This window comes from Condylura cristata, unplaced genomic scaffold (genome assembly GCF_000260355.1).
Source record: "Condylura cristata isolate star-nosed mole 26May11 unplaced genomic scaffold, ConCri1.0 scaffold00005, whole genome shotgun sequence".
NCBI classification, from domain to species: Eukaryota; Metazoa; Chordata; class Mammalia; order Eulipotyphla; family Talpidae; genus Condylura; species Condylura cristata.
In genome coordinates, this window is record NW_004567106.1 from 43,165,956 (window position 1) to 43,238,044 (window position 72,089).

Below are 72,089 nucleotides of genomic sequence, written 5' to 3' on the forward strand. Positions count from 1 at the left end.
CCACATTGCGTGGCTGGGCTCTCCTGACTCGCCCACTGCTCCCCTCAGCAATGTATTTCAGTCAATATTCCTCTCTGCTTCCCACTCTATCTCTGGTGAATCTTCTCACTCCCTTCACCTCTGGCCTGTACCCCAGTTTTGTATGTATTAATAAATAAACCTTTAAAAAAAAAGAATCTACCTCCAGGTTCAAGGTGGGTGCCTCAGGAGACAGGCATGGAGCCAAGTCTTAACCAAATTCATGAACAAAGTAATTCTTGCTTTTAGGCCATTAAAATAGGGAGGTTTATTACCCTATAACTGGAATATACTGTTTCCATGTGACTTTTGATTCATATTTCTAAGTCAACATCTATTTCACAGTCCTCCTCCTTCTGTATTTCACTTCAATTTTTTCTGTACCTCACCTCACTAGTGTTTTCATTCTTCCTCCCATTTTACTATGATAAGCAGTGTAAATAGGCAGTTAAAAAGAGAAATATCAAGTAGACAATGTAAAAGAGAAATATCAAAAAATGCCATTTAATGTTATGTCTTTCAGATATTACTTTTCATTACATGAATGTCATTTCACATTTCAACGACTTGAAAATAAGTGATGTTCAAAAAAAAACCGTCACTGGAAAACTTGAGTTTCTTATCAATTGTATTTCAAAGGCTGCTATGATTGCCATTAACCTTGCCAGTTCTTTCTCAATATAAAATGATTATACTTTTTCTTTAAATTCAAGAAAATAGTTTACTACCAATAAGGATACCAAAACTTTCACATAAGAGACTAACTCTGAATGTTGCTAAGTGGTGAATTCTACTTCTTCACAATTGCCCCCAATTTCTATGTAAACATGTTCCTTTTACAATAAAAAGGTTCTTTAATAATCTGTTATGGCAACACAAAAAAATGCTTTCAAGAATTTTTTTCTTGGGAAAGGGGGAAGGAGAAGGGGAATTTCCAATTCTCTACCTCTTGTTTCTTTTATTATAAAAGAAATTCAGGTAACAAATCCATGTTGCAGGGAACTATGCACAGGGAACTCTTCAAAGTTCAATTTTATTCTACCTATGCTGGGGAGTTTTGTCATCACCCTCCTAGTCTAATAATTTAAGCAAATTTCTTTTTTAATGGTATATATTTTATTTTCCCATATCACTTACAATATAAACAATTAATTCAATCTACTTAATTTCTCTATAGGTCATTTCAACTTCAGTATTATAATTTTATATTCAAGGGCATTTGTCTCAGCCGCCTGTTTTATCCCTTCTCAAACCATGTGGCTCTTTCTCATGTCTTTCCACCCTCTTGATGACTAGGACTTCACTTAGTCAACATGTTAATTTAAAAAGATTAATGTAGGAAATAGTCATGGTTTCGAGCTCAGTATCTTTTCACATGGCTGTTTATGGGGCTAGTCCAGCTCAATTTCTTTGAGGTTCGGTTCCAGCTAGATGAGTCCTGTGAATTAGGACAGCTAAATGTCTCTGCCCAAAAGAAGTGAGCCTAAAGAGGGTTCAGAAATTCCAGGACACACCTCAGCTGAGGAATGCCTCTAGTGTTATGAAAGTAAGCCCAAAGTGCTGAAACTATGTGCTTAGATCCAACATTCTCCACAAAATTAAGACTATGTGCATTTTGGTTTTCTGAGACCAGCCATTGATTAGGACCTATAGCTCATGTGTCCTCCTGCTGTTTCAAATACCAAAGGGGAAGGCATTTATATGAACAGTGAATAATTGTTATTTGAAATAGTAAAATATCTTGCAGTTCTGTGCAGAATTGAAAAGTAGTTATGACTAACTTCTATATACATTCTTTAATGGAGTCTCCCTGACCATTTCAAAGATACTACTCAAAGGCATGAGATCTCTAACTCACTAAAAGCAGCTACGTCTATTCTGATGACTCCAGCACTTCTACTTGCAGTAACCGATATCCAAACTAGATCCAACTGTTTTACATTTCCACTTGGATTTCTCACAAGCATCTCAAAGGCAACATGTCTAAAACTGAACTCATGATCTTCCTTACCCCACAGACCTATGGCTTCCTCCAAAATTCCTATCTCCAGGAATGGCTCTACCAATGTCATTCTAAACCAAAAGTCCATTTCCTTTGTCCACTGCAATGCCTGGCACATAGTTGGTTGCATTTGTTGAATGAATACTGTTATTTTTTTTTAACGGAAACTGCTATTAAGACTCTCAATTCTTTCAAACACCATGGACATTGATTATGGTTTCTCCAGAACCCAAGCAAATCTTTACTGCTTCTAAAATGCAGGCTCTTTCCATCATGCCAAAGCTATCACTATTTACTCAAACAGTTGAATGCTTTCTAAAATTCCCATCATTACTGTGCATCAACATGCAGTTAAATGAATGAATTGATTATAATTTTCTCTGCTCTACCAAATTTCTATTTCTCATACTGTGCTTCATGAATGTGTTACTGCCGGAAAATGAACACTAACTGTGTATTCAGGGCATTTAACGACAAATTTGAGTGTAATGTTGATATCTTGATAGGAAAGATTTCTTTGGGCTCTACTAAGCATTTCTGAAAGCAAATTTTGTGAGCAGACTGAAATTACATGCAAAATTATCTAAACTATTCATATATGATAGGCAGTCACATATTTTAGCAGATGAAGCTTTCAAAGTGTGCAGATGAAGCTGAATAATATCAATCTCTGGTCTAATTACCTCCAATCCAAGTTCCTGCTCATGGCTAAAGGTATCAAATACAAACAAGTGAGTATGGTACACAATAGTGTGAAACTTCAGGTATTGATGGAGGACACTATTACAGTCCTGCTTACACAGGGCAGTTGCTGTGTTTAGTCTATTTTATAGGCTCACTGAGTAGTTAATAGGATAGGGATACATTCCAGACTTGTTCCATTACTTTATCTTTTCTTTTTGTTTAGTATGAGCAGAATGGTAGACTTTGGAGGAACTAAGCAGATTTTCCTTCTTGCTATCTGAGTTTTCACGCTCCAGATCACCTTAATTATATTAGGCAGTTGCTGGTTAACTACATTTGGTTGAGATAATACCATTAAATTGTTCAGCCAACAAACCTTGAGAGTAAACAATTCCTCAGTCATTTGTTCTTTGATCTGATCATTCTCAGTTCAAACTTTTGATTCTTCAACAAGATCCTGATAAATAAGTAATGAAACCTACATGTGGATTAAAACCTAGTAGATAATAAAAATCCAAGGTATTACTTAAATTTATTTGAATAATTCCAGAATTTTAAATAAAAATTATGCCCTAGGTATGGTTAGGTTAAAGTACCTCTTATCAATAAGAATGTTGCTCACTTACTGCCTTTGTAGATCACAAACATTTGATGCTAATAAAAACAGCCAGCATTTATTGAGCACATTATGTGCTAAGGAGACCATACTTAAATCAGGGGTTCTTAACCTTGGCACTACTGACATGTTCAACCTGATTAATTGTTGTGGGACATTCATTTAAAATGTTTACTGCCATCCCAGGCTTCTACCTTCCCCACCCAATACCTAACTGTGATAAGCAAAGTATCGTTAGAAACTGGTAAATGTTCCCTAGAGAGCAAAACTGCTCTTAGTTGAAAACTACTGCCTTAAAGATACCTAAGTTATTTTATTCTGTAAACAATTTTGTGAAGTTAGTTCTACTCTCCACTATGCAGGCAAGAAAAAAGTCAGTAAGATGCCTAAAGTCACCCGGCTTATAAAGGTACAGTTGATATTTGACCCAAGTCAGTCTAACTCTAAACCCCCCAACTCTTTAATTAATGCACCAGACTTCACCACATTAGGGCTTGATGAAAGAGGCTTGTTGGATCAGAATCCCTTCCAGAGTTTTAGAAAAGGAATAGTTTTCAGCAATGAAGACTAATTCAGGAATGGAGAAACTGACTTGAAAGTAACAGAGGAGGAGGATCTCCAGGAGTACACCGGGAGCATGGCAATTTAAAGGCCTTGTTTAAATGGAGGAAGATGTATGTATGACAAATCTTAAGAGCTTGGTAGCTTTCTTCTTCTACCACCACAGTCATTTTTACTTCTAAGTAGACCAGAAGCCAGTGTAATTCTCATCATTAGATTCCCACCTGTCATTGGAGATTTATCTCTTCCAGTTAGAGAATTCATTCACAGATGAACTTTGTTAAAATGCTAATATCTATAACTAAGCTGTTATTTACTATACTAAATAAATTAACCAAATTAGTAAGTCATTTAGCAAGTCATTAAAAAGTAAATCGCAAAACAGGAAAGTTCTAATGCCCTGTATGGGCGGAGAAAGGTCCAGTTATAAGTCATTTGCAGAAAGCTTTTGGGTGTTGTGGACTATTCAGGATAGGCAATGTGCTGGGCAGGGGACAAGTGGCCAGTGGTGCCAAGGCATGGAAAGTTACTTACAGGAAACTGCCCTTTTCTGTCCTTCTCTCCAGTTCCCCACTTCACCGTTTCTTTCCTCTCTGGTCCTACAATACAGAATGCAGATTGGTCCTAACCTATCCAAGAAGGCTGCAAAATTCTGCCACTTCATAGCAAATTCTAAGGGCTGAATACTTCCCCCAAGTGGCACTGTTTCTCCCTAAATCAGATACCCAAATTGCTTTCTATTTTAATGATAAATGGGTTTTATGTGTAGGATATCAAAATCTGAATTCACAATGCACATGGCTTTTCCCTGGGCCTGGTTTCACCAAATACCTTGTGGAGTACAAAATTTCATTGTCTTCTGTGTAATAAAAGACACAGGGTTCAGAAGTTTTATTGCTTATTGTAGATATCACCCTTTGGGCAAGAGTGTCTTCCCATGCTGTCTTATGTAGGGAGACAGAGAGAAGAGAAATCCATTCTATCTCCCCCTATTTGTTATCTAAATAAATATAAGTTGATAACTACTGTTCTCTTTGAACCAGTGATTGTGAATGACAATGTAAAAAGACTTCCTATCTAAGACTGCCAATTGCTGCAATTTTTCTTCTAAAAAGAACTGAAGCAATAAAATGCTACTGAAATTTAAACTAGGTTGTGTAATTAAGCAATTAAAATCTACTCAGAACAATTTTCAACCATTCAAAGGTTAATGGAAAGTTTCTTTCTTCAAAAATATGAACAGTCAAGAAAATCAGACTTAACGCTCATAATTGACATAACATGAAAAAAATTTTATTGTAGCGCTCTTAAGGGTCAATTATTTTAAAGAAGAAAACCATCAGAAATTAAAATCTACACTGGATGGTTAATTTCAAGACTGACCAGATAAACCTTACACAAGCACACTATAGTCAGCAAGGTTTAGAGATAGAAGATTGGCCTATATATCTGATCAAGCTACCTTGTCGTTGAGAAAATTATGGTTAAAAGATAAGCATATACAAGCTTGGATTAAAAAAAAAAATCTATATTATTTTACAACTATCATCTTTAAAACTGTGGCCTTAGGAAAATCTGACTTGGCAAACAACTGTAATGGTTCCTGTGGAGAGGAAGTGAAAAGACTGGGCTTATATACAAGGGCTGCTGGCATGTTCAAAGCGCAGGGGATAGTTCACAGAGCAAAATGTAGTCCTAAGTAAATGGGTTTCAGGCAATTTCAGTGTTAAGATAACATCATTAAGAGTAGAACAGATTGTGCTCAAACCCTGCTGTTTATAATTAACACGTTGCTTCCAAATACTCCAGGGTCCCTGGTAAATAGTCTTCTGCTCACATCCACCCAGACCAATCAGAGTATTTTCATCAGGTTCCATGCTGGGCCAGCACCTGTCTGGACAAATCCAATAGAGCCAAAGAACTCCTCTCCCTGGCCAGCTAAGTAGTTGGATGAACACAGCTTGGCTTAGTCATTGTCACAGTCTCCATATGGCTTTGAAGCTTGTTTTCACAAGAAATCATACAAGTATTTTATTATGTCAAAGTTCACTGTCCTATAAACAAAAACAGATAATAATATGTTAGCATCCTCACCCCCTAGACTGCTCAGTTTTGTATGTATGATTCTGGAAAGCACAAGCAAAATGCACAACTAATGCCAACCAATGCTATAATGCTATCAAAAGCACCACCACAGGACTGATAACTAGGAACAGTTCTTTTAAAAGTTTCTTCCCCCCACCAACACATGAAGTTTGTTTTTTAAAAAGAAAGAAACAAAATTAGAATTATTTAACATTTTATATATCAATTATACTACAGAAATGTTGGATTTCATCTGAAAGCTATTTTTTTTTTTTTGTCTAATAACCAGAATAAAGTAATTAGAGATGGAAAACTATTTAAATCTTCTCTGCTTCTGAACATTGTTTATCTTTCAAAACACCTGTTTTATCATGACATAATGCATAGCTCATCTGTCCTCATCTGTAGTTTTCATTCTTTTCAGTTTTTAATACTGGTTGGCCTGTGTGTGTATTGTAACTAAATTTGTATGATCCAAGAATAAGATGCAAGAGGCTATATGAATGTATATTTTTGTACTCTGATAGCAGGCAGAATAAAATAGCAGTGAGAGAGACATATAATTATTTCCCTTTCTTCAAACTCATTCTTCACTATAAATATTCAGTCTTGGAGGTTTATTATTTGAATAAATGGTCAAAATAATTAGATATAATGATCCAGCAATAAGTATAAAATTAAAGCCTTAAGTATTCAATTCTGCATAAATAATCATCCATGAGAGAACAGTCTTTTAAAGATTCACTAATTGCATGCTCTTATTTATTAAACCATCATCAATTAATGTTTTTGTCTATCAGTCTATATACTTTCTAAAAAAGTTTCTAAGGAAGTGACTGACATACCAATTTTTTTTTAATTTGGAATAGGGAATTATAGATAATGCTGATGAAAACATATTTAAAAATAGTTCAAATAAGATTCTATAGTTATTATGGTACCTAGTATTGGACTGAAGAATACGTTTTTTATTATAATAGTTCCTCTCTGAAAAAAGTTCCTCTTTCCAAATGGTATAGAAATGCTACCAAAATCACTCCCATTATATTAAGTTATAAAACAACAAAAAATTTAATAAATTAAAAAAAATATTATTGTAGACCTAAACACATGAAAAGCCTAAACACACATAAACCTATTTAACTTTTTTATTTCTTTCAACTCCAAAACCCCCAATAGAGTTAAAAGCATTAGGATACTACTAAGAAATATGTAAACACTATATTGGCTGAAAAGACATATTTGGAGTACCTTTTTAAACACAGGCAAAAAGGGAAGTAGAATTTGTACATCACTCCAGGCTCAGTTTCCTACAATGACTTTGGATTTTAAATGTATGGTCAAGTGCACTTAATATTAAGTTTTAATTTTTTTACATTTATATCATTATGGGATTTGAAGATAATCACCAGGTAAACTATATTCATACAAAGTAATCCATATTAATGTATAAGTACAATATGAAGAAGGGGAAGGAGAATAGAGAATTACAATTATGCTGTGACAGCTAAGGAGACATGTTCTATAATAGGTGAGTACTAGAAGAGAATATAAACAAATGAAAATACTGTGATTGTTTAATGGTAGAATCCCCTTTTTTTTTAGTTATCCATTTGTATAAGCATAGTTTGTGCAATAAATTTATCTTTAATATAAAGAATAAATAGGCTTAAAAATACAAAGCAATTTAAATATATTCATTGACAAAGTTTCATTACATTTCATTTTTCTGCTTTGTCACTAAGAAGTACTCATGTCAGTTGAGTAATACAATTAAGATTGTATTTTAAAGATGCACTTTAGATTAATATAAATATAATTTCAGGACTTGGGGTAGCTTTTACTTACTATAGGAAATTTCTCATAGAATCTAAAGGAATTATTTTCTAATTAAGCATCTAGAAATAGAACATAAATAACATAGTGGCAATCTGCCTAGGAATATTCTTAAATCATAATTTAAAATGCTTTAATACAAGTTAATAAAATGCATACATCTAATGATTTGATTTTTGCTGTTATCCTTTCATTTTACTTTGTTGATTCTTTTACTACACTAAAATATTTTTTTCTTATGTAATACTAATTTACTTCCTTTTACTTCAGTGTTAAGTTTGAGTTCTTCTTAAGTCAACCTACAGTGTCTTCCCTGAGAAGGAAAAGCAATAGGCAACTACCATTCACATAAGGAGTGGCGCAAGGACAATACTGAATAAACTACTCAGTCATCTGTTTTCTGTCTTCTCCCATACTTTTATCTTCATATTCTGTGCTCCCCTTTTTGGTATCAGTTTCCTACTGTTTCTCTGGTCAAACTTTTCAGCTAGTCCTGGAGCGATAAAGTTCTCTATCTCCTCAATAGGGTTTCTTCTTTTCTGGACTTAACTGAAACTTGGCTGTGACCTATCCCCCACTTCAACTCTTTCCAAAGTTTCAACTCTTTGCTGTACCCTAGGCAATATGATGAGGTAAGGGTGATGTGCAAAATGCTCAGCTCCTCTAAGACGTCAATCACCCTATTTTCCTCCTTGTCACCATCGCTTAGTCACGGAATAATGTTAACACCCAGCTTAGTCTTCCCTTCCATCTAAGACCTTTACCAACTTTAGTGACTTTGCACACCTGTCTTTCTCCTTCCAATGACTGTTTCTTACTCTAACGATCACACTCAGAATGTCTACCTCTAAATATATCAATGCAGACAATTTTAACTTTAAACTCTCTATACACTGAGGGAACCAATACACAAACCCCGTTACTTTCTACTGATCTACAAATATTTCCAGAATATACATATGCTAGATACTGGCTTTACTTCCTTCCATCTCTTCCTAGTTGAAAACCTCACTTGCTAGCATCCACTGAACTCACTTGGCAAAACCCCAATCCTATGTGATTTCAATTATATCCCTTTGCTGTCCCAGTACCTAGCATATGGAATGTTGCTGGAGAAGATCACAAGTTTCACAAATTGGTGTCACTCTAAATTCAAGGTCAGGAACCTCAACTGAGTCCTCAGCACTCCCAGCAAATTCTTTTCCTTGTCAGCACCCTCTTCCATTCCCCATGGTAGCTTTCAAATATCCATATTGCTCTCAAATGACCCTCCCAATTTTAGTCTCAATTTTTGTCTCCTTATCCATAGTCAAATAGAAGTGACATAAATACTTCAACTTCCTGTCATCAATCCTCCAAACTCAGCCCCACATACATCCATTTTCTTTTTAAAACACAAAAGGCTTCCACTTTGTCATTCAGAGGTATTTCTTTCAATTCAGGTTTCTATTTTTTTTTTCTTCTGTGTAGAAAGTATTGTTTCTAAATTTACTTATTGTTATTTAAGCACCTCTGTTTTACATTCATGCTTGTGTTTTGATTGCATAGGATTTCCCTCCTTGGGTATCAACCTATGCTTCTGTCATGCACTTACCATTTTAATGGATTTTATGCTTTAAATTACTCTTTCATATCATTTTTTTCTTTCAGTTCTAACAGCATTTAAATGTGCTCACATCTTTTAAAAATCAATAATCCTCAATGCCCTTAAGTATTACAGTCCTCTCTCTTCCTTTTTACACCAAAGAATCCTAATATATAGGCTTACAGGATATAACATAGATCCATTATACTTGTCACTGTACTCCCTCACCCCCAGTGTCTAACACAGTAATTATAATGGGCAATATAATAAATGTCAAATGCATGAAAACATTCTATTTGGTACATTAATTTCTGTATAAGTACTATTAGCATGCCCTGCATATAATCTGACTGGATACCCCTCTGTATCACCCAACGTGCTCCTAACAATAGTTAACCAATGACTGCTTAGTCATTAAAATAGATGCTTACAGCCCTCTCTGGTGGCACATCGGGTTGAAGCAGAGCACTAAGAAGCTAAAGCCACTTCAGCATCAGTTCGATCCCCGCCCCGGAAGTGACCCACATGGCATGGCAGACCTCTTCTCACCTGCCCACTGTTCCCTTTGTTATAGGACAGCAAATCTGTTAGAGGACAGGGGGAGAGGGACACCCCTGAAGCCCCAAAACCTGCCTGCTCTAAGTGGGTTCTGCCATCCGCCGCAACAAGACAAAACATATAAAACGTTAATGAAAAGGGAATTTAATACAGTGAATATACAATACGGAACACAAAGAATATAACTTCTAAATCAAACACCTGAAGTTACCCATCCCCTCGTGGGCAAAAGTCAACCCAAAAGGGATTGGCCCAAAGCAAGGCATGAATGCCTGCCACAAGACTAACGCACCTTCTGGCCGGGACCCATGGAAAAGGGTCAGAAATGGACAGACAAATCTGGGAGGAAAAGAGCAAAATCAAAATCAATATAAACACTACCATAGTCACCTCCCTACAGGTATCTCACCCACATCTGCCTTAACCAGTCCAAAGTCAGGAAACAAGCATGGCTTATTCCTCACAGGCTTACTGCTCCATGTGACTTCCTCAGGTCTCCTCCTTGTTCTCCATCCAGCTTCATTTCCTTCTCTTCTCTCCTTTTTCTCTGCTCAGCTCCACCCTCCTTCTGGGTGGGGCAGGGAACCTGGAACTTCCCTTTTTCCTAGGGACCACCCTGTTACACCCTCAGCAGTGTACTTCATTGCTCTGCCTGTTCTGCTCCCCACTTTGTCTCTGGTGAATCCTCTCACCGCATCTGCACCTCTGGCCTGTACCCCAGTTCTGTATGCATAAATAAATAAATTTAAATAAAAAATAAGATGCTTATCAGCATTTGACAATTTTAACCATTACTTCTTCCCTTCCCTTAGTTACTCCTAGTTTGCTTACATATGCAAGTTTATTGAACTGCTGTAGCCATTTAAGCTCACTAATATTTTAAGTAACTACATAGTGTTTTTTTAAATAAGAATCTATACTATTTTACTGATTGATTTCCTTATTTTGAACATCTAGATCATGTCCTATTATCTAATCATTCACTCTCTGCCAAAGTGTCTGGAACTAGGACTATTTATTCTTTCGTAACCAGCCTTGGATAACTTTCCTTCACCAGAATGTGCATTGGAAAGAGTCTACCTCTTTAGCTCCCTTCACTTTGCTGCCCCAAAAGGCAAGTTCAAAATGATTTTTACCTTAAGTGTTACTACTAGTCATTATAGGAAAATGTGCAATATTTATTTATTTAGCATATCCTAAATATAAGGCATTGTTTTAAGTTTGAGTTTTGAGGAAATAATAAATATAGACTTTTAAGTTTAATGGACTTAACACTGTAGCAAGAAACACCATCTTCAATTATTGGATTAATTGAAACTATGTTAGTTATCAGAACAAAATAGGACCTATATTACAATGTGTGTGTGTGAGAGAGAGAAAGAGAGAGAGAAACAGACAGATGAGAGAGAGAGAGAAACAGACAGATGGGGGTAGTAGTGTAAGAGGTCAGAAGTCAAAGTAAGCGGTTCTTTTTTGGGAACTGCCCCTGGAAAGCAGTGAAATGGAAATAAGAGACAACAAAATGACAAAGCAAGTTAGAGAGTTCCCAAGTTCTATGGAAAATTCCAGGTCTACATCTCCTGTTCCTGAGGTGGTAAATAAGTACATTATTTCTCTGAGTGTATTTAATATCACTGATGCTGGAGATTAAGTAACCAAATTCAGTTTGGTTTACAGTATATTCACTGTATTATGCACTCACAAATCTCCATCTCGTGCATGATTATGTTGGTGAATAATCCAACACATACAAAGTAATGACAAAATTGCTGAAATAAGTAAGCTTCATTCAAAAAATTTACCTTTGACAATCTTAGATGTTTAAAAAAGTTATTATCTTGTAGACTACATTACAAAAATTATTTCTGCAATTTCTTCTGTGTAAAAGTTTACCCAGTTTTAGAATGGCAATTTCAAAATCCTCCTTTCCTATCTTAAGAATCTGTATGTCACCATAATGTCTCATATATCTACATCATAATATCACAGAACTTTTAATTCAGAAGAGACATTAGGGTGGTGGCTGCTAAACCTGTAGATTTTGGGACCTCAAGAAGCTGTAAAATTCATTAGAGGAGATCGATACCCATGTCAAACAGTTTTAAAACTCAATGATGTTCCATGCCTAAAATCATGAATTTTTAAATATATGTAAATACCTTTGTATTTAATTTTGTATTTAATTTAATGGTTAGGAAAGTATTGTTTTATTCAACCTACAAGTCTACACACACACTAGCTATTCTAGTACAGATCTGACAGATCATTATCTAGTTGCAATCATGAAATTAGGTCATTTATTCATTAATATAAATGTTCTAACATTTGCCACAACAATAACTACACCTCTTTGAAAAAAACTCGTTATATTTTTAGAAAACTCTTATTTTGATAGAGATATTTTCTTTCCTAAAACTTTTAATGCTCTAGAATTATTTAGAATTAGTTACAACCGTTTTGCACAAGACAGTTGCTGAATACTTGAGACATTACCACATCCTTCCTAAGGTTTTTCTTTCACATCCTATTCCTTAGTCAGGGATGTGACATCCTACCACTCTTCTGCTCCCTCTTCAATACCCCTTTTAAAATTCCAAACACTGGCAAAATACACCAGATCTCCTGTCAACGGCAATAACACAGTATTCTTGATGCTACATAAACCAGGATTTTTTAAAAGTTTGTAGTCAGCTAAAATACTTAGAACATAAGCCAGATCTCTCTTATCTTACTTCAGTACAGATGAGATTTCTGCATTGTACTGTCCATTTAGTCCCACTTAAATACTATGAGACTATTATTCCATATGTTAACAGCTTTCAGAATCTTCATTTTTTTGCCATCTGACATATTAGTTAATTCTCCCAATTTTATGCCATTTGTAAATTTGATAAAAGGGTTCACTCTACAGTGAAATTTATTTTTGGCACATAACTGATTTTTTCTCACTTAAATACTAATGACATTACATTAGGAAGAACATTAATTTTTATATTTAGTATATAATTTACATAATTCCAGACATTCTACGTTAACAATTATTCTATGCTTACCTAGCAATAGCTCTGATGAAGTCTAGAGATACTGTGCATTTGTATTTTGGTACATCAAGCTGATCGTCATGGCCAGCCAGGGTCAATAGCTGAAGGGTCACTAGAGAGGTAATCTAAAAATAAAAAAGCATTTGTATGAGAAAATGTTTTAATGAAATTACAGGATGTTGTTTCTGAAACATTTTATAATTCCTTTGATAAAGATATGAAACTAAACCTACAAGAATATCTGCAAAGAATACAGCTTCTTTGATATTTGAACATAAATTTGTACATATGTTTAAAATCCTAGTTCATCTTAAAGACTAGCAGTCTTTTCGGACTTAAGAAGACAGCTTTATAGTTTCATTAATGACATGACTGCTATCCTTTAAAGGCTACAAATAAAGCACATTTCTTCTGAGAAATTTATGAAATTTCTATTTAAATACTCAAATTATCAAATCTATATGCATTCCATTAAGAAGTAATAGAAGCCTTTTTCAAAGCTGGATATCTGGGTAGATGAGAGGTAGGAGAAATACAATCCTCAGAATGCTTCCTAAACACATTTTATGAGGTCAATATTACCTTGATACCAAAATCACACAAAGACACCACACACACACAAAAAATATAGCCCAGTGCCCCTGATGAACACAGAAGAATAATACTCAACAAATTCTTAGCAAACCAAACTCAACAAACATCAGAAGAAACATACACATCATCAAAACTTATATGGTCTTATCAATATGATTTATCTTATCCTATTAATGTATAGCAACAGCATTTGACAAGATCCAACATCCATTTACAACAAAAAAAATGCAATAAAATGGGGATAGAAGGGACACTTCAACACTACTTTGAAGAAAAAAAAATTCCATTTACAATCAAATAAATTAAGTTCCTAATGATAAATAGTATACGAGACTTAGACAATGAAAACTAAATGCATGTTTAGAAAAAGATACAAAGAAATGGAAAGATTCGATATACAATGTACAATATACAGATTCAATAAACCCCTATCACAGTTTGAATGGCATCCTTTAAGGAAACAGAGTAAAAATACCTAAATTTGCCTGGAATCACAAAAAACCCTGAACAGCCAAAGCATTTCTAACAAAAAAGAATGGAGGTATTACACTCTGAGGCATCAAACAATACTATAAAGCTACAGTAATCAAAACAGGATGGTGCTGGAATAAAAGCAGGCTCACAGATCAAGGCAATAGAGAAGCCCAGATACAAATCAACATTTATAGTGGCAGTTGATCTATGACAAAGTAGTCAAGAGTGTACAATGAAGATAGGAAAGTTTCTTCTTCAGCAAATGATGGTGACAAAACTGGACAGCCACATGCAAAAGAATGAAGCTAGATTACTATCTCACACCATATACAAAGATTAATTCAAAACGGGTTAAAGACCTGGATGTAAATAGTAAAATAAAAAATATTCTGCAACACTGGCTTCAGAAATGTCTTTGGGGACTCAACCACAATAGCAAGAGAAATGAAAGCAACAATTATACTTAATTAATAACTTCTATACAGCAAAAGAACTATCATTGGAACAAAAAGATGCATTACAATTTCACTACAAGAAAACAAATAATCAAAAAATTGCAGAATCATGACCAGATCATCCTATAGCAAAATATATTAACTTCTATTTTTCTATAAGGGATTCACTTGCTTAAAACAGTTATAGTCATTTGAAACTCACACATTCTATCTCCCTTTATTATTAAAGACTGGTTCCTAAGTAGTTTGTTTTATTTTTTTCTTTTCATATAGACAAAGACATTAATTAGCTTTTCCTCTGCCACGGGCATTTTCTTATATTATTTCTTATAACTTCTAAAAGACTCAAATACTCTCACATATTTAATTCAACTCTTTAATTCAAGTTGTAACTTACACTTTCTTCCACATTTTTTCATAGAGAAACAAATTTGTGTTAATCTAGTTAAATATGATTTTCATGACTATTTTAAAATATTTTATAGTTTACTTACATCCTTCACATTAAAGCAAAATTCTAAAAGCAAAAAGTATGAGCAGATAATCTGTTAAAATCATTTTCAGTTCTACCAAAATTCCACATATAATCGCATAAACAGTACAAAGGACATGTATCATTTCAAGATATAGAAGTTAACTGACATTTCAAAAAGAATGACTGTTGATTTGGGGGGTAGGGGAAAACATGGGGTTGGGGTCTGATTTAGAAAAAGCACATAAATAAAAATGAAGAAAAAATCAGACTGTAGTTTCCCAAATTAAAAACTATTAATTTCAGATATCTTTTATTCCATGACCTTACTATATGAATAAAATAGTAATTCAGGAGAACATCACAATAAGCAGTGTACAACTGCATACCCATGAAACACTAAAGAACTAACTCTAAGTACTGCACATTCAAAGATGAATGGAATCTTAGAAAATACTTATTTCCTTATCTGATTTAAAATGTTCCTGACAATATGTTAAAGTCTTATTTCCAGGCTAGCAGTAATGCCTAAATAATTTGGTATGTTCAGTGGGATTATGGCAGAAGTAAAGGTCCACAGGACCAGATTAATAGTGATGTCAGTTTTGTACATATATTTGTCCATGCATTATGATAGAGGTGGAAACAGTAATTTTTCATCCACTGCAGCAGCTGCAGATCCAAAGATAAATTGACCACTTGAAGAAAAAAAGAGTCATTCTTACGAAAGTCCCAAATGCAAAAGTGTTAGATTCTAGTTCCACCAAAAACTAAAATGTAGTATTTTGCAGTCAACAAACATAACATTTTGGAAAGATTTAATCTTTTGTAGGCAAAGGCTCTCTAAATAATAGCGGTAAATATGCTTGCATATTTTGAAAAATTTTAACACTACCTAACTTACAGAAGACCTCTATGCAACTGAGCTTTGAATTACCCTGGAACATACTTCATAAACAAAAACTGACAAAGAATTTACACAGAAAAATTAAAAAAAAAAAAAGAACATTAAGGGGGAAAAATACTAGAGGATTTCTGGTCCAGATAAGATGACAGGGATTCATAACTACTGTCCTTCCCTACTGAATACAACTGTAAATCCTGGAAATAACATAAGAGGCAACCAAAAGAGGGCTCTGAAGGTAGACTGCTTAGGAACTCAGGGCTGGAAGAATATAGAAGCAGTGAGTTTTATGACTCATCCCCTTCCCTCCCCACCCAAGAACACAAGGAGACACACCTAGCATCCCACAATTTCCAATCCAGAAAGCTCTCTTAGTAAGCTTATTCCTTCCTTCAGAGTAAATACAAATCCTGCCCAAAAGAACTAGTGACTGTGAATACTGTATATGGCAAAACTATGCTTCATGAATAAAGTGGGCAAAAAAAATTCTCAAGTATGAAAAACCTAAACAATTTGTCACTAGTGGACCTAATATTAAAGTATGGCTAAAGGAAGATTTTCAAACAGAGGAAATGATAAAAGCATCACTAAGAAAGAACAATGGGAAGAGCAGAAATATGCATAAATTATATAGAGTATCTTCTCATGTTTTCACAAACATATTGATTAAAAATTGTAGCCCATCTGAAACTAAAGGCAATATTTAAAGTTGTAAATAAAGGAACCTAAGTATGGTCACCACACTTCTTTGAAAGTGATCAAACATTGATACTACTTACAAATCTAAACACGCAATTGTCATTTAACTTAGCAATTGCACTCTTGGTAATTTATGCAGAGAAATGCATGTTCACCTAACAACTGTATATGAAAGTTCATAATAGCTTTATTCATAACTGCAAAAACCACTGGAAAGAATTCAGATGTCCTTCAATAGATGAATGGTTAAATATATTGTTGTTGTATATCCATATCATAAAATGCTATAGGAAAATTAAAAAATAATATATTATTGATACATGCAAGTATTTAGATGAATTTCAGATAAAGTTATGTCTTTTTTTTTTAAAGATTTATTTATTTATGCATACAGAGCTGGGGTACAGGCCAGAGGTGCAGGGACGGTGAGAGGACTCACCAGAAACAGAGTGGGAAGCAGGACAGGCAGATCAACCAAGTACACTGCTGAGGGAAGCAGTGGGCAGGTCAGGAGAGGTCTGCCACCATGTGGATCACGTCCCAGGCGTGGAATGAACTCATGCTGAAGTGGCTGTAACTTCTCAGTGCTGTGCTTTAACCCGCTGCACCACCAGGGAGGGCCAAAATTATGCTATTTTTAAAAAGTCTACCTCAAAAGGCACAGACCGTATGGTTTCTATTTATACAAATTCTTGAAATGACAAAATTTTGCAAGTGGAGATTAGTGGTAGGTAGGGATTGGGGAGTAGGCAGAAAGGAGTTGAGTGTGGTTATAAAAGAGGAACTTGTGATGATGGAACTGGTTTGTTTCTTAACTGTGGTGGTGAAGAGAGAATAAAATTTTATATAAACATATTTTACATGATACATGTAAAGTAGGACATTTGAATATGATCAGTGGATTGCATCAACGTCAATTTGCTGGTTGTGACAGTTTATTGCAGTCTCACAAAATATTACCACTGGGTGAAGAGCATACAGGAGAATAAGCATTATTTCTTACAATTACTTGTGTATCTATAATTATCTCAAAAAAAGTTGCTAAAAAGTAAGTATAACAACAAAATATGCAAAAATTAAGTGCTTTAAGGAAAACCTTCTAAACTGATAAAATAAATTTTATCTCAAAATGAAGTCACAAAAATAATCACAGAAACAAAGCCATCTGACCCTATTTACAGGAATTTTAAAGAAACTACTAAATATAAAACTACTAAATGCTTAAAGTGGGCATATTCAAGAATGTTAATTATTTCAATATTGTTATGCCACAAAGATGAGGTCTTAGAAGCTTTTGAAAGTTGACAAGTTTATAAATTTCCCCATTGAAAAGCACATGACTATAAATCCTGGTGGTTCAGCCACATGATTTTTCAGTTACTGGTTTCATTCTCTGAGTCCACAAAGGTCATACAAAGTTGCTATACAACTTATTACCACTTTTGGACTACAGGAAGATTACAGCAAAATTTATAAATCCCTGAGTATTTTACATATTACCAAATTCCACTTTTTATTTCTATTATTTTTTAAGACAAAAGTTTGTATTCACTTGTTTGAGGGCTATAAAAACCAAATACACTTCAAACTTACTAAATGCAAAAGTGCTCCAAGCAAAAAGTAATTACAAAATAAAAATTCTGAGATAGCTCATCAGGACTGGAAGCCAGAGAAATCAATGCCTCATTTTATGGATGAGAAAATTTCCCCATTGAAAAGCACATGACTATAAATATTATCAGTCTCTAGTCAGTTACACCAAACACAATATGTTGAAGTACTTAAGGAGAGGCTGTATTAAATCCAAAAATTCCAATGAAAAAGAATATGCCATAATAAAGATTTATGAGAAAACATTTTAAAGTGAACAACAAATTTTAAATTAAGCACTTAAGAATACTTAACATATTTAAATTTTAGGCAAGATAATACCTCACATGGGGTGCTGCTGTATTAGTAGACCAAGACTAATAATTACACTTAATATAAACCAGCATTCACCCAGAATTTAGCAAAGGATCTGGGCAAAATTTGTGGAGAGGGGCAGTTTACAGGATCTAGTTAATACTTGTGGGGAGGAAGCTATAAGATCTAGTTAATACTGGTGACTATGGATAATTAGTGGCATAAAGACAGACTGTAATATAATATTAAGTCCAGGCTCTCTAGATTAGATATGTCATTGATATATATCTAGAGATTGTAGAAAAGACATTGTGCTAGTAGGCACTTTAATTTCTTCAGCATCTCCATGATAAGTTAAAGATTATGTAAGCCTCTTTTTCCAGATGAGGAAAACAACATCAGAGAGGTTAGGAAATGTTCAAAGTCAGTGAGCTATAAACAGCACTGAATTTGCATAGAAATCTGAATCCAAACACATATTCCTTAGACTAACCAAAATAGAGAGCTGCAGGTGCATACAAGGAACAGATCTTTTTTTTGGGCCTAAGGAAAATTTTATGAAGATAAGAACAAGGAAATAAATAATATGCTAACTATCGACATATTCTACATTGAAAGGAGTTACTATGAATATGATGGAGGTTAGAAACCCAGTAGACAAAGTACTGCATATAAAACAGGAAAAGAGCCCCCCCCCCCCCCCCCCGTGGGTTAAAGCACAGCACTAAGAAGCTAAAGCCACTTTCACATGAGTTAGATTCCCGCCTGCCCCGGAGGTGACCACATGGTGAGGCAGACCTCCCCTGACCCGCCCGCTGCTCCCCTCAGCAGTGTACTTCATCGATCTGCCTGTTCTGCTCCCCACTGTGTCTCTGGTGAAGCCTCTCACCGCCCCTGCATCTCTGGCCTGTACCCCAGTTCTGTATGCACAAATAAATAAATCTTTAAAAAAAAAAAAAAACAGAAAAAAAATGTAAATGCAAAAGAATAAAGAAGTATCTCAATATAGGTCAATGCCCTACCTCAATGACATAAATGGCTTTAGTAATTAAAAATCAACAATTCTATGAACAAATTTACCAGATGTAAGGAGTCGGATGTTCCCAAAATACTAATATATAATTTATTAATGTCATGCTAACTTTTCATAAATCAGGTTACATATATTAAACATAAAATCATTGTTTTTAAGATTTAATCTTTAAAAGACAATTTAGTTGGGAAAAACACGATTTTTTTTTTGAAAAACACAATTTTTAAGAAGCATCTGAAAATTTTAAGAAATACAGTTTTAAGAAAGCTGAAATTAGGCAATAAAAATTGTATTCCAAAGCTATACATAACTATATATATATTTAAAATATTACAGAAGCTTCAGACATTATTTCATTAAAAATCAACATGTACATACTACCTTACATTCACCAATGAAAGTACAATTCTGTCTTTTACTATACAACTGACTCCTTTTACCCAATCTAATAAAACTACCTCTTCCTCCCTCCCTTCTGGTAACCTGTCTCACAATCTGAAAGTTTATTCTTGTTTTATTTTATTCATCTGTTTTTTCTGTACACCACATATGAATAAAGTCACACAGTGTTTGTCTTTTTCTGTCTGACTTATTTCTGTAAGCGCACACTCTCTGGGTTCATTCATGTTGCAAATGGCAAGATTTCATCTTTTCTTATAGCTAAGACGATTTTACATTTGACAAAAAATTTACAAAAAAATTCATGACTATAAATCATATAACACATACAATATTTGGATAAATTTACAGTTAGTATAGTATAAACTTTAGTAATTTTTTAAGCAAAGGAACATTGACATCATTTCCAGGAAATGTCCTTTAAGTAAACTTAAATTTTTGTAAGGAAATTTTTACTCTCTTTCTGATTTCTATTGCCCATTAAGAATTATTATTTTGCCAATAATTTTCAGATTTTAGGGATTATAAACTGGTCTCCACAGCTGCTTTTCTTGTCTATTCTGTCACACTCAAATTCAAATGAATGAAACTCAAATGAATGAAAAAGCAGCCTCGGGAGATTTTCAAAATCAAGATTTCAAGAAAATACAATAAAGTGCTAGAAAATACAATAAAGCTTTTAAAAATGCTATAATAAGTCAGTTATTTCAGTTTTAGTCAAATGTTGTCATTGATGTTTTCCTCCAAATAGAAATTTTGGGTGTCAGTTTTTGGTTTAAAAGTAAGTTTCTAAAAATCTGAAGCAACACACTATCAAAAGGAAGTTTATTTCCTTAGCTTTAATAGACACTAATTAAAAGTTTTTATTTAAAATACTAAAGTGTGTGTATATACACATATGAAATATATACATGTGTATAAACACATATACATATATGAAATTAACATGTCATTAACATGTCACAAACATGCAAGGGTGTTTCTCTCTCTATGTGTGTGTGTGTGTGTATACACATATATATTCATTTCCCTCATTTAGCTCCTGTCATGACTGAAGTACCTACAAAGGAAAAAAAAGCTCTTACATGTACAATATTTTAAATTTACATCCTAAACGGGGTCATTCAATATTTGCTTAATCTTTGCTCTGTGTACTATTATGTTCTTTGTTCTCATCCATGTAGGGGATGAGCTGATTATTTGTGTCTTAACAATAGGAGTTCATGTACCACAGTGAGATTTTTTTTTTTCTTAATCTGAGAGGCAGTCACTAACAAGCTTCAGCTGGAAGTGCTTTATGTTAAAACAGTGTGAACCTGTTCCTGGGCTAATAAACTATGTTCTTTCTGCCAAGGAAAGGAAATCAATTTACAACTGTAATTAATTTTTAACAGGCCCATTATATTTAAACTTTCATAGGTTAGTATATATAGCAACTGATTTGTAAAATATCCTATGCTGCTTGTCCAGGAAGAGCAACATGATCTGAAATACTAAATTATTTCTTTTAAAAAAAATTAGTATATGATATGCCAGTGCATAAGGTACACATAACCCAATATGCACCACATTTGATCTGAGTTCAGGTGATGTGATAGCTCATGAGCATGTGGCATATACTAAGAGAGCAGAACTGCTATTTTTATACTCACAATAGACATGGTGAGTAGAGCATTGAAGAGACAGGCATATGCTATCAAAACTGGCAACTCAAAATCAACAGAAACTTTTATTTTTTAAAAAAAGGTGAAGAATGGATTATTAGTCTTCAATTATGCTCATATAAACAAGAAGTGGCATGTATGTTTATATAACTAAAGATAGCACTTCTAATCGCTGGAATTTTTTACCACACAACTGACTGCAAACCATTAGTATCCAAAAATATCATGACAGCATGCATAGGCGGATGGGAGGTCATTTATACATGAGTGATTCCCATGCTCAAGGAACTGTGAGACACAAACATGAAAAGACAGGTCTATGCCCTCAAAAATTTGAGACAAATGTATAATAAACAGGAATGACAATATAAGTGCTAATACCAGTGATATATAAACACAATAACCAGATTATAGATAAATGAATGATTAACAGACAGGGGAAGAGATCAAGAAATGGCACTTAGTGGTAGACCACAAACCATAAAAGAGAGCTCAACAGTGATGGGGGAGCAGTTCATGTAACACTATAACACAAAGAAAAACTGGTGTGTTTTCAGAAAGGAAACAGCTTAAATAGGATAAATCAAGGACATGGCAGAAAATAGGACTAGCTTGTGAAAGACCTTAAAACATGCTTGATAGACTTAGTGGTTCTGCAGATAACAGAACTTATTTTAAAAGTATAAACAAAACTCACAACAATTTTATTTTTAAGAAGAAAAATCGGAAAATGAGGATAGTGAGACCAATTAAAAAGATGGAGTAATAGTCTAAAAAATAATGAAACTATTAAGGTTATGGCAGTTGGGATGAGAAGGAATAACTTCAGCAAACATTTTTATTTAGTAGGAAAAATAAATTGATTGTATTTAGCAACTAACTGGACTGGAGGCAAGAGGTGCAAAAGACACTTTCTTCATAAACTAAAAAGCACCTGACATTATGTATACCACAAAATATGTTTAGTAAAGGGTATGTGAAGAAATGACAAAGTTGAAATCTAGACAAGTCAGAAAACACAGTAAACGGCTTAGGGAATAATTTGGTTGTGGGTATGTGATATGGCACACACGATCGCTCTACTGACAAATGGGGTCCAGAATTAGAGGACAGTGATTAGAAATAATGGAATTCAGAAGTTATTAGTGTACACATAGTACCTTTAGTCAGAAAAGTAGGTAAGGCAATTCTGGTAAACCTAGTGGTTCCCTTTCACCATGCATAATGGACAAAGTGAAAAAGAAATTGGGCTCTATAGGTGACTTGGAACTGGGAACATCCCATTAGAGGGAAAGAACAAGAACTTTTTTGTCATACCAGCTACTGAAAGGCATCTAAGTATAGTAAGTGGGGAAAATCTCTTCAGAGAACACAATGATAAGTTAATAAGGATTCAAGACAATTTCTTATTGGAAACCCACTTTTAAGCATCATCTTTTTATAATCACCTTCCCATAAAAGTATTTTTAAATGTAACACACAATTCCAAAATGTAGATTTCTCCAAATAACTTATCTCCTAACCTGTTATAAGACTCCCTTCATCATTAAAGTAATCTAAATATAAAGCTTTATCTGAGGCATGTATCTGTCTATTAAGGTAAAGACATTAGTAAGATTATTAGAAAAAGTTTTTTCAAGATACTTTCTGTATTTATACAACTTATCTTAATAGCATTAAGAATTCCAGTTGGATAGTAATAGCACATAGCAAGTACACATGCATACAAACACATTTTGTGTGTCTTAAGCAAAAAAAAATCTGCCAAGTCAAAATTTACTAGTTTGTTGAACACAATTCCAAAAATAATATGAATAAAGGATATACATTTGACATATTTATTAGAAGTAATACTATGCTTTGAGAAAGGTAGTTATAGCATATTGACAAGAATAAAGAAACAATGTATTTTTTATTCCAAAGTTGAAGACATAATTTATGTTTTTTTTTTTGTTTTTTTTTGTTTTTTTTTTTTATCCCAGAGGCAGTATTCTACAAGTCGCTCCTAAGCAATGGTTCCATTTTTCTAGAGTTCAGTAAAAATACCTACTGCTGGGCTGATATATTCACAGAGGCAAGGTAGTTACACTGAAGAAATTTAACATCTGATTTAAGGAAGAGAAGAGCAGGCATAAACACTGTTCTTTTACAAAAGAAAACAAGAAAAATAACCTTCTACTCCTTGGCAATAAAGTAAAATATGCTGTACTTTATATTATCTTTCAAAATGATTAATACTAGTATTAAAACAACAATGAAAGCAACAAATCTTGGTTTGACTTTACTCTTTTCAAATATGAAGCACCCTAAAACAGTTTTTTAAAATCTCCTGAAATAGGCACCTACTGCACAGTGGCCTGGTGGCAGAATAGTAACACAGCCACACCAGGGGAAGTAGGAGATTGGAGAATCTAATTTACTGCACCAGTGGAGACTGAGCATCCTAGCTGCCAGGCTCTTAGCCACTAAAACAAGGGCCTGGGCTGCCTGGGTCAAACAGCACCCTGCTGACCTATTCATCAGTGAAGTAGGCAGTAAGTAAGGCTCTTTTCATCTTTGGGAAGGAATGCCTTACAATTTCAGTTGTGTTTAAGGAAAAATCATAGATTTTATTTTGTACATAGGTTATTTCATATTAGAAAATGTTAGCATTCAAGATATTTTCTGTGATTTACATAATTTACCTTAATAGCATCACTAATTCTAGGTGGAAATTACAGGCACTGGAATGCTATTGTACCAAATGAACCACAGAGAAACTGCAAAGGAACTGCTTTTCACATTTTTAAATATTCTATAGTATCAAAGGAATTTACTTTCAGGAACACTGCCCCGCTTTGTTCACCAATTTTAGTATCTATAAAGATAACTTTCAGATACAAATCACTTTAAATGAAAATCTTAGAAAACATAAATTTTAAAATTTATGCTTTATATTTATAATGTTCAAATTCTTATTGATATATGCCCTGGACAGTGTTTCATCAACTATGGTTTATGACATGACTAGTGTATGATAAGTTCAATTACTTTTTTGTAGAAATACAAATGAAAGCATATTTTCCTGTAATATACAAATATTTTTAAGATAATCTTTTACAAGTAAAAACCTATAAAATCAACTTATTTGGTTAAAGTGCTTTGGATTAAAAATAATTTTAAATATTGCATACAAAAGTGATATAATGAATATAATTTTTAACCATAAAGTATCTGAAATATAGCCTTGTAACTTTTAAGAAAAGCCAATTAGTTTATGATAGGCCTCAGATAACACTTACTTGTCCATAAATTAGCAAGATTCAAGTCTTAACTGAGGTTGTTTGATACCCGTAAATAACTAAATTACACTGGGTACTAACAAAACTTAGTTATGACAACAGGTATCAATCATATGTCTACAAAACTAAAGCATAGTAGAAGAAAACATGCAACAACGTTCCTTATTTTCCTTGGAAGATAACACTTAAATATGTATGTAATCAAATATTAGAAGCTACTAAAATGAAAATTTCTGTTTCTATTTTTTTACTCCCCATACTAATTTGTTAGTTAGTTTTCACTTTAAATATAAACTGTTAGGTTCCATCAGCATGTATGCCCTTTCAGTAATGCACATACACAACATAAAATCTAGTAAATATAAACTGCTATAAACTGGTATTAATTCAGAGTACATTGTTTTTTCTAACAATAAAATAACTTATTCTCAATTGGAAATTTAATAACTAAATATTCCTTAAGTTACTATTTTTATAACTTTATTACAGGATAGATTTAAGCAAAATACAATGAAAATAAATTGTTAAAGAGAATTTTTGAATGTACATACCAATCTAACAATTTATAACTTGTGAAAATTTATAAATAATTATGTAGCTGGTAAATCAAGCTATATAAATAACACATTACTGTAAAATAAATCCTTTAAAAAGCTGCATGTAGACTAAATGAATAGAAAAACAATATCATACAGACATTACAGCCACTAAAAGGCAATTGAGTTCTAGGAGAAAAATGTTCTGAAGACACAATTTCTTACCAATTTTATTTACATGTTTATGAAAGTACACATGTGCATGTACACATCATTAAATACCTTCAATTTTATTTTTATACAAATAACCAATATTGTAAATTAACAAACGCATTTCTTTAAAGAAAATCAAAATCAGTATGAATTAGTAAAAGCTGTTTTCCTCGCTCATCTAAAGCTAGAATACAACAATCCTGCCATCTAGTGTCACATTAAGTACATGTTTTCAATACAAATGTCCAATGTTTGTTTGCCACTTAAAAAATTAAGTGTGAGTTAAATACAAATAGCCATGCCAAAGGAAGTCAACAACAAGAAAAGAAAATAAGGCACTTAGGAAAAACACATGTATCTTTTGCATGCCATTTCTGCCACATTTTGTACTTAAAGACAGTATATACACAGTTTGATTTTCTTGAATAATTTACTGAGCAAGGAAAGATCAACCTTATTAGGATTAGTTACACAGATCACTTCTGTATCCCAAATGTAAATTACTGAGATTAAGTCCTAAATGATATTTCTATCATTACAAACATAAACAACTCATTGAAGAAAATGTTTTAAGTATACAAAATTTATCATTTTAATTACTGCCAATGAGAAGACATAAAACATAAAATGATTGTTTTGGGCTGTTAAGGTTGAAAAGATTTTCACAAGTATAAAGGGTGAAAAGAATTTAATCATGACTATGGTTTAACTTTATTAAAAAATAAAAGTACATTTTGTGAAACTGTATCACTACCTCACTCCATACACAAAAATCATCTCAAAGTGGACTAAAGACCTAGACATAAGAAGGAAGCCATAAAATATCTGGAAGCAAAGATGGGCCAAACACTACACAACATACACTTCAGCAACTTCTTTAAAGATAGAGCACCCAATGCCACGATAGTGAAGGCAAGGATAAATAGATGAGACTACATCAAGTTAAAGAGCTTCTGTACAGTAAAAGAGACATTACAAAAATCAAACAGACATCCCACTGATTGGGAAAAAATTTTCTCACACAAAACTAGTGATAAAAGATTGATCACAAAAATATACGAAGAACTGATGAAACTCAACAAAAATAAACAACCCCATCAAAAAATGGGCAGAAGAGCTAAAAAGACACTTTTCCAAAGAGGAAATGCAGATGGCCAACAAGCATATGAAAAAATGTTCAACATCGCCTGTAATAAGGGAGATGCAAATTAAAACCACAATGAGATACTACCTCACCCCAGTGAGAATGGCACATCTTAAAACAACTAGCAACAACAAATGTTGGCGAGGATGTGAAGAAAAAGGAACTCTCCTGCACTGCTGGTGGGAATGCAAACTAGTACAACCACTAGGAAAAACTGTTTGGAGGCTCCTCAAACTGCTAAACATGGAGCTTCCCTACCACCCAGCAATCCACTCCTAGGTATCTACACTGATTGAAAAAGATACCTGCACCCCCATGTTTATTGCTGCTTTATTTACAATTGGAAAAACATGGAAGCAGCCCAAATGCCCAAAAGTAGACGACTGGATTAAAAAGATGTGGTACATATATACAATGGAATATTACTCAGCAACCAAAAAAGAGAAACACATGTCTTTTGCAGCAACTTGGATGGAGCTGGAAAAGATCATGCTTAGTGAGATAAGTCAGAAAGAGAAAGAAAAATACCGGATGGTTTCACTCATAGCAGGAGTATAATGGGCCAGGTGAGAAAATAATAAGAATAATGAACAACCAAATACCAGAGACATTTTGCAGGGGTGGAGTGGGGAATGGGATCAAAAACGGTGGGGGGAGGAAGTGCACTGGACTATGGTGATGGCACATGGGTGATTTGGTGTTGGGAAGTCCCTGGGGATTACAACTGATATGGAAAAATGCACAAAATGATGTAAAAATAAACTATTATGTTATATAAAAAAATTAAATAAATAAAAGTACATTTTGGTACAATTTCTTAACTAGAACACTGCTGAAAGATCTACAATAAAAGCCTCAGGCTAGTTAGTAAATCTCTAAATCAGCAACCTCTTGTTTTTGAGTATTTATCTGTACAAATCTAGACCTGCTGCCAGGACAGTCTTTGACAATGTTTGGATGCTACCAGTGACTTGTGACCCTGTCAGCAGACCTCTTGGGCATTCTGAGCTTCAGGCTTTCTCTCTGAAGATTAACTTAAGAGAACATGCAAAATGCTCTGCTGGTGTAAGTTACAATACGCAAGGTACCAAGAGCAAAGTGTGATATGTAGCAGTAGCAAAATTACTATTACTACATTACAACTAAAATGACTGTTAACACTACTATTATATAGCCCAGTCCACTTTTAAGTAAACCAGTTTGATAGCACATCTGTCTTGCATTCTCCTAGCTCTGTATCTTTGGTCATACCATCCTCCCTTCTTAAATTGCTAATCTAATTTAGCTCTATATTCCCTGGAGATAAGAGGTGAGCAGTTTATTATTTTCCCTTATTATTTAAACATTTTCTCATTTTTTGAGCAATAAGTTTCACTCATGTAAATTAGAAATATTTAAAGAAAAACTTTTATTCATTCTCACAAACCAGCTCCATTGTTTACCTTTTCTATAGTCCTACCTTTTCATAGTTTAACCTTTTCTCTCATACTACCAAACCCACAAATGATCTCTGCTATAAACTTCCAGGAACACTAACATTCATTCACAGCTTTACAACTTTATTTTTATGTACATGTTTCATCACCCCAGAATAAATCATAAACAACCTGAAAGAAAAAAAATTTATAAATCATCGTGTTGCTACCAAGGTAATTTTGGTCGGTTGAAAAGTACAATCACATGTGAGACAAGCACCTTTCTGTCCTGCTGAAAAGCACTGCCAACCTCACTTCCTTAGGCTTTAATTCTAAAATATTTACACATTGTAACACACTGGGACATTATTTACCTCTCTGAGGCTCAATTCCTTATAGTAAAGAAATTGAGTATTGAAAAGGCAAAACCAAAAAACTCTAGATATACAAAATACATATGAATATATACAAAACAATAAAATGTCAGGTATGATCAAAAGTCAATTTCAAATATGAAATATAAAAATTTTATATTTCAAATATGAAATATAAAAATATGTGAGGGGAAATCCCCAGATTAGGGGTATAAAATGAATTAGACTAGCAATAGGTTCATCAATGTACCCAGCTATCTAGCTAATTATTTACATAGGTCATTACATAACAGACATTTCTTCAAAAACACAACAAATACAGTGTTTTATAAATGTTTACTTAAAAATTATCTAACTTCTAAAATTGAGAACACTGAAAGCAACTATTTAGTGAAAAAATTAAGTTACCAATATTCCCAAATAATCTCTAATGTCCATTCAGTGACCAACTTCATCTGCAGTGAAATAAAATGTGTTATTTATGTATCAGCCTAAGAGCATACATATCTGAGGTGATAATTGTTTTTTAGTTAAAACTAGCTTCATAGGAGAAAAAGGAACTCTCCTGCACTGCTGGTGGGAATGCAAACTAGTACACCACTATGGAAAACTGCTTGGAGGTTCCTCAAACTGCTAAACATGGAGCTTCCCTACCATCCAGCAATCCCACTCCTAGGTATCTACCCAAAAGACACAAAAACACAGATTGAAAAAGATACCTGCACCCCCATGTTTATTGCTGCTTTATTTACAATTGGAAAAACATGGAAGCAGCCCAAATGCCCAAAAATTAGATGACTGGATTAAAAAGATGTGGTACATACATACAATGGAATATTACTCAGCAACCAAAAGAGAAACACATGTCTTTTGCAGCAACTTGGATGGAGCTGGAAAAGATCATGCTCAGCGGCCCTCCCTGGTGGCGCAGCGGGTTAAAGCACAGCACTGAGAATCTAAAGCCGCTTCCGCATGAGTTCAATTCCTGCCTGCCCCGGAGGTGACCACATGGCATGGCAGACCTCTCCTGACCCACCCGCTGCTCCCCTCAGCAGTGTACTTCGTCGATCTGCCTGTTCTGTTCCCCGCTCTGTCTCTGGTGAAGCCTCTCACTGCCCCTGAGCCTCTGGCCTGTACCCCAGTTCTGTATGCACAAATAAATAAATCTTTAAAAATATATATATATAAAAAGATCATGCTTAGTGAGATAAGCCAGAAAGAGAAAGAAAAAATACTGGATGGTTTCACTCACAGCAGGAGTATAATGGACTAGGTGAGAAAATAACAAAAATAATGAACAACCATATACCAGAGACATTTTGCGGGGGTGGAGTGGAGAATGGGATCAAAATCGGGGGGTGGGGAGGGAAGTGCACGGGATTAATGTGATGGCACATGGGTGACTTGGTGATGGGAAACCCTCGGGGATTACAATTGAGATGGAAAAAAAAAATGTACAAAATGATATAAAAATAGACTGCTATAAAATAAAAAAAAAGAAAGAAAGAAAAACTAGCCACATAAGGCCCTCCCTGGTGGCATAGCAGGTTGGAGCATGCACTGCAAAGCTGACTTTGGCCACTTCAGTGCAAGTTCCATCCCCACCCCGGAGTTGATCCACATGGCACAGCAGACCTCTCCTGACCCGCCCGCTGCTCCCCTCAGCAGTGTACTTCACTGATCTGCTTGTTCTGCTCCCTACTCTGGCCTTACCACCCCTGCACCTCTGGGCTATACCCCAGTTCTGTATGCATAAATAAATAAATCTTTTTTAAAAAAAACTAGCCACATCATTTGCTTTTTCCTTCTATGTCTTCATGTCCTGAGCTAAGTACTGTTTTTCTGGACCTTTTAGTTGGTCCATTTACATACACATCTACTATGACTATATTTTTATGAAGTAGGTTTTTCTGAAAATACCAACTTAAAAAAATCTTCAGTTAAATTGTCTTATTCCTATTTTTGTGGTACCACTGCCATCTAGTGAAACTTTTAAGAACATAAGCATTTTGGAAGTAAATGACTTTTTTTGAAAGTAAATGATTTTTTAAAAAAATATGCATACTGTCAACCTGCAGAATGTGTGTATATTAAAGTATACACATATATGTATGTGTACATATGTATATATATTCATATATATATGCATTATAGATTAAAACCCTATTTCATTTCTTAAAATTGTATTCATTAAATTGACTTCTGTATTATAACTTATGAGTTCAATCATAAAACTACTTATTTAACCAACAAAATAATTATAACAAATATATCTTAATAAAAGTTGTTTTTCTCATCAATTTATACCTGCAAACATGTAAATTCATTGAGATACTCTAAGAATCTGCATCTGGAATTTCCAATTACTTACAAAAACTCATTTATTATATAGTTAAAATAGTATCATATGCTGAGCCCTCCCTGGTGGCACAATGGGTTAAAGCATAGCACAATGAAGTTATCCAAAGCCACTGCAGCATGAGTTCAATCCCCAGCCAGGGAAGTAACGCACATGGTGTGGCAGACCTCTCCTGACCCACCTGCTGCTCCCCTCAGCAGTGTACTTCATCAATCTGCCTATTCTGCTCCCCACTCTGTCTCTGGTGAATCCTCTTACCAGCCCTGCACCTCTGGCCGGTACCCCAGTTCTTGTATGCACGAATAAATAAATCTTAAAAAAAAAATAATACCATATGCCAACTCAGTTTATCAACTGTGTAACTGAAGAATTTCACAAAGATGAAAGGTAATAAGCTTACCTGGGAAAAGATATTTGCTGTTGGAGCAACTCTACTGTCCACAATACTGTATAATATTGCTAATAATCTGTCCAGTGGGAACGGTTTTGGTCCAAGAAGATGATTGCTTGTCTATAGAAAAAAAACATGGATTTTCTTCTTACAGCATATGAATTCCCATTAACAATTTATTTCTATTATACACAGTTCCCCCAAAGATTCCAACAGAACTAGTTTGCAGCCCCTCAGTTAAAACTTTCCTATTGGTCTCCTTGGTGGTGCAGGAATTAAATTCTCAGCTATTGCCAAGCCACTGCAATGTGAGTTCAATCCCTAGCCAGGAAGCTACCTCACATGACACACAGACCTCTTCTGTGTTGCCCATTTCTCCCCCCCTCAGCAGTGCATTTCAGTGGATCTGCTTGCCCTGCTCCCCACTCTGGTGGGTCCTTTCACTCACTGTTCCTCTGGCCTGCACCTCAGTTCTTGTATGCATAAATAAATAAAAAAACATGTTTTTTAAAAATAAAACTTTCCTGTTATAATCATGATTTCTTCAAGATTTTCTGACAGCATCAACAAATATTTTTTGTTTAATTTTGATCTATTTATTTTAGCAACAATAAATATACTTGTCTCTTGTCACTTCTGTGTACCACCTGGCAAATGCATTTTGTTCAAAAGTTGTAGAAAGATTAATTGTTCTAAAAAATAAGTCATAGTAATTTCAGAAAATCATTAAAAATGTTTTATGACTTATGAGTAAGGTGTCAGTATGAAATAATAAAATTTATTTTAAAACTTTAAAGCTTAGGCCCTTTCTAGTGGCACAATGGGTTAGGGTACAGCACTACAAGCTGGCCGCAGACACCTCAGTGTAAATTTGATCCCCACCCCGGTGCCCCACATGGCGTAGCAGACCTCTCCTTTCTCGCCCACTGCTCCCCTCAGCAGTGTACTTCATTGATCTGCCTGTTCTGCTCCCCACTCTGTCTCTAGTGAATCCTCTCACTGCCCCTGCACCTCTGTACCCCAATTCTGTATGTATAAATAAATGAATCTTAAGAAACAAAAAGACAAAACAAGGCAAAAAGGACCTCTTAAAAAAAAAAAAAACTTTAAAGCTTATAAAATGTTTGTGAACAGTGATAAATACAATTAGTTATACAATCATTAGAAAATTACAGTGCTCAAGTTCAATTCTTTAGACAATTTTAGTAGCAATGTAAGTACTTAAGTACTCTATATTAGCAATGGCAAATTAAATGAACTACATTATATACATGGGAATGACTCTTTGAAAGAAAAATTACTTAAATACCTATTCAAATTACAAAGTGAAATATTTACTTAGCTAAATAAAAGATAGCTTAAAAATTATTTTTCAGGTCTTAAATTTTATATGCTTCCTTAACAAATATTTCAAAACATTCAGAAAACTACAGAGGTTAATATAATAAATGTTAATGTATCCAAATTTATCAAACCCTAACATTATTCAATATGTGCAAAGAAATAAAACATTACGTCACATTACAGATAAACTGAAACCCCCTTGCACCTTTCTGCCATTCCACTCTTCCCTGCCTTAGAAGGAACTACCATCCAAAATTTGGTGTTTTTATCACCTTCGTGATGAACTAAAACTACATGTATCAATTTGGAAAAATCTCAAAAATATCACATTTAAAGGCAAAAAAAAAAAGCAATCTGGTATAGTGACATGTACAAAATGGTATCACAGAAAACAATGTATATATCTTTATTATGGTATAAACCACTGAGGGTTAGAAAATTTGTTCTTTACTACAGAACAGCCCAGTCTATCTTGACCATCCAAATTAAAACAATGTCTTCAAAGTTGGCAAAAAGATCTACCAATTGGTAAGTCTATATTGAGCAAAATTTCCTTCAAGAATGGCAGAAAAAACTCATAGCTTGCAATAAGCAATGTGTATAGTTCAACTTTCTCCATCTACCAAGAAAAACAGCAGGCACTTTAAATAAATACACTTATAAAGGGGAACAAGTGATAGAACAGTCTAAATGTTCCTTTTGCCAATTTCAATCTTGCTCCATACCCACACTCCAAGGTATTTAGTGACTCTAATTACTGAACTTTTCCATATTCCTTGGGTCAAATCAACTTGCTTTTCGGTTAGTTTTTAGCCTTCTCTTGTCTGTTCAGACCTCTGTATTATAAATATACTATGCAGTTTTATATTTTATAGTTCTCTCATTTAAGTTTTTAATTCTTTTATTTTTCTATTTGTTCAATGTTATTTCTGTAAGTTTATAAAACAAGGAAGAGAAAAATCAGCTGTATTCAATGAAAAATTCCAGGGTGACCTTTTTGAATTAATCATTCACTAAAAATCTTTGTCAACTTTCTTCTCTCTTGTGTACAGTTAGCTTGAATGTGACTTCAATCTTAGTATTCAACATTAACAGACTACAACTACATTATAAAGGTTCTACATTAATACAAATAACTTCTTATATACAAATGACTAATACAATTATGCATCTATTCACTTCCATACTATCCTAAATTCCTAAGATTTTCCCTTTAGAGATATTAAAACGTAAATTACCTTTTCATGTTTCTTTAGAAAGTTAGTTTTCTTGATTTTCCCATGATGCTACAGAAAGAAAATAACTTTTTACATGAAAAATGAGTACTCCACAAAACAGAAAACACAACTTATTTTCAACATGACACACATAATATCAAATTAAGGATCTTTGGCTTTATTATTTTATTCTACTTGTCACTTTAAAATATTAATATTTTAATATTTATATTTAAACTGTATACAAGATTACTTTCACATGTAAAGAAAGAGGCTTTAAAATAAAATGGTATTTCTTAAAAGAATCTAATACACTGCTTTATTACAGTACATTTATTGCTATAAAAATAAACTTCCAAAGATGAATAATTTTTATTCATCCCTTAAAGCAGACTGTTAATTCACATTAAAAAACATTAATTGAGAACAGTTAATAAGTACTGGAATTCAGACTGGGAGGAAAAAAATAAATGTGTTCTTTGCCTTCATGAAACATAGTAGGCAAGATAGGCAAAAAATAAAAATGTATTAGAAATATATATTTAATAGTGATTCCAATTCTGTATTATTTTTTCAAAAGGAAAATAATTCCAGAATAGGATTTCTCCAACTAATGTCCATGTAGCAGAGGTCTCTAAATGTTCTAAATAATGATGTATGAGACGTTACTAACGTCAGAGCTTTAGGACAATAATATTTAGAGCCCTTAAAAAAATTCCCATCTTTAAACAAAAACTTATTTATGTCTTTTTTAAATCCATTATTACCTAATGTACTCTGAACTCTTATGTGAAGCTATGTACTTCTCCCAAATTTTAAGCTATAATCTTAAAGCCTTTTGAGAATGAGTCCTAAATACATATTTAGTTATTCATTATTCTAATCTCTGCCCTTAGAAATGTACAGCTATTGCCAAATTCCAAAATATTCCTGAGCTATTAAAAAATAAGGTGAGGCCCTCTCTGGTGGCGCAGCAGGTTAAAGCACAGCATTAAGAAGCTAAAGCCACTTCCGCATGAGTTCGATCCCCGCCTGCCCCAGAGGTGACCACATGGCACAGCAGACCTCTCCCAGCCTGCCCGCTGCTCCCCTCAGCAGTGTACTTCGTCGATCTGCTTGTTCTGCTCCCCGCTCTGTCTCTGGTGAATCCTATCACCCTCCACATCTCTGGCCTGTACCCCAGTTCTGTATGAATAAATAAATAAATCTTTAAAAAAAAAAAGGGTGAAATTCATACCTTAAGAAAGAATCTCTTGTCAGTTCTTGCTGGATTGTATGAAGCAAGGTATGCAGCAATTAGAATAAACTTAGAGTAATAAGGAAGTTCCACATGAGTATATGCCGACAGACCTATAAAAAAATACTTGTATGAAGATATTTAATAGGCTACCATTAGACTCTAAGTATATTTTATCTTGTCTGACTGCCCTATGTGGCTCTCTGTCAAAAAGACCTACTTGTAGAATTTAAAGTAACATGAAAATTATGGTGATGGGTGATGAATATTATTATTGATATACTTTTTTCATTTTTGTTTGACTCCTCCTAATCTGAAATCTAAATCTTACCCATCCTGTCCTTCGGAGCCATATTCTTCACTAAACATTCTCTCATACTCCCCTAACAGTCAAAAACAGAAAACTGTCTCCCCTATAAATTCTTATTTTGTATATTTTACATATAGCTCATGGAAATTCATACCTATATTGACAAATAATTATACATAAATTATATTTGTTACTGAAGGAGCAATAACCTTTCAGTTGTCCTAAATCAGTGTCGTCTTTCTGTAGCTTTTCCCACTGTGAACTGAAAGAAAATAGAAAAACAAAAAGTGTGAAAAATAATCGTAAGTCCTAAGAAAGTTCTAAAAATAATCTAAATTCCTTTTACTTATTAACTTAATAGATTCAATTTACTTATAAACAAGAAAATATACACACAATGTTTACACCTCTACAAAATCACTTCGTATATATTAAAAAAATATAAACTTTCACTTTCAAAAACTCTCACCATGTTTCTCTATATAGAAAAAAGGAGTAAAATATTCTGTAATATTTCTACTTATTCAGTGATTATCAAAGTTTTACCTGAATTTAGCTAATTAAGCCAAAAGCAATGTTAGGAAAGAAGTCGTAAAATAATGGCTTTGTAAGAAAATAAGAAAACTGACCAGGAAGTATGAAAAGCAGGGAGCGCTGATATTTTCAAATTTCCTAGATTACTTTGTAACCTGAGATTAACACCTATAGGGTGCTTTATTGACAAAAATCATTTTTATTGCCAAAAATCATTTTTACATATAACATTTAAATCTTCTAAGACTTGTCATAGGTAGAAATTGAGGCCTAGAGGTTTTAGATGACTTGCTAAGTCCACATGAGACAGAAAATAGCTAAGTCGTATATTACAACCACTGTTCTTCCCTCTACACCATGTACTATCATGTCTCCCTGGCAAGTTTCATTATTACGAAGTTGTAAAATGAAAAATGTGAATTTATGACTTGATTTATACAATCTTTTAATAACCAAACTGTCATTACACCATTCAAATATTTAACAAAAACATAAAAACAAGCTGAAGCAGATTTCCCTGTGGCTTTCCACAGTTAAAAAATTAGCAATTGGTATTTATACACATGCCTGTTTTAATAGTGTAACATACTGGTGGTTAAAAATTGTTTGTCCTGACTCTTCCTGGTGGTACAAAGGGTTAAAGCACTGCATTATGAAGCTCTCTGAAGTCACCAGCTTACACTGCCAGCCGCCACCAGCGCCCAGCTGGCCTAAGGGAGGTGGGTGCTGGGACTGCCAGGGGTTGAGGGCGCCGGGGTTCCCAGCTGTCACCCCACTGTCACCCCACCAGCCTACAATACCAGCCACCACCAGTGCCCGGCTGGCTTAAGGAAGGTGCGTGCTGAGACCACCAGGGGTTGAGGGCCCTGTGGTTCCCAGCTGTTACCCCACTGTCACCCCACCACCCGCCACCAGCACCAGGCTGGCCGAAGGGAGCCAGGGTGCTCGGAGAGCCAGGGGAGGAGGGTCCCGGGGTTCCCAGCTGAGTGCCAAAGAGGGGTCAGCCATCGAGGTGCCTCTGCCCAGCCAGCCCCTGCCCGAGAGGGAGATCCTGCTGCCACTGTGTGCCATTTTTTTTAACTGTGAAACATTTTTTATTTTGTAATATTAAGCATGATTGAAACTAGTGCATAAAAATATTAAGTGCATTGATGAAGAGGTGAACTGTTTGAGTATTTACTTTTTGTAATCCAGTTAAGGCAATTAGCATAAAAGCATCAATATAACTTAAGAATATAGCTGAACAGTGAGATGTGGTAACTCTGTATGTTCTAATTGGCCTCCAAAGGCATTCAAGGGATCATCAAATATAATGGACACCTTCTGTTGAGATCTTGGTTCAGGCACTGCCTGTGAAGAGTGACTTTGTTTTGGTTGTCTTAGACTGGATTCACCACCAGGGAACTGACCCACATGGTGTGGCAGACCTCTCCTGACCAGTTTGCTGCTCCTCTCAGCAGTGTATTTCAGTACATCTGCCTGTTCTGCTCCCCACTCTGTCTCTGGTGAATACTCTCATCCACCACACCTCCAGCCTGTACCCCAGTTCTATAAGCATAAATAAATAAATCTTAAAAAAAAAATAGTTTGTCTTTCTCAAAATAACCAGTAATGACTCCAATTTCAAGTTTTCCCAAAGTGAAGGTAAAGATTTATAATAAATAAATCCCCAAAATATGTAGAAATAATACACATACTAAATAGAAAATTACCTTGATATTTCCCTGAGATAAACAGTCTGCATGGCTTTCTTCAAGTGAGGTTCAATATTTCTCCATAGTTTGCGAGTATCACGTTCACTTGCTACCCCAAAGTAGAGAAAATTTTAATAACTTGCATCTTAGACAAACTCTGTTCAAGAGTATTAAAATGACTATATAGTTACCTTCGCCTTTAACCACAGGTTCACAATATTTAGGAAAATTAAGTACTGCCTGTAAAATAATGAGGGGGAAAAGTTATTTATTTACAATTACAAATTATTTTTCAAGTAAAATCTTTATTGCAATTCAAGCAATTTTATTTTAATACAATTGTTCAAGTAAAATGTTACTATGGCTTATTATTAGAGTAATAAAACAGCAAATATCAGTAATAACACTAAAACAACTTGTGAACTACTACTTGGCTGGCAAAATCCTACCTAATGTATTAGCTTCATAATCACATGAGCCCTTTACAATCAGCAACTTTGTAACTTGGCTGGAACAGAAGTCAGGGGTTCAGTGCATGCAAAGGATTCAACATTTCATTGCTGGCTTGTACATGGAGAGGGCCAAGTAGCAAAGAATTAGTGTGATCTATAGCAGGCCTGAGAGACTGAGCTGATAGCTAGCAAGCATTTTTGGGCCTCATTCCTACAATCAAAAAGAACTGGATTCTATCAAAATCTGAATGATAAGCTTAGAAACAACTTTTCCCCAGAGTTTCACACTGGGAATTCAGTTCAATCAGAACTTTAATTTATCCTTGTGCTATTCTGAGCAGAGAAGCCAGCAGTATAGTGCCTGTACTTTTGACATACAGAACTGTGAGCTAATAAATATGTGTTCTTTAAAGCTATTATATTTGGGCCTCCCTGATATCCCAAGGGTTAAGTCTTACTTAGTACTGTCACCATCACAGCCTGACTTCAATCCCTGGCCAGGGAGCTGACCCACATCTGGAGCATTAGACCTCTCGTCTTGACCACTGCTCCCCTCAGCAGTGTATTTAGTAGATCAGCCAATTCTGTTCTCCATTCTGTTTCTGATGAATCCTCTTACCATCACCACCCCACACCTCTGGCCTATCCCCCAGTTCTTCTAATTCATAAATAAATAAGTAAATCTTTAAAGATAAATAAAACTGTTAAAGTTGTAGTGGTTTGTTATTTACCAATAATACACATATTGAAGTATAAATATTAAAACACCTTAATAGTCAAGAAGAAGTAACTTCTGAACTGCCTTCCTGTTTTAGAATATCTGCATTTTATTTCCAAAACTCTAAGAACAAAAATGAGACTATAGAACTTCTGCATGAAGATTAATTTACAGAAATTTTCATCAAGCAATAACTATATGACAAGCCTTACTGTGCTAAGTTCTCTATATTAACTCATTTAATCTTCCAAACAATTCTATGAAATAGTTGTTATTGTTTTACATTATGTTTTCAATGATTGATTTCCCTTTTTTCTGATCAGAGAAAACTCCCCTTTATTAAAGAGCTCATATGACTGAGACCCACTCTTATAATTACACTATCAGAAAACTGGATATCCTGAAGTCAGACTGGAATAAAAAAAGCATAAATGATTTCTGATGAAGAGCAAGACACAAGATTTCAAAGCTACCTTCCCACAAACTACATATTACTTACAAAGTAAAAAATACCACCTTAATTAAATAAGTAAAGGTGAATGAAAATTTTCTGATCAAGTCAAAGGCAATACTAACACAGACTTCTACTTACTTATATAGTATATTAATCTCAAAAGGCCATATTCAAATTTCTAGATTACATTTCCAGCTTCTAGAACATCACATCACATAACATGGAAAAATACTAAAAAAGATACATTCCTTAAAGCAAAATGCTCACTCACCAGGTATCTGAGCTCTTTCAAATCCCGACAGACAGTGTAGAAAACGCCAAGAAGAATATTAATGTAGGCAGCATAAAAATCAGCAGAATATTCTGGAGGATGATCATGAGACAGTATCTTTTGAAGGTTCCCTGTTCATAGGACAAATAAACTTTGAATGATTGACTCAGTGTACTACTTATACCTTCTGCATTTTATAACAAATTTAAAACAGTAAGTATACAGACTCAGCAATAGTTAAGAATAATAAAACTAACAGATTAGAAAATAGAAATTGTGAAAATAAGATAAAATAATTATGAATATGTTACAAAAATTATCACTAAAAGTTTTTCAAGATAAATATTAAACAACATCTAAAGATAATCTCAAAAATTTCATTATTGGCAAAATCAGTACCAAACATGAGAAATAGAATCTAGTTCACTTAAGGAAAACAACTAGAAACAAACAAGTAGTGCTATATAAGTAACCAACAAACCAGAGAAAACACTTCACTTTTTTAAAAATGAATTCATTAATTTTTTAATGAAAATCATCATCTTTGTCATTCCTTCTTTATAGAACATGTTTTTTTCCTATAACTTTGGAATTCTTCTCTTGTGTTCTCTGTACATTGCCAAATTTTTTAAATCCTAAATTTTTATTTTATCCTGTTAGAAATAATGTGATGTGGGTCACTCGTAATAAGGGAGATGCAAATTAAAACCACAATGAGATACCACCTCACTCCAGTGAGAATGGCACATCTTAAAACAACTAGCAACAACAAATGTTGGTGAGGATGTGGAGAAAAAGGAACTCTCCTGCACTGCTGGTGGGAATGCAAACTAGTACACCACTATGGAAAACTGCTTGGAGGTTCCTCAAACTGCTAAACATGGAGCTTCCCTACCATCCAGCAATCCCACTCCTAGGTATCTACCCAAAAGACACAAAAACACAGATTGAAAAAGATACCTGCACCCCCATGTTTATTGCTGCTTTATTTACAATTGGAAAAACATGGAAGCAGCCCAAATGCCCAAAAGTAGACGACTAGATTAAAAAGATGTGGTACATACATACAATGGAATATTACTCAGCAACCAAAAAAAAAGAAACACATGTCTTTTGCAGCAACTTGGATGGAGCTGGAAAAGATCATGCTTAGTGAGATAAGCCAGAAAGAGAAAGAAAAATACCGGATGGTTTCACTCATAGCAGGAGTATAATGGACCAGGTGAGAAAATAACAAAAATAATGAACAACCATATACCAGAGACATTTTGCGGGGGTGGAGTGGGGAATGGGATCAAAAATGGGGGGTTGGGGAGGGAAGTGCACGGGATTATGGTGATAGCACACGGATGACTTGGTGATGGGAAACCTGCGGGGATTACAATTGAGATGGAAAAAAAAATGTAGAAAATGATGTAAAAATAAACTGTTATAAAATAAAAAAAAAAGTAAAATAGATTTAGCTGGTCAAAGGCAAAAACAAAATAATGTGATGTGGGAAGCATGTTAAAGAGAAACAATTACCTTTTATTCAGAATTTCTTGGTTATAATACATAGATCAATTAGTAATTCATTTCTTATTGCACTCCTTTAATAGTTCCTTCAAACTCTCAGTTAAAAGTAATAGGACTGGCCCTCCCTGGTGGCGCAGCGGGTTAAAGCACTGCACTGAAAAGCTAAAGCCACTTCCGCATGAGTTCGAATCCTGCCTGCCCCGGAGGTGACCACATGGTGTGGCAGACCTCTCCTGACCCACCCGCTGCTCTCCTCAGCAGTGTACTTCGTCGATCTGCCTGTTCTGCTCCCCACTCTGTCTCTGGTGAAGCCTCTCACCGCCCCTGAGCCTCTGGCCTGTACCCCAGTTCTGTATGTACAAATAAATAAATCTTTAAAAGAAAAAAAAAAAGTAATAGGACTAGGGTCCTCCCTGGTGGCACAGCTGGTTAAAGAACAGCTCCAAGCTAAAGCCACTTCAGCATGAGTTCGATCCCTGCCATACCCAAGAGGTGATCCACTTGGCAAGTCAGACCTCTCCTGACCCACCCGCTGCTCCCCTCAGCAGTGTACTTCGTTATTCGGCCTGTTCTGCTCCCCCACTGTCTCTAGTGAATCCTCTCACTGCCCCTGCACCTTTGGCTATACTCCAGTTCTTTATGCATAAATAACAGACACTCAAGGACATAAAGGAAAACAAAAGTATAATGAGATCTGTACTCAACTGCAGACTAGTAAGAAAAAAGAAAAAAATTATAATTAGATCTGTACTCAACTGCAGACAAGTAAGAAAAAAGAAAACAGGTTGGTTAACTCAGACACAGAAAAAACAAATATTCTAAATAAAACAAAGTGAAAAAAATCTGAAATTTAAATACTTAGGAGGGATAGTCTCAGGTGGTCTAATATACATGTAATCCATTCATAGAGAAATAGGAGGGGTGAGTTGATAGTTTTTGAATAATGGCTGAAAATTTCACAAAGTAGGTAAAATTATACAGCTATACATCCAAAAAGTTAAAAAAAAATCTCAAGCAGTATAAACAACAAAAGCAGGATATTTTCTTTCTTATCTTCTTATTTCTTTAAAGTCCAGTAATAATAACTCATTATCATAGAAATTTATAATACAGAAATAAAACAGAGAACAGTATGAAGACTGTAAAGTAGGAAACAATATGTAACTGAGAATTTAAAATTGTACGGGAGCATTATTTATCCCGATACAATAACTAAACCAAATACCTGATGAAGAAGCATGAAAATCAACCTGAAGAAAAAAAAATGCTTTCCCAAACAGTAGGTAGTCTGCATGTGGTAGAGACCAGAAACAAAGATACCCACACTGGGCCCCTACTGGTCACTGCTGAGAAGTGACGGTGTCTTGAACATCAGATGCCACAGTCCCAAGGATGATACATATATGAAGTTACGGTTGGGTGCCATTACCAACTAAGATTATACGTTTTTCCACGTTTACTATTCTGACTATATTTTAGCTCATCAATTAGTATTTCCTTTTAGAATATCTTTTGTGTGTCTATTAATTTTTTATTTTTTATTTTTTTAAAGATTTAGTTATGCATACAGAACTGGGGTACAGGCCAAAGGCGCAGGGGCAATAAGAGGATTCACCAAAGACAGAATGGGGAGCAGAACAGGCTGACTGACAAAGTACACTGCTGAGGGGAGCAGTGGGCGGATCAAGAGAGGTCTGCCTTGCCATGTGGATCTCTGGGGCAGGGATCAAACTCATGCTAAAGTTGCTTTGCTTCTTAGTGCTGTGCTTTAACCCGTTGTGCCACCAGGGAGGGCCCTATAGTGTTTTACTTTTAAAAAATGTAAAAATCCCTAAAATTTAATAATCAGACCAAACTTGATTTCATTATTATAAACTTTTCAAACATCTATGAGCCTACACTTTGGAAAACTAGTAAGATAACTTTGTGTTTTCAAATTCTTCCATTCTAGCTGTTTTGTATTATTAATTTTTATAATTTTTAATCAAAATCTACAAGTCATACTATACTTAAATCCAACCTCACAAATATTTAAAAAATCAGCATTTTAATAATTTTTGAAATTCCAAATAAACTTTCAGTACTTTAGCCTACATAGGTAATGAAAAAACGTAACATCCAATAGTGAGACTATAGGTGTAATTTTTTTAATGATACACTTTAATTTAGTCCTTTTCTCCCTACCCTTTTTTCTTCTTCTTTTGTGATTTCATGGCAAAGAAGTTACTGAAAATAAGGACTTTCTATTTCTACTTTAGGTTCTTTTTTTTTCCATCTCAGTTAATTAGCTAAGACAGTAGGTGTTATCTGATTGCTGTTCTTGTGAAAACAGGCAAAAATATGTTGCTTTTAACAATGAATGTTAATAGCTGATTAGTTCAGAGGGATGGTGTTAATGAGGCCAAGGTCAAGGGATGTTATTATTTTCAGCCAGGTAAACACTTTATGCTTCACAGTTATAACCTCTGAATCAGAAATATCTGGGTGCCTTTTTTTTTTTTTTTTTTTTGGTATAATGACAGCACAGTATTAACCTATAGAGCAATAGCTCTTAGGTTTTTTTCAAAAGTCGATCATTAAGATTTATAAAATTTAAGATTAAATAATACCAAAGAGGAATATACTTAGGAGAGCAGTTGATACTATGAATGAAAAGGAGATTTGGTGTGGGGGAGATATATTTGAACCCTCCTTGATGGCACAGCAGGTTAAAACACTGCACTAAGAAGCTAAAGCCAATTCAGCAGGGGTTTAATCCCTGCCTGGGGGCAAGGGGGGGGGAAGGGGAGGAGGGTGACAACATGGCACAGCAGACATCTCCTGACCTGTCCACTGCTCTTCTCAGCAGTGTAGTTTATCAGTCAGCCTGTTCTGCTCCCCACTGTCTCTGGTGAATCCTCTCACCACCTCTGCACCTCTGGCCTGTACTCCAGTTCTTTATGCATAAATAAATAAATCTTTAAAAAAAACCAAAAAGATATATTCCACATAGTGCTTAGCTAACAATACTTCCATACAAGTTTAGTGGTTTTTCCACACAAAGTTTTATTTGCACGGATGTTACAACAATAACTATGACTCACTGTACTAAAAATATTTGAAAATATTCTTTAGCACAAATATGTACGAATTACTCATTCCAAAACAATGTATTAATTATACAAGAATAATCCCTTAGTACCTAAATAAAACCTCTGTAAGTGCAGAAACGTAAGTGATACTTTAGCTGAGAGTAAATTTAACAAAGACATCAACATTGAGCATGCTAGTTTAATCTTTAAAAAAAGCTTGGCTGAAAAAAAAATCTTTAAAACTTACCTATGCTATAATCAGGGAAATACAAGACAAACGGCTCAAAGCATCCAGTATTTGGACGAAATTTTTCCCAAACAATTTCACTCAGAAAGATAACAGTCACATTTGTGTCTGTCTGCAAAAGAAAGATAATAAAAGTAAATATCCATTTAAAAAAATTAATCAGAGCAGTAATTCCATTTGAATTTTTCTTTCAAATAAATCCAGCAGAGTTCCAACATATAACAAATTATTTGCATATTAATAAGCCACATTTAGAACACCTAATCAAGGAGCTCATCCACTTGCAAATTTTCATGCATAATTACTTGAAATTTCCATAAAACTTTTGGGATAATCAATACTTCAGTTACCCATGAATGCTAGTATAGTCATATAAGGATTTATTTCAAAGAAATTCAGAAATTCATTTGTTGAGTAATAATTAAGGCAAAACCTTTTTTGAGAATTTTCAAAGGAATCATAAGCTTTCAATCAATAAACAAAAGCAAACCTTAACATCTCTCAACAGGCCCTCCCTTAGTGGCACAGCAGATTAAAACTCAGCACGGCAAGCTAGCCACAGCCACTTCAGTGAATGTTCGATCCCCCTGCCCCGGAGGTGGCCCACATGGCTCACCAGACATCTCCTGACTCACCGGCTCCTCCCCTCAGCAGTATACTTCATCTATCTACCTGTTCTGCTCCCCACTCTATCTCTGGTGACACCTCTCACCGCCCCTGCACCTTTAGCCTACTCCCCAGTTCTGTATGAATAAATAAATAAATCTTTAAAAAAAATACTGAGGTTAAAAAAAAAAAAAAAAGTATTTATCAGGGCCCTCCCTGGTGGCAAGAAGTTTAAAACATAGTACTGCAAGTTAGCTACAGCCACTTCAGTGCTGCTGCTTTAGTGCTGCTGTTTCTATCCCACCCCAGAGGTGACCCACATGGCGCAGCAGACTTCTTCTGTCTCACCCGATTCTCCCCTCAGCAGTGTACTTCGTTTGTCAATCTGCCTGATTTGTTCCCCACTCTGTCTCTGGTGAATCCTCTCACCGCCCCTGCATCTCTGGACTGTACCCCAGTACTCTATGCATAAATAAATAAATCTTAGCAAAAAAAAAGAATTTATCAGCCTGAAAGGATTTTAAGTTAGCAATGTTCTCATCTGTTGCTCTGAAAGTATTTTCAATATACAATGATATCTAAATTTAAACTTCATTTTATTCAGATAAATATTTAAAATTAAAAATGAGGAATTATTTTGCTCTAGTTTTCTTAAATAAAACACATTTTAAAAATCAAGTGTTTTTTCAGAAATGTGGTAACAATTATTTTCTTTTCCTGTAGAGTTGAGAATACTATGAATCTTTTTTAATTTTCTTTGGAAAATTTCCACAATTAAAACTAAAAGAAAAAAATGAGAGCCCTACCTATAGTAAACATACTCATTGTTGGCAAGTATGACGAGAAAACATATGGTAAACTATACTGAAAGAACAAGAGGACAGCAAGGATGCAATATGGATATTACCCATAGTCCTAAAGCAAAGCAAAGGGAAATAGTGGAAGAAGAAAGGCAAAAACAAAACAAACAGTATAAAGAAAGGAAAGGTCCTTGGTTTCTGCAGTAAAATGCCAAAAGCTAATTAAACTGGAAAAGGTTAGATTTTGAAGAAACACAGACTAGCCCACCAAGAGCTTCACTTACTCTCATATTGTCCTCTTCGCATCTGTACTCTATTATGAGTTCTACTAAAAGTGAATTTTAGGAGACAGCCTTAAGCACACAAAGATTTCTTTTCAGTGGCACTTGGAAAATCTCTCTGACCTTCTAGCAGTTTCTCAAACTTGAATAAAAATGTATTTAACACTACAAAAGTGGGAATGGTCTATGCACTGTTTCCTCAACTATTTAATTTTTTTTATAATTACTCAATACATAATACAGACATAAAACGAGGCAGGTATAAAGTATTCATACTGAAAGCACTTACAAAATTTTAAGATCAAAATTTATTTGCAAGTTAAAACAAAATTACAAAGCTAATAAAATTTAAAACAGCTCGGTATGATGAATGGTACTCTTTTGCTAAAACTATGTTTTGCTCACTTTGTGAATGTTGTATTAACCAGAAGCAGTCACATTTCTTTTGAATTTGTATCCCTGTACAAACTGGTATTGGTGAACACTGAATTTTCTCATGGGCTTTCTTTATTCAAACTACTGCAAAACCCTGTTTTCACCACAATACTTGACTTTCCTCTGATATATGTGTACTAGGTCCACCCTGATTCTTTTCTCACTAGATCATGACAGAGTAGTATTAAAACACTATTCAATGCCAGCACAATTATAACTGGAAAAACAAAGCTGGTCCTTATACTCAGTGGTCATGAGCTAGAACCCCAGGTGATTTAGAATAAACATACTCTTTTTTAAAAAATACTAAGATGAAAAGATAGATTTTTAAATAAACTTTCCTTGCAAAGAGTTCAAACTCTAGCCCCTCATTTCTTCTAGAAAACACCTAAAATCTTTTAGTAGAAAGCAGGGTTAACCACTTTATACTTAAAAATAAAGAGCAAAAATAATTGAAGAATACACTTTACCAAGTCACAAAGTGCTTTTACTTTAAGAAAAATGCTCATCTTTACTTAATACAGAGAAATGCAAATTAAAATTATATTAAAATATAATTTTTTACCTAGATCAGGAAAATTAAAATAATTGATAATATGATCTACTGATAAGTCTGCAGAGGGAAAAGACTCTCTTATGTTACTTACCAATTCTTGTAACCTAAGAAATCCAGGCAGAAGATTGGCATCCATGTCTCTTAGATACTCTGCTTTATCTAGAACCTTATTTAAAAAAAAAGTAGCATCAAAATTTACAAATTTATATAGCATATTCCACAATGCAAGCCTTGAATTTTCCATGTTAAAAAGAAAAAAACTTATGTTTTAACTTATTTACTTTTGTATTAATAGAAGACATTTCAAATAGTTACAATACAGATAACTTACAGCATATTTTAAACCAAATTTTTACATGGAAAATGAGTCATAGCTACATTTAAAAGGTTTCTTTTATAAGTATACTATCAAAAGGATGATATAAGCTACATTAAAGACATATTCTTAGGTATAAGAAATACAATTATATGCACTGTATGCAGAAATTTTGTTTAAAATTTGTAACTATATGCTAGTCCTATTTAATTGATTACGCAAAAAAAGATTAAAGTCTATTCAGTGTATGGGAGGGAATATGATTTTTTTTAAGGCCTTATGTTTTAGCAATAGTGAGTATATCTCTGCCAGATGCAGTGTATATATATTTATATATAGCATAACATGACATACATAGTAGATATGGTATATAAATATATATGTATAGATATAACCATACAGAGGACATAAATCTGACTACATATTTATAGGTAATTATATGAATTTGGGTGATTAATTCATTGGGGTACATTACACTATTCTCATTATATGTTTGAAATTTCTATGAGAAAAAACATGTAAAAAGAAGAAAACCTGCTTCAAAAGATCATTCATCAGCACATAAAGAAGTCAAGTTCTTAAAAGCACTATCTAAAATATTTAGTCTACCTTTTCACTTTTTACTATGGAAATTTTAAAATATACAAAAAAATAGGAACATTAGTGGCATGAACTTCCACATTTATTTCATGCATCCCCAACAAATATTAACATGACCAATTTTGCTTCTTCTATACCTCACTTTTCCCCTCTACCATCTTGATGAAATATTTAAGCTAAGTCACAAACACACCGTTCCATCTGTAGATGTATCAGTCTGTAGCTCTTAGAGACGAGGACTTTAATAAAACATACCCACCGCATTATCTTGCCTTAAAAAACTGACAATATTCCTTAATATCTTCTAATAACCAGTACTCAAAATTTTCCATTTGACTCATACACATCTTCTCAGGGTTGATTTATTTGATTTCAGAATCCAAAAAGGTCCATATATTGCAACTTATTGTATGTGGTCTGTCTTCTAAGTTTGTTTTAAATTATAACCATCTTCCTCACTTTTTCTGTCCTTTAAGATCATCTGTTGTATATCATTTCCTGTATTCTGCATTGCTGACTGCATCGCTGCAGTGTCATTAAACACATTGCTTTATTCCTTATATATATATATATCAATTTTCAGAATGCGTTTGAGTCTGTATTAAGTTTTCTGTGGCTACTAATGGCTTAAATCAGACTAAAAAAATCTGTTCTCTCACAGTTCTGAAGGTCTGAAGTCAGTTTCCCCAGGCTACCACCAACATATTGGCAGGAGTGTGTTCTAACACCTCTGGAGTAGAAATGATACCTTGCTTCTTCCACTTCTAGTGGCTGCCAGGTTCTTTGGCTTGTGGAAACCATCACTCCAGTCCTCAGGGTAGCATCTTCAAATCCTCACTCAGTCTCCTTTCCCCTGCTTGTTACCTGGCCTTTTCTCCTGCGTATGTGGTATAATCAAATCTTCCCCATCTCTCTCACATAGACATGTTTTATTGGATCTCAGATCCACCCAGATAATCCAAGCAAAGATTTCAAGACCCGTAAATCAGTCACTTTTGCAATGACCCATTTTCCAAATGAGATAATATACAAATTCTGAGGATTAGTACTGAAATCTTCAGAGGTCATTATTCAGTCTACTGCAGTATCCTATTAAACCCATACTGTACTCAAAGTATTTTGTGTTGCTTTATATATTTTATCATTATAAATTCATAGATTTTCACTTATCTACTGTGCTTCCATCCATTAAATTCATCATTCATTTTGAAGGTCAAACTGTGCCAATGAAAACCCTTTATATTGGCTTCTGCATCTTTTTTCCTCCCAGCATTACTGAAATATAACTGACATAAGAACACTGCACAGGTGTTAGGTATACATCATGTGAATTTGTTACATATTAAAAAATGAATACCATACCACCACAGAGTTAGCTAACATCTTATTAGTCACATTATTATTTCTTCTTTGAGTGAAAACATTTAAAATCTACTTTATTCTCTTCACAACTTCCAAGTATATAATACAATATCATTAACTATAATCACCATGGTGTACATTAGATTCCCCATGATTTATTCATCTTTTAACTGGAGGTTTTATACTCTTTGGCCAACTTGTACATATTTTATCCACCTTTCAGATCCTGGCAACACTATCCTACTCTGTTACTATGTGTTCAACGATTTTAAAGTTCACATATAAATGAGATCATAGAGTATTTATCTTTCTCTGTTTAAGTTATTTCACTTAGAATAATGTCCTCAAAGTCCATCTATGTTGTCCTAAATGACAGGACTGCCTTCTTTCTTTCAGCTGAATAATATCCTATGTGCATGTGCATACATATATATAAAATGCATCTTCTTTATCCATTCATCCACTGACAATTTAGTTTGCTGCCATTAATTTAGCTAATGTCAATAATACTGCAATGAACATGGGCCCTAATCTAGAAGTGAGACTACTGGATCATATAGAAAGTTGAAGCTTTAGTTGTTTGAGGTGTTCCATATTGTTTTTCATAATGGTTACACCATTTTCTTAACAGCTGTATTACAAATACCCTTTTCAGTGTAAAAGGATTCTTTTAACAGGTGTGCAATAAGTCATGGTGGTTTCAATTTGCATTTTCCTGATGGTTAGTGATGTCAACTATTTTCCTAGACTCAATTTCCATGCCTTCTTTGGAAAAATGTCGGTTGAGGTCTTCAGGCCACTTTCTAATCAGATTTGTTTTATGCTATTGAGTTGTATGAGCTCTTTATATATTTTAGAAATTAATGACCTTATCAGATACATGATTTATAAATATTCTCTCCATTTGGTAGACTGCCTTTTCATTTTATTAATGATTTCCTTTGCTAAAACTTTTTAAGTTTGATGTTGTCCAATTATTTTGCCTTTGTTTCTTGCATTTTTGATGTCACATCCAAAAAATGAGTTTATAGTTTCAGCTACTGTAATTCTTCAATATAGTGTGAGTTAATTCTTACAAATTATGAACTTTAAGCCAGAGATCTAATTTCAATCGTTTCCATGTGTTCATTCAATTTTCCTAGTTCATCTATTGAAGAGACTGTCTGTTTCCAATTGAGTATTCTTGACTCACTGTTCAAATATTAATTCATAATATATACAAAGGTTTACTTCTGGACTCTCAAATCTATTTTTAAACCAGTTCCATAATGGTTTTATTACTTTAGCTTTATAACATAGTTTACCAATGGGTTTGGCTAGTACATACATTTTAACAATACTATTCATGTGCTTCTGTGTCTTTTTGAAAAGACCCTAGTAGTAATGATAGTTTCCTAGCTAATGAAAGTTTTCCTAGCTTATGACCCTAGTAATAATGATAGTTTCCTAGCAAGATCATCTAGGTTCATGTAGAATTTTTCCCAAAACTGAAATGACCCTTCGTCCAAGAAAATATTGTTAAATTTATACTTTAATATTATTGCAAATTATAACTTTAAATTATGAATAAAATTAAAATGCAGAAAGTATAACATCATTTCCTTGTATAGCACTAATTGTTTTGTATCAATTTTATTGAGAGCTTGAAACAATGTATGAGAGTAATCAATTTAAGATTATTTTATTCCTAAAATTATTTACTGCTAGTTTCTGCACTTTGTATTATGCAATTTTCCTTCTCTAATCCAGGACACAATTAATTCAAATAAATTGGCCCATTTTTATACCCATTTTAATGCAAAACACAAAGCTAAAGCAGTGAATAGTTCATTTTTCTGATCTGATAGCTAATCGACTATAATTAATGATTTCTGTGGATTCTAATATGCTTCTTCAAAAGCGATTATCAGATAACTAATATTCAAGAAGTAAAAAAACTTTCATTCAGATCTCAAATATTTTTTATGACTTACATGAAGGCATCTAATTTGTAAGCTAATTTACAAACTAGAAAATACTCTCAGACATCTTTTTGTATTATTTCCTAAGTAGTGATGCTTACCAATCCAAATAGTTGAACAGTCTGTAGATTCACTCTACAAAGTATCTTATGCAGAAAACCTGCAAAACTTTAATGTTTTCCTACTTGATTATATTGGGCTTGGAAAATAATACCCAACCTATCAGAAAATTCTATCAATTTTCATTCAAAATATGTCAAAATCATTTCTTACCATCTCTACTGCTACTACAATGATCTAGCCAACATTAAATTAAATAAAGTACTTTAGCACAGTTTTAAAAACACTCCATGATCTGCCCCCACCTACTGCTCTAAGTTTTTCTCCTTTATAACTTGAAACTATAGTATTTGGCATTCCCTGACCTCTTTTCCACCTACATGCCTTTGCTTATCTCTATATGAAATTCCTCTTCTATAGATTTTTCCTACTACTCATTTTAGTTTGATCTAAACCGCTATCACCTCATAAAGATAGACGAGAAGTGCCTTAGTTATCGCTTACCACATATGAATATGTGTCTTAACTTTCCCATTAAACTGAAGCTCCCTCTGGGTAAGAAATATATTGTTTTATTCCAAAGCACTTTTTGCAACACATTATATGCAATAACACTCAAAACAAATACACAAATTAGTTAATAAGCAAATCAGTTTTCAGTGAGAGATGATACAATGAAATTAAATTACTTACAATATATACAGTCTGATTGTTGAGATTTTCGGCCTTGGTTACTTGTTTAAATAAACGAACAAAGTCATTAAACGTTTCACAGGTTATTTGTGTAGAACAACCATCCTCTGAAGAACGATGACTCAACTTGTTTAAAATTTGTTCTAAAAGCAGTCTCAAGGTAAAGCATTCAACACAATTCACAAAGACATGTGGGAGCTAAAAAAAAAAAAAGGTAAATAGAAAATATATACAATAATGGCTTTGTTGAATCCCCATTTGCCCTTCTAAATCCATAACCCACCATTCTCAACCTGCTCTGTGTTCCAGGAAGCTTTAGACTACGTGCTTTACCACCTACACTAACTCTAGTGGATATTATATTCTAACTGGAGGAACCAGCAAGGGGCTGGAAAAGACTGGTAAGAGAGAAAAGTTTACTATTTATTCCCTTGACTCCATTCCTCCCCCTCAATGGTCCAAAGTTTGAGAATGGGTACATTCTTCTACCAAAGGCCACAATTCCAGTTGGGCAGTCCCTCATCTAAGGTTACAGCTCCTGATGGGGTCTGGTAACAGCTCCTGTGGCCCATTCAGGTTGGGGAAAACAAAGGTTCTCAGTGCTGTTCTGCACCCCACTCTGTCTCTGGTGAATCCTTTTATCCTCTTGCATCTCTGGCCTATACCCTAGCTCTTGGATGCATAAATAAATCTTTAAAAAAATAAATAAAGATTCTCAGTGCTTCATCGTCCTTTATTGGTTCCCTGATACTGATTCAACCTTTGTAAAAACAGTTCCTCAATTAAACTCACTTCAACTATTGGCCATTTGTTTTCCATAGAAATTCAAAACATTTTCCTACACAGAAATCTAATGAAGAAACTCAAGTTCATTGGAATGTTAAAATTCTTTGTGGAAATTTCATATTTAAAAATTTAAGGTAATAACCTTAATAATGAATGAACCCAGTGAAGGAATTATCAAAAATAACTTTAAGAGTCAGAAATCATAATAATCCTCTTATGAGAATTGAGAACTAGCTCTTCATTTAGAGAACTATTAAAATGGAGATGTTTCAAAAAGAAGGAAGCAAAAAGACTTCCTCAGAAATATAGACTGTTCTCAGAATGAAATCTTAATAGCAGTATCGATTACTCAGAGGAAGGTAACCCGTGGAATTTAACACAAATGGAACCAGCACATCTTTTTAGTGATAAATCACACCCATAAGGCCTTTCTTTCTCTCATGATAATTATATTACAGTTTATTTAGGCAGAGTTTAACTAGACTTTGCTGACTTCCTTTACCCCCATTCCTTTATGTACTAGAGTCCATAATACAGCTTGAATAACTGTCTTGCTTACTGCTATCTGTGTACTACCCATGACCTTTAGGGGCAGCAAATTATCTTCTGTGTACCTGTATCAGAGATAGTGATAATTACCATTTATTAAAGTGTTTGAATAGCAGAAAAAACTTTAATGAATTAAAAAGTGAAATGAAACCTTAAAGATGGACCTCCCTTATTTGCTTTTCATGCTTTTTAACTCGTGTGTGTGTGGTGTGTGCTTGATACTTCCTTTGATTCTTTATATAGGAAATTCTAGAATGTGAATGCCGGACCCATACCTTGCTCACACAGATTATGAAATCTGAGCATCTATTTTTCTTTTTTTGTAAAAGCAGAGAAGATTTTCAAGATCAAAGGCTAAAATCTGCAAGTTGATATAAGCAAAACACTGTACATGTTGCTGGGAGAATGTCAAGAAACCAGGAAGCATAAACAGAGATCACAGCTGAGAGGACTAAATAAGCACAGAGTGCTGAGGTTGCACAACACAGGGGCATCTAACAGGCTAAGATGAGGGAAGTCTTCCTTCACTTTAAGCAGAAGAATAAAAAAACAATCTTTAAGCAACAGGATAGTAGAAATGGTGTGAGAAATATAAGAAAGCCAGAGGGAGGAGTACATGCCAAGGCTTGAAATTAAGAGCAGGAACTTTAAACAGTTCAGCATGCCATACAAAATATCATACTTGAGTGCTTAGAACTAGGATTACCAAACTACAGTCTACCGGTCATCTATTTATAACAAAAGCTATATTAGAACACAGACAAGTCCATCGGATCCTGCCCATAGCTTCTTTCACATTAAGGCAGAGTTTAGCAGTTATAATAGAAACTGTACTGCCAACAAGCCTAAAGTAGTTACTATGAGATCTTAAGAAAATGTTTACCCATCTTTAAGATACAAAAAAGATATGGCACTCTACTAAGTGTTGAACATATATTAAAAATTACAGTAAGCATCTTTCACCTATTAACTCATTTAATTTTCAACAATTCCATGTGTGGTCTCTATTAGCCCTACTTTTCAGATAGGGAAAGCACTAAGTGGTGAATCCAGAAGAACATGAGTGGGCCAGATTCTACAGCCCAAACCGTTTAACTATTAATATAACATTATGACAGATAAATTTGGGCCTCCCTGGTGGTACAAAGGTTGAAGTCTCAGCACTATCAAGCTATAGTCAGCTGAGCCAGTCAATCCCTGGCCAGGAACTTGACCTAATTGGCACAGCAGACCTCTACTGTTTTTCCAGCTGCTCCCCCCAGGAATGTGTTTCAGTACATCCACCTGTTCTATATCCCCACTCTGTCTCTGGTGAATCCTCTTACCCCTTGGCACTTTTGGTCTACAAGTCAGTTCTTATAGGCATAAATAAATAAAATAAATCTTTGAAAAATAAAAAAAAATAAACTGAGTTCAATTTATGAAATTCTTATATATATATATATATATATATATATATATATCAGGCAAAAAATTGACAGTTTCCTGAAGATCTGCAGTAAGTATGTAGTTGTAGGGTGAATAACAGATTGCATTAGGAAACTGCTATATAAATACATGAAAGAAACCGTGGTAAATAAAAATGAAATCGTAGCAACAGCTAAAATTAAAGGTAACTGAAGTTAAGACATTAATGATGTGGAATCAATAGAAGATGTTTACTTGTTCAACTTACTGAAAGAGCAAGGATGAGGAAACAGGAAAGAGCAGTTTTAGACATCTGTGGGAGTGGCAAGACCATCATGATAGGCAATTTGGGAAAGGCAGCGTAAACTCAGTTTTGTATTTGTGGAGATTAATTACAAGTATCTAACAGACTGTTTATAGATTGTGGCATATAATAAACTGGTGATTATAATAAATACAACAGAAAAGAAACCGATTTTAATGTACTTTTAAATTTATTACTATATGTTTTACCACAAATGTTATCAGTCATATAATAAAAGTGAACAGAGGGGAAATATTACTCAGCTTAAAACGTAACTTTCTAACATCAAGTCTCAAATTAGCTAACAATGACTTCTGAAGTTTAGTCTTTTAAAACAGTCAAACAAATGTTGGCCAAATAAAAGATACTCCTTCAAAGAAAAGTGGATTAAACAATTTCTCAGATTCCTTCCAGTTTTAACATTCTGAGTAGAAATTACTTTCCCTTCCAGTTTTAACATTCTGAATAGAAATTACTTAACAAAGAGTTTGGGGTTAGTCTTACCTCTAAAGTATTTAACAAGGTTTGTGTAACGTAAGTCTTTCCACTGGCAGTATGACCATAAATAAAAATGGATGGAAAGCTGAAATGATGTCTCTAAGAGAGAGAGAGAAAAAAATAACAGCCCATAAATACAAAACAGAAATATCAACCCATGATAGAGTTGTATGTGATAAAATATTCAATCCAAAATATTTCAACAGTGATCATAAGGTGGATTTTATCATTACACATCACACTTACTTGACTTTAACTATAGTACTTTCTGATAAAAATTTCAATTCCTGAAAAACTACATTTGGTGTATTTATGTGTGTGTGTGTAAAACCACATATTTATACTTCTTGTTACTGTATAGGTCTATTTATACAAATACTTATATTTTCAGATTTATAGATCTGAGATATTTTTCAAGGAAAATTATGACAATACTTAATTTTTATCTTAACCATTTTATGAAGAATCTAACCCTGCAACTTCAATTATACATTTTTATATTAAGCATATTTAATGACAGGGTGAAAAGGAGTCCTCTGTTTTTATGAGGAAAACTCATAAAACACTTTGAATTTAAAAAAACCTCTGAATTATGCACACTATATTTACCTTGGCCTAAAAGTATACATGTCATCAGATAAAATGGACAGAGCATATATTACAAATAATTATTTGCAAGGTCTTCACATAGTACATTAAGTGTCCAGCAAAAAAAAAAGTAAAAAATTATCAAAGGCCCCTCCATTGATCTAGCCAGTATTCTAACTATGCTTTATATTCATTCACTCAATGCACATTTGTTAAACACCTACAAAATGTTGAAAACTATGGTGACTCAAGAAGTACAAATCTGTTTCGGAGGAGTTCATAATGTAATGGAAAGACAAACATTTTAAAAATAATTACAAGAAAATTAGATGATGCAATTTTCATGAAAGTTTCTATAATCATCTAGTACAATAGTAGTCACAAACATTTAATTTATTCTAGCCACTAATTACACATTTCCTTTTGCAAGACAAATCAGGAACTCAGACTTATGCAGGAATAATCTTTCTGAATGGCTTATGCCTATGGCAAAAACAATTTCAATGCTAAATACAGGCTAAAAATATATGTTTTGATACATAAAAGCCATTTTAAAAGGTTTATGTAGCAATCTTACAAATTAACTAGCTCAAAATTCTGTACAAGGAACTAAATACATGCTTGTTGAGCATCTCTGCTATCCAAATAGTATATTTCAGTATTTAAAGAGAAGTTCGCGACAGTCTTTCAGAAAATTTTTCCAAGCTACATTAAAAATCTCCTTTTCTGGGCCCTCCATGGTGGCACGGTGGATTAAAACAGCACTGGGAAGCTAAAGCCACTTCAGCGTGAGTTGATCTCCACCTGCCCCGAAGTGACCCACATGGCGCAGCAGACACCTCCTGACCCACCCACTGCTCCCCTCAGCAGAGTACTTTGTAGATCTGCCTGTTCTGCTCCCCACTCTGTGTCTGGTGAATTTTCTCACGGCCCCTGTACCTCTGGCTTGTACCCCAGCTCTGTATGCATAAATAAATAAATCTTCAAAAAAAAAAAAATCTCTTCGGGCCCTCCCTATTGATGCAATGGATTAAAGCACAGCATTATGAAGCTAAGCTAGAAGCAGCAACCTCAGGAGTTTGATCCCTGGCCAGGAGGGTGACCCACATGGCCTGGCAGGCCTCTCCTAACTCGCCCACTGCTCCCCTCAGCAGTGTAATTCCTCAGTCTGCCTGTTCTGCGCCCCACTCTGTCTCTGGTGAATCGTCTCACCGTCCCTGTACCTCTGGCATAAATAAATCTTTAAAAATAAACAAATTTGAAAAAGTCTCCTTTTCTAGAATCCTGCCACAGTTGACTGCATATATTATTTGGTGCTTACTACTGTCTCATCCTTCCCCTTGCTACCTAGAATTGCATTGAACTTTCACACTGCTACTTACCTTTTCATCTTCAGAAACCTCTAACATAAAATAAATTGTAGTAAGTCAAGATTTGGCACGGTGCCCTACAGAGAACATGCATAGTATATACTTAATGCTAAACAAATGACTCTTCTTAGAAATATGAACCACGTTTTTATATTTCTATCTCCCACAAGCACAGTACAAGGGATATTACTGCTGTCAAACATGATTTGTAAAGCCCAAACCCTTCACATACTACTACCAAGTCAATATTACATCTCATCCCTATCTGCCAATACACTTCATCAGTTGAAGCACTTCTGGCTGGAAATTTATCAACCAGGGAAGGAATGTACAGAATATAACCACAAAAATGCTTCAATGATAATATGGCTAATATCACTGAAAATATTATAATCTGAAACTGACAGAAGATAGTCATTAACCTCTTAGTTCCCTAACATGTTCCTTTAAAAGGAGGGTGCAGCATCCACTAATACTTCATAGGCCACCTGAAGAGCCATTCACCATTTCCAATTGGATGAAAATACTTAAGAAAGCAAGGGGGTGAGGGGTGAGGGAGGGTGAGAGGAAGTGGATAAAGGGCATAACCCTAATCTCGCTTTTACTCTCTTTACAGGTTAAATTCAAGCCTGATTAATTACAAGTCAAAATTATAGCCTGAAGCAAAAGATCACCAGAATATAACAAAAAGGTTGTTTTGAATTGGTAACGCCATCTTTTACATAAGGAATACACACCCTAGAGGTGTCCACCCGAGGAAGACACTCTACCTCTTTTCTTGGGGATCATCTGAACTGCCACTCAGGAAGCCCAGACTCCAACCTCTTTAGGGCTTCAACAACTCTGCAAAAGCTGCGGAAGTTTTAAACCTGCAGCACCACGTAGTTCTCTCTGGTCTTGAAAACCGACTGCTCGCACTTAAATTACCCCAACTACATCGCTGAAATGTAGGAACTTATACTTGCATAAAAGAATTGCAAACGTCTACAAGCTGTATAAAATCCCGTTCCGTCGGAATAGGAGAATAAGCACCTCAAAAATGTGGCCTGTGTAAAATTCAGAGCCAAGGTCCAGCAGAGACGGGGACTAATTAGAAATTACTCTGGATTTAGAAGTGGGGTAGACCCACTGCAACCCCTCTGTCAACGCAAAAAGTGAACAGTTACTGCCCCTTAATACAAACACAAGCGTCAGAAAATTGAAACGTTTCCAAGACCCTGCCTCCACGATTTGGAAGAGAAACGATAGTTTGACAGTACCTCTCCAAACAGGGACTGCAAAGTGGACACTTGGGACTCTCGACAAAGCACCATGTTTTCCAAGTGAGGCATTGTGGCTAGTACGAGGGAGCAGCGCTGCCCGCGAGGGACTTGGCGACACGAGCCACAGCTTCCCCTCAGCCCTCGGTCTGCGTTCCCGCCGGAAACCCGACTCAAGGGGTTATGGGAGGGGCCGACGTGGCTATGCGTCTCCGTGACGTCAGCGCGCACCGAGCGTTCTCCCTCCCCCGCCCTAGTCTCCCGCGGTGGCCGTTGCTAGGCTATGTCCTTTTCAGAGCTGATTAGTGAACGGTGCTTTTGTACCGTGCAATCTATTGTCCGGGCTTTTCCCACCCCAAACCCAAGAAGATATGAGGATGGACGAACAGCAGAAGGCCTAGAAAGACCTAAGGGGTCGCTGTGGTCTCCAATCACCTTCGAATTCTGGGATACCCTGAATTTTAAAGTAATAGCTTTGGTCATGTAGCTGCATAGAGGATGAGAAGGTGCGCAAGAAGCTTCATCTCTTTACAGGAAGGCAGGGTTAGATGACCAGTATTCTTAAAAGATGGAGGTTTTCTTTTGAGAAGCTGTGGGAAATTTGTGGCTTCTGGTGCTTGAAGGGGGGGGGGGGGACGTGTAATGATGAATGAACGATTTGGAATTACTGTTTTTCATTCAAGTCCAAGAAAAAAAAAATCTGAAACTACTTCGCCTCTCTCTTCTAGGAGACTACAATGGTAGTCTGTCGCATTAGCCACAGGAGTAAAAACAATGCTACCGTAAGGCTTTCACGCATGAAACACCTGATAGAAACCAGACACTAGGGGATTGTTTAAATAAATAAATATAGAAGGAGAAAAAAATATGTCGTGAAAGAGGCTTAGAAATTGAATCGGTGGTCTCAACCAAGAGGTTTCAGGACCTCAAATCCAGTCCAAATTATTTTTAAAGTTGACACTCAGTTTTCTGAGTACTTTTGAGGCTTAATAAAGGATTCAGTGAGACCATCATCGAATCTTTGTTTCTCCCTAAGGAAAGCTAGCCATTACCAACCTAGATTGAACTATACACTCTCATAGTGTAACAGAGACAGGTTTCATGGACTCCACCCCCACTCCAGATACTGGAACTACAAATCTCATTAATACCCAGAAGCACTCTGGGATGTGAGGATGGAGCTGAGCAGCCAGATTGAGATAAAACTGAATATGGGGGCTTCAGGCTCTTGGCCTGGTGGTTGGAGCCTGGTGATTTAGCTCTTGATCAGTTTTCAGTGTGCTATTGGAGCCCAAGTTAGCAGAACTGATAGGATATTCTAGTTAACTTGTATTTCTCTTTTTCCCTGGGTTGTTCCTTTACCTTTCTCAATGTAAATAAACCCATTATTGAATCTTATTGTGTGCTGTCTGCAGTAAGATTGAATCTTAAGCACGTTGGTGAGGGCCCACAGACAGACAACCCAATTCACATTAGGGTGCCCTATAACAATAACACTATATTTTTATAGCACTCAACAGGATTTTAAGTAAATAATTGTCTAAATATTTAAGACTCTGGATACTTTATGAAGGCAGAAAGCCCTGTCTTCTCCCCAGCTCAACTTTCAATATACCACAATGCGTGGCACATAGATAATAAATAGTCAATAAACACCTGTTGACTTGAGAGGAAGTACCTACAATCTGGACAGAATTATCGTTTCTCAAATAAGGGAACAGGGAAGATGAGTCTTAAGGGTAAGAGTTCACCTGTTGGGACTAACAAAAACCAAGCAATAACAAAAAGATAAGAAACAAACAAGGCTAGGGGTGATAAGACAGTTGCTCATGTGAGAAGCTGTACACCTGAAACCTCTGCAGTGTCGCAAACTAATGTTACCTCAATAAAAATGGGAAAAGAGATACAAAAGAAGGCAAGTGGTAATTAAATCCTTACAACATTTAATAGCTATTTGCCCTGTATTGAAACTCAAGTTTCAGTTGAAGGAAAAGCCAGGAGTACTTACAGTCACAAGTAGATATACTAGGTTTTCTATTCATCACAATTCATTTTATAAACCAAAAATTTTGGTGACATATCATTATCTTTAAATAAAATGAGTACAATAATGAGGGAGATTAAGCTATATTATCCAGGTGGGATGAATGTAAGCACAAAGGTTATTAGCAATAAAAGAGGGAGAATCATAGAGATCGTAGTGTGTATAAGACTTGGCATAATATTGCTGGTTTCAGAGTAGGAAAAACAGGACCATGAACCAAGGAAACAGGCAGCCTTTCAGAAGCTGTAAAAAGAGAATAAAGTCTTTCCTTTCATTCACAAAGGAATAAAATCTGCTGAAAACTTGTTTTTGTTTGTTTGTTTGTTTTTGCCCAGTGAAAAGACTCCTTTTAGACCTCTGAATTGTAGGTCTATTAAAATTTTAGTTGTGTTGTTTTAGTCTACACAATATGTGATAATTTGTTGCAGCAGAAATAGAAAACCAATATACACCTACCACATTAGAGTTCATTCTGCTAGGATTACATACTCGCCACTGAATGGTACTCTTGTTGATTAGTTTCCATAGTAACCATTTTTTAAAACAATTCAGGGATATTAAAGTGATTTTTAAAATTATTTGCACTTACTGATTTCAAGAGCAAGGGTCATAATATAATATACACTGATGTATTATAACTTTTTTATTGCATCAACCCATTTACTTACTAAATCACAATTTATTACAAAAGATACAACTCAGGAACAGCCAAATGCAAGAAACATATAGGGAAAGATATGGAGGAAAAGCTTGCAGTTTCTATGTTCTCTTCAGATATGCCATATCCCCAACTCTTTTATACGTTCACCAACCTGAGAACTCTCAGGTTTCATCACTTAGGCAAAAATTTATTAACTCATCGATCATTAGCAAATCGTTCAACCTTGAGCCTCTTATCTCTGGAGATCTGGAGGTGAGAGACTGGTTGCCCTGACACCTAGTTCCTACCCTTGAGATGATTCTTGCTTCCAGGCCTTGAGGTTGTCTCATTAACCTAATAAAAGACATCTTTCTTAGTCTTCTCTGGATCAGTTGAGGGATTAAAGCTCAGCATCTATGAAGCTATCCACAGCCACTGCGGTTTGATCCTTAGCCAGGGATCTAACCCACATTGCACTGGAGACCTCTCCTCTCTCGCCTGCTGCTTCCCTCAGCAGTGTGTTTCAGTCAGTTCAACTATTCTGCTCCTCATTCTGTCTCTAATGAATTCTCTTATCCCTACCCTACACCTCTGGCCTGTACCACAGTTCTTGTAAGCATAAATAAATTTTTAAAAAACAAAAAAGACATCTTTCTCTCTGACAACACTTAGGAAATTCCAGGGTTCTGGGAATCAGGAAATGTTGATTAAGTTATTTGATTCATTTGACCCATTCCTGTAACTTCTTGTCATCAATCTTATACATCAGGTATGTCTTTTTATATTAAAACTTGTGGAATGTCAATGGAGTACTATTCAGCAATCAAAAAATATAAACTCATGCCATTTGCAGCAACATGGATGGAGCTAGAAGGGATCAATGAAATAAGTCAGAAAAGAAAAGAAAAATAACAGTGTTTCACTTAAAGAAGGAATATAAGGAACCCAAACAGAGGGTCAGAAAAAAAGACAAAACTTGCAGGCAAACTATACAGAATATATAAATTATACAGCACGGATGTTTTAGGGAGAAGGGTGAAAACAATACAGGGCAGAACATAAGCAACTATGGTGACAATTCACAGTGATGTGGTGGTAGAAGATTTATGGGGACCGCAATTGAGGGGGGAAATGAAATGTTGTACAAGAACAAACAATGTAGGAATATGTTTAATAAAAATAAAATAAAATGCTTAAATATAAAAACTTCTGGAACACCATAAAATGGAGAGGGAAATGGAATCTTAAAAATTGAAAATTAGGCCCTCCTGGTGGCGCAGTGGGTTAAAGCACAGCCCTGGAAAGCTAAAGCCACTTCCTCATGAGTTCAATTCCCGCCTGCCCTGGAGGTGACCACATGGCTGGCAGACCTCTCCTGACCAGCCCGCTGCTCCCCTCAGCAGTGTACTTCGTCGTTGATCTGCCTGTTCTGCTCCCCACTCTGTCTCTGGTGAGGCCTCTCGCTGCCCCTGAGCCTCTGGCCTGTACCCCAGTTCTGTATGAAAAAATAAATAAATCTTTTTAAAAAAATTGAAAATTAATACTGAACATTGAACTTAAATAATGTGACTTAAGAATAAACCCAAAATCATAGCAGCAAGGAGAATTAAAAATAAAAACAGGAATGCATGAAGTATAAAATAAGTATTAAATAGAGAAAATCAATAAAGTCAAAAGTTGGTTTTTTAAAAAAAAGGAATATGGTAGACAAAAAAAACTACAAATTAGTAATGATTTGAGTGGGAAAGTTTTTGTAAATAAATATGCAGCTCAAATTACAAAAAGGAATATTACTGGAAAACTTCACGCTAAACAATTTGAAAACATGTACTATAGTCTAAAGGTTGTGTAGATCCCCTTCTCCAAATTAATGTATTAAAATCCTAATGCCCAGTATGATGGTATTAGGAAGTAGAACTTTGGGAGGCGATTAGGGTATAAGAGTAGTGTTCTCATCAGTTGTATTAGTGGATAAGGGGCCCCAATGAAAGCATTAGCCCTTCCCACCATAGGACACAGTAAGAGGGATAGTGGCAATATACTAGGAAGTGAGTTCTTACCAAAATAAAACCATGTTGGCACTTTGATTTTATACTTCCCAGCTCCTAGAACTATAGAAGTGTCTGCTCTTTATAAGCCCTTTCTATGTTTGCAGTTTCATTACAGGGCCAGTTTTCCATGCTTCATACTCTCTGAGAATTAAATATACTAGAAGTCATTTTTTTAATATTACATTGAAAAGGACAAATATTTTGAAATTCATCTTCAACCAAATTCATTTCAATGAGACAGTTTTTAAAAATCATACTACAAAAGAAAAGAAAGTAATAGCGATGGGTTATGAAACTATATTCAAAAGTAATTTATGTAATAAAATATAAGAAAATCCAATATCAGAGTGAAATTAAATCAATATTAAGTTGAAAAAGCAATTCAGTTAACTTTTCCACTGTAACAGCAAAATCCATTATTTTTATATTACTTCTTTTTAAACTTTCAATATTGCATTTTTAAGGAAAATTTATTGGACAGGCTAATATATAATATGTCTTCAAAGACATTATATTCATTATACTACTAGTGATTATTCATGAATACATTCTTATTCAAAAGGTAAATAATAAAGCATAAGTTCTACAATCAGAGTAGAGTTAGAAACTTGTCTCGAATACTTGTTACTGTGACCTTGGGGCATATTACTTTTCTAAGTCTGGATGTCCTCATCTGGAAAGTGAAGGGATATTTAAAAAGAAAAGAAAAGAAAAGAAAAAGCCTGTCTCACAAAACTGACAGCTCTCCCAGTCTCAGAATAACCCACCCACAGCCATTCCCCTACTCAGCTCTAGTGCCACTTTGTAAACCATCCCCCACCATAAACCCAACCCCCCCACCCCCCCACCCCCCAAACTATCACCCCCAGCTCAATACCCTAGTTGAGGTTGCTCAGATCAGAGGAGAAGAAAGGTGGGGCTGGTCTTCCACACCTCTTTACCGCTCTTCCCTGGCATTGACGTAATGTTCCCTGAGGGATGAACACCAGCTGAGCTTGGTTTGGGGTCTTTTTCACTCAATTATGATAGCAATTTAAGCTTCTTTGCTGATGACTTTTAGAATGGAGAGGGTCAAATATAACTGAAATTCAGTCCAAAATTGACAGGAGGGATCAAATATCAAGAGAGTTGTCTTATGTTTAGTCACTTTACCCCTCTAATTGTCACCTGAAAAGGGGGACCTTAGATGATACCTGGAGGATTCAGATACATTTACTTCAGGTAGCGCTGCAGCTTCTCTTCTCTGCCTCTAGATGTCGCCCTTGGAAGTCACAATAACAAGTCTACGCTCCTAAAAGCACATCATCCCAAGAAAGGTCTCCAAATCTGCTCAGCGATTCGACAAACCTTAATTGGTTAAACTTAGATTTACATGATCCCAAAACTGAAGAGCTGCAGAGGTGGAAGTGGGGACAAATTTTTTGCTTTCTCATTCCTATTAAATATGTAAAGAGACCAAACATTGGGGGCTAGGATTAGGATACCCTATGGATTATCTTAAAGAGATCACCTCTGAGTTGCCTCCTTAACGAACTCCTTTAAGCTAGTAGCTACCTTCTACCCCTAACAGAATGAGCTGCGATTTCTTGCTGGTCCCAAGACCTCTAGGCTGCTGAGGTAGATGGGCTCCCTCTAAACTCCCTGTGAACAGGTGACATCAGAATTGGTATTTTCTGGAAATCAAGAAATCTGTGACTATCCCAATGGAAAGATCATTCTCATAATTGCTCACTAAAAATGGAGAGTGAGGAGAGCTGGATTTCACTGTGTGATCACAGTGGCATAGATATGTGTTGGGGACCGAGGCCGGCATCTGGAGTCTGTCAGCAGCCATAAAAAGGTGAAATGGAGTCCGGATAGAGAAAAACATCTGGGTTGCAAAAGGCATGTGGGAAGAACTCCCTTGCCCCCACCTTTTCTTTCTCCTCTTTCTTTTCTCACCCACCTATTATCAAAACACTGCTCCATTCTCGCCCATTTTTGTCCCTCGCGAGAACCATGTTATCAAACACTGCTACATGTCTAGTGTCCATTGGCCTTCTCCCTTCCTGGCATCCCTCTCCTTCTGTATAAAGCTGAGATAAAACCCAATAAAGAGCTCTTTCTTTGTTCTGCTACACGCGTGTTACTGCTTCCTTTGTTCGCCGGACCTGAGGTCCCGACTCTCCGGCCTTGCTGGTCAAGGTCCTCCGCAGATATGTTGGAAAGAATTGGGAAACTCAGGTCCTTGCTTGGTGTCGGTGACTTGACTGCCCCCCCAATAAAGCCATGTCATGTAATGTTATGATTCACCTTTATATACCTCATCATACAGCAGAGAAGAAAAAAGAATGGGAACACATTACAGATTACTGATCTGTTGAGTTTTTGAAAGAAATACTTAAAGGGAAAGTAACTTTAAATACTCCAAATAAAGCAAAGGCAATTTGCAATTTTTTTAGAAGGATCCGATTCAAACAAACAAATGAAAAGATTATAAAACCAGCCCATTACTTATGTCAGATAACTTTCAAAAATGGCACGAATAGATTGATTGTAGATTTCTTACTCAATAATGACAACCAGAAGAGAAAGAATACCTATAAAGGACCGAGAGAAAAATCTACTTTAAACTATCTATCTTCTTTCAAGAATGAGCACAAAATCAACAATCCATCTTGATAAATACAATGGTAGGTTTGCCATCAATAGATCTCTCTATACTTAACTTATATCTAAAAGTTGTACTTCAAAAAGAAGGGAAGTTATATGAGAAGAAGAGAAGTTGTACTTCAAAAAGAAGGGAAGTTATATGGGAAAAGCAATGATGAGGAAGAAATATAGAAAAGTCTAAAACACTGTAAAAAACGATAATGATAATAAGTAATAATGATTGATTTGGAGTTCTAAAAGGATAGAACTAAATCATAGGCAATAAAGGCATGCAAGATGGTAGGGATTTCATGAAAGTGTATGTCCCAAAGACCTTCTCCAAAGGAGAAAAAACTTAAGACACTTTACTCTTTGACATACATTTCTTTATATATGTTGCTTTCTGTTAATTATACCTTAACTAAACTTTTCAAAGAGAAAAATAAAATGTGAATCTGAAAATGAGAAGTATATAAAAACCTCTCCTTCATTCTATTATTTATACTCCCCAGGTGAAATTTTTAATTTTGCTCAGGCATACACAAAAATGCACACAAGCATAATACTTTTTTAAAAAACAAAATGATTACTCTTCAACTGTTCACATAGGAATAATTATGGACAGTGTTGCAATTCAGCACATAGGTATCTCCCTCATTCTCTTAGTAACTGCATACTATTTTAGTGTCTAGAGGTGAGATAACTTTTTTAAATATTTATTTATTTATTTATGCATACAGAACTGGGGTACAGGCCAGAGATGCAGGGGCAGTGTGAGAGGATTCGCCAGAGACAGAGTGGGGAGCAGAACAGGCAGATTGACTGAAATACACTTCTCAGGGGAGCAGCTGGTGGGATGGGACAAGAGAGGTCTGCTGCACCATGTGGGTCACCTCCCTGGTCAGGGCTGGAACTAGTGCTGCATTGGCTGCTGATCCCTTCATTGTGCTGAGACTTAACGCCTTGTGCCACCAGGGAGAACCCAGTTTATCTGTTTATAATGGGAATCCAGACCTAATACACAACGTGGAAATTCTCTGAGGTAAAGGCACAGACAAGAACCCAAGAAAACCAACAGGAAAAGTGGTGACATCTACAGGCCTCCTTATAGTTATTTCACACTATGAAAATGATCTCTTATGTGAAAGTCAGGTTCACAGCATGAGGATGCATCCCATAATGAGAAGAATCTGTTATTAAAGCATTCATGTCAGCTGGTTCCAGTGCTTTGATAAACAGAAGCGGTGAAAATAAGTAAACAAACAAGTATACTTTTTAAATTATCTACCACAATCTATCTGAAACACGTTTGTCTTGGAACTGTTCAATGTGTCTCTTACATAATATCTTTACTCTGAACTCTAAGGAGGTCACAGCAGGATTTGACTGGCTAAGAATCTTTCATCCCCACTTGAGACTCTGCAATCTCTCTATCCTATAGAGATCCTTGTTAACTGTATGCTATGTTTGCTACATAATATACAATCTTATGAAGAAGCTGAGTAGGGGATGTAATTCTCACAGGTTGATTATGCAACAGATAAGGGTAAGATTTAAGCAAGGTTCCCATTTTCCTACACAGGTTATCAATGTAGCAAGGCTTCTACTCCTTTGTCTCACCAGGTTCTACTTGCAGGCTTCCAGCACAAGCTGTAGAAAGGGCCCTTGACCTACTTTCATACGCTGTCTTGCTAACTGTCTTTTTCCACAGGTCCTGACTGTTTTCTCACTTTTCCTTGGCCTCCTAGGACTGCCTTCTGTTCACCCTTAGTTTGTATTTTACTTCCTGGCATTGGAATGCCATACATCCTACTTGCTTATCTGTTTCTCATACAGCATCATCTGTGGCTAGATTCCATAGACCAGATCCACTCAACCCTCTTCCTAAGAGATGCCATATTATTTTTCCCTTTGATTAGCCTCCTCCTTCTATACCACATTCTTACCTAGTCTCTCTCTCTTATATGCACATTAACTGATTGGGCATTGTCTTTATGGTATCTAAATTGTGCATAATACCTATCAAATTGCCAGGTATTATTAGTTGTTTATTGAATACTTGTCTTATTGGTTACCATCCAAACTAGTTCAAACTATTCACAATTGGTTGTGGTCATTAAAATACTCTGATGAGTCAAGGCTAGGAGTGGAGAATGTTATAGAATGGAAAATACCAGTGTGCATTGCAAACAAGGTGTTTTGGTTTTTGTGTATGGTGTGTATGTATATGTTTAAGTGTATATGTAACTTGTATTCATGTAAAAGTTGGGAATCTTCACATAAACTTATTTATCATCATTGTAGGTTAAAATGTTTGAAAGTTGTGAAGTGGATTACACACTGGGTTAGATTGATGAACTAGACATTGTGTTTTGTCTAGTACTTTCTGTAGCCATATTTCTGGCAACAGAACTGCTTCCATTGTGTGCTTCTTGGACAGAGCTTACCCCTCCCACTAGCCTTGGTATTCTAGAACTCCATCACCTGGGCACAGTGATTAGTAGAGAAGGAAACAAGTGGCACAAGTCAGTCTAATCAGAGGGATCCCCAGGTTCTTTGACTTCATTTCTTCTTTGTTATTAAAGCCATGATTTAGGGCCTTCCCTGGTAGTGCAATGAGTTAAAGCACCGCACTACAAAGCTATCCACAACCACTGCAGCACAAGTTCGATCTTCCACCAGGAAGCTGACCTACATGGCACAGCAGACCTCTTCAGCCTCCCTCCACTGCTCCCCTCAGCATGAATCTTCTCACCATCCCTGCACTGTTAGCCTATACCTCAGTTGTGTATGTGTAAATTAAAAAATCTTAAAAAACATAAAATAAAGCCATGATTAAAACAATACCCTCCCTGGTGGTGCAATGAGTTAGGATGCAGCACTACAAGCTGGCCGCAACTACTTTAGTATGAGATAGATCCCTGGCCCCGGAGGTGACTCACATGACCCGGCAGACCTCTCCTGACCCACCCACTGCTCCTCTCAGCAGTGTACTTTGTTGATCTGCCTGTTCTGCTCCCCACTCTGTCTCTGGTGAAGCCTCTCACCAACCCTGCAACTCTGACTTGTATACCAGTTCTGTATAAATAAATAATTTTTTTTACTATCTTCAAAAAAAGAAAAACACCTCTTTCATTCCACTGGAGTTGTCAAATCAGCAGAATAAGAGTTTAAGGCTACCAGTGGACATACTGGAGAGACTTGGAGAACAAGACATTGCCTCTTGTCCCAGCATTACCCCTGGACTTATTCATAATGAGCCAACACATTTCCTTTTTTGGCTAAAGGTAGTTTAAATTAGATTTTTGTCCTTTACACGGAAAGAAACATGGACAATATAAAAAGACATAGAACAAGAAATGGGGAAAGCTAGATTTAGGCCTAAGAGTCACACACTAGTTGTATGATTCTTGGAAAATCTCAAAAACCATACACATCTCAGTTTTTCTCTTCATTTGAAATATGAATCAGATGATAACTTGTGTCTTTACTGGTCAGCAGAGTTCCATGCAGAACTTTAAAGACTACAGATGCCAAAGCTCTATACTTGGTTTCCAAATAAAAATTTACAAGAGTATGACCCACGCAAGCATTTGTGATTTTAAAATGACATTAGGGGGCCCTCCCTAGTGGCGCAACGGGTTAAAGCATGGCACTGTAAGACTGTCTGCAGCCACTGCAACAGGAGTTTGATTCCTGGCCAGGGAGATGATCTACCTAGCATGGCAGACCTCTCCTGTCTTACCCGCTGCTCCTCAGCAGTGTTAATTTGCCTACTCTGCTCCCTACTCTCTCTAGTGAATCCTCTCACCCCCCACATCTCTGGCCTTTGCCCCAGTTCTTGTATGCATAAATAAATAAATCTTAAATAAAATAAAATAAAATGACATTAGGTCATTATGATATACAACCAACTGGGGTAGGTAGACTAGGTCACCTCTAAAGTATTTTCTAACTTTTATTCCTCTGAGATCACAAAGTCTGACCGAATTTTCAACAGTTGACATAGTGACAAATGCAGAACCTGGGTTCACATTACTTTTGTTGACTGGTCTGAGGTTGTGTAAAGGGCAATAATGACTAATAAAAATGTGCTATCACTATTCTTAATTAGCATTATAGAAAAATAACACATATCAACATATCATATTTTTTTTAATGCAGACACCTACAGTATTGTTTGTCATCATAAAAATTCCCTTTCCCCCCTCCCTGAGAAGTAGAGAAGCTTTAAGGGAAGGAATGCTAAAGTAAATGAAAAATAAGTGTAAGAAAGTTAGATGGTTAATTTTACTTTCTATCATTAAAGTTATATCTGTTGACCAGAAGTATCACATTTCAGTTCTTTTCTGTGTTAGACCAAAAATGCAAATTAGAGATATTAGACAAATGATAATACAATGGCCTCAGTGATCTTTCTTAAGTAATTTTCTCTTGCTAAATACTTACTATATGTAGAAAAGGCATCATTAACTCAAGAAAAAGAAAAAAAAAAGAAAAAACACAGAAATGAGTCTCACTGCCTGTACATATTTGTGTATATTTTCCTCTATAGTAGCTGCAGGATAATTTATTAATCATTTCATTGTTTCTCACAGAAACACTAACAAGGCCAACAGATTTGAAACTCTGTCTAGAAGGCTGGTGTCTTGGTAAGATTTCATTATGCTCCTCTCCTACCTGTTGGTGGAAATGTAGTGAGTGTTGGGATGGTTACAGATAAACATACACACACACACACATACACACACACACATGCGTGTACACACAGGATTTTCAAATGCACATATTCAATTCAGTGTTTGGGGGACTGCAGGGTAGTGGCCCAGAGAGGGGAGAAATATGTTTAGTGTCTTCTCTTAAATGAGTGATAAAGACTATTAAGTAGGAAGGAGGAGAATTCATGGGGACAACCAAGTAGGCAGAATGGTGGAGACTAGATAGGAAACAATTTTGCACCTAAGGAAATAACTATTTTTGAAATATTGGAGTAGCCTGTCAGCCTTGACAATGTTTTTTTCAAAGTTGAAGAAACCAAGGTGAGTAATTATAGGCAGCAACTGTCATCGTCAAGATATTTCTGCAATTAGAGAAACACAAAATATGTCTTATTTAAAGACACCTCACATTGAGCCATGAGAGCAACCATCAGTTAGAAAAGGTTAATAAAGTCAGAATAGTCAGACAACAATGTTGAGAGTGTACGCAATAGCCATGACCATGACAGGAGACGATTGTTCTGTCACCCTTAACACACGAAGTTTGCTTTAGAGAAAATCTGGATGGATGGGTTTGGAGGGAGATACAGGTCTTGAAATTTGCCGTAAGGTTGAAGGAAAGTAGGCAGAAAAGCCTACTTGTTTCCTGTGTGTTAACTAGGTTTTTAAAATCTTATTTGCTTTCCTAAATTAATGGAATATGTAACACTTGGAAGAGAGGAACAAGAGTCTTTTTTAAGCTCATAATACATTTGGAATCATTTTTGCTCTTGTGTCTATATCTAATAAAATGGTTTAAGTGAGGCAATTCACTGAGCATCAGTATTTTAATAAGCAATGAGTTGAAATCTAAGCAACTCACAATTTGGAAAAGCAGAAAAATTTCACCCATGGAAGCATTTGGGGGAAAAAATATGTATGAATTAAGGGGTTAGTTGGAACGAAACAATCTTCCTCATTTATTTCACAAACAGAAAAAGCAGTTGGACATAACTGCCTCCAGGCATTTGGTCCTTATTTATGATTCCAAAAAGACATCCTGACTCTAATAAATGTTGAAATATTTGATTGCACAGAAAATGTGTGATATGTGTGTTTTTATTTTTTAATTAAAACATGTATTTCATTCTCACTATGCTGAAACAAGGGGTTTAAGGGAAAAAATTTCCTCAATTTCATGACTAAAAGGAATTTCAGAATATAAGAAAGTTC

The 72,089-nt window shown here is 35.2% G+C and overlaps 1 protein-coding gene across 1 annotated transcript; it reads right to left on the reverse strand.

Annotated features, from left to right (window-relative positions):
- Positions 1–5,388: 5,388 nt before the first annotated feature.
- Positions 5,389–58,941, reverse strand: ORC5 (origin recognition complex, subunit 5). The gene is made up of 14 exons (XM_004676913.2): positions 58,794–58,941; positions 55,583–55,675; positions 52,033–52,230; positions 47,132–47,206; positions 44,363–44,474; positions 39,530–39,660; positions 37,826–37,874; positions 37,653–37,743; positions 35,616–35,668; positions 35,097–35,209; positions 33,881–33,928; positions 31,308–31,418; positions 12,999–13,111; positions 5,389–5,935 (listed from the first exon to the last, which is right to left on the reverse strand). Exons 1-14 carry the CDS (start codon positions 58,863–58,865, stop codon positions 5,890–5,892), a joined length of 1,305 nt encoding a protein of 434 aa, XP_004676970.1. The 5' UTR covers positions 58,866–58,941; the 3' UTR covers positions 5,389–5,889.
- Between the last annotated feature and the right edge of the window lie 13,148 nt (positions 58,942–72,089).

What these genes read in the sequence shown, in the direction of transcription:
- ORC5 (XM_004676913.2), bottom strand. Translation starts at nt 58,865, where the DNA reads ATGCCTCACTTGGAAAACATGGTGCTTTGTCGAGAGTCCCAAGTGTCC. An exon ending in TTCTAAAGAAACATGAAAAG is followed by an intron (nt 31,419 to 33,880) that starts GTAATTTACGTT and finishes TTTTTTCTATAG; the next exon opens with ACAAGCAATCATCTTCTTGG. An exon ending in TTCATCAGAGCTATTGCTAG is followed by an intron (nt 5,936 to 12,998) that starts GTAAGCATAGAA and finishes TTTTGTTTATAG; the next exon opens with GACAGTGAACTTTGACATAA.